Source organism: Chiloscyllium plagiosum, chromosome 22, assembly GCF_004010195.1.
Source record: "Chiloscyllium plagiosum isolate BGI_BamShark_2017 chromosome 22, ASM401019v2, whole genome shotgun sequence".
NCBI lineage: Eukaryota > Metazoa > Chordata > Chondrichthyes > Orectolobiformes > Hemiscylliidae > Chiloscyllium > Chiloscyllium plagiosum.
The window spans coordinates 23,270,368-23,342,456 of NC_057731.1; the positions used below are offsets into that span (position 1 = coordinate 23,270,368).

General features: G+C 40.3%; 1 long non-coding RNA gene across 1 annotated transcript; it reads left to right on the plus strand.

Moving 5' to 3' along the window:
• Window positions 1-11,110: 11,110 nt before the first annotated feature.
• LOC122561128 lies at window positions 11,111-37,541 on the plus strand. The gene is made up of 3 exons (XR_006314919.1): window positions 11,111-11,275; window positions 13,958-14,023; window positions 36,022-37,541. It is a non-coding gene; the product is annotated as an uncharacterized LOC122561128 (long non-coding RNA).
• The last annotated feature ends 34,548 nt before the right edge of the window (window positions 37,542-72,089 follow it).

Below are 72,089 nucleotides of genomic sequence, written 5' to 3' on the forward strand. Positions count from 1 at the left end.
TTAAGTCAATTGCAAATTATAGACTGAGTTTAAGAGAGCCAATTTAAAGATTACAAGACTATTTCAAGTACAAGTGTTTTCACAAACATCATAATTTCAGTGAAATGTATTCTAGTAAGTACAACAGAACAGTCAATTCACTTTGAGACACCAGCTCATGACTTATAGGTGACTAAAACTGTCTTTTGGTTTGTTCTGTTGACTGAAGTTCTGCTTTCATCTTCGGACTTCTTCTATCAGAATGAACAACTAGCAGTCATTGTTTATTAACCCTTGCTAGCCTTTACTTCCTATACATAATCCTGAACTGTAACCATGTTGCCAAAGCATGAACTACGCGATCAATCCCAGATTGGGCAATGTGTGTTGAATTCTTGAATGATTTCTTTAACAGTGATGTCATCTTACCGATATCCCTTTTTCATATCTCCTGACAGGTACCTAGCCATGTCAGTCACTGTAGGATCATCCTTTTTATGACAGCTTATTTCTCTTGGCTTCACAGATTTCTGTCGAGATAATGTTGCACCAACAAAATAAGTTGTCTGTGTCAGCATAGATACTGTCACACCCTTGTGATTAACAACATCCCAAATGACCCAACTGGTACATCAAAGTACTCTGGAAAATTCCAAAGCCTATTATATATTTTAGCTCAAAGAATTATAGGTAACTGCACAAAACTGAATTTGAAACAAGTTAACTAAAATCACTTTCAAAATGCCATTCTAGCTTTATTTGGTCTCCACAATTAATATGTCTAAGAATTACAAATTTGTTAGTATATTGAAGCAAAGATAAAGACACTGTAGTCCTCAGTGGATCATAGGACTGCTCTCTTATCAGAGAGAGATGACTCAGGGAGGGACAATAAAGAGAGTCCTTCAGTGTAACCTCAGCCAGTTTGGGAATTGAACCCACACTATTGGTGTCACTTGGAGCCAGTTGTCCAGCCAACATGGTTAATTGGCCCCACTATATTGAAGTACGTTAACAATGAGATTACCAAGCACTGTTGCAAGACATGGCAAAATCCTGGTTACCAAAGCATTCAAGATGACAGTTTAGAGCCATATGCACATGCACAAATAATTTCATGGTACTGTACATGCCTCAATCCAGCTGCTGGTGTGAATTTGTGATGGAGTTCTGTGCTCAAGATCAAACTGGAATGAATCTGTTGCTTTAGACTGGTTTAGATGCAACACTTGATAGGTGTGCAGGCTTGCAGTTGTGCTGTTTTTCCATTACAGCTGTCCCATCCCACTTAGATGTGCATCTGACACAGAAATATCCCTATTTGCCTCAGTGATTCTATTATCCTCTTTAATCTGAGGAATAGGGAGTGAACACCTGTTGTCTTCAACCACTTTCTGGTAGAGTCCTGCTTTAAATTGCTGTAATAGTGATCTTGTTGCACTGTAAAGCCCCTTCGTAAGGCAGAATGGTTAAAACCCGAAAGTGTGGCACTGAAAAAACACAGCAGGTCAGGCAACATCCAAGGGGCAGGATGACATCCGACTCTCCTGCTCCTTGGGTGCTACTTGTCCTGCTGTGCTTTTCCAGTGCCACACTTTTCGACTCGAATCTCCAGCATTTGCAGTCCTCGCTTTCTCTCTGAATGGTTAAAGCATTTTAGGCACACAATGATTATAGGAAGAAAATTTATAAGAGACGAGTTTGAGGACTGTGTCCGGGAGTCAATTTGAGCAATAGCTGGATTAATGTAGGCTGAGGAAACAATTCTTGATCTCACCTCTGTGATTTTGTACATCTGCACATGCTGTTCCACCTATTGGTGGTATTGGCCATAAACAAAGCCTTGTTCAAAAAAAACATAAAACTCAAAATAGTCATTCCAACTATTACAAATGAACCTGTTACATACTTTGGGTTACAAAACTAAGCCACTTTAAAATCATAAGACTGCCCTCCTTCAGTAAATATTTATTTAGCTCAAAACATTTTCTCATTTATTAGATTATATTTACATTAGCCTGGGTCATAAACACAAGTGCAAGGATTTGTATATTTTGACATTTAAGCAGTTGACACTTTCCGCTTGACATGTACAAATGTATATGTACAGAAATTGGAATAGTGTGATATCACAGTATTTTACTGACCACAAACGAGCAAAATTTAATTTACTTGGCTTACTTGCTGGATCAGATCAAAATTATTAATTGAAGAATAAAAATAACTCGATTCTCCAGGATTATTTTGTGAAGCAAATTTGAGCAGGTTAGGCCTATGCTTTTTGAGTTGGGAAGAATGTCAGGTAATCTTGTTGAAACATTCTGAGTGAGCTTGATGCTGAAAGGATACTTGTGTTGCAGTTATTGGAAATATAAATCTATATTGGAAATATAGAGCTTAGCAAGAGTGGAGAATTCTTCAAAGACTTTGGAAATGCAACAAATGAATTATTTCTAGACAAAGCACAACTCTTACAATAATATCTCAATTTCTTGCATTATAAAGAACTTTTAAACCTATAAATGGTTTACAGCTCAAATATTTTAAAATTCATATGTTGTTATTTCTAGACATAATTGAACATTGAAGAAAAGCTGAAATAATCCATTTAAACATTTTTTACAGTTGTATTGAGCACCGTAGGACATATGATGCACATTGATTGCATATTAGATCAAAGTTAGGCCTTTCTCAACAGCTAATTGTTCTATAATATGTATAAATGTTATAATTAATATAAGCCTCTCTTGTATATAAGCAAACTTTTAAAAAGTTTGGAATATTCACACTGTTTAAAATGAACATTGCTTAATTAAGTACAAATGTCATCAGGGTAACTTGGAGGTATTTCTAAGCCTTCTTTCAGAGAGCTCACATTAGACATACTCGTTCATCCAGTTATTTCAGTAATCTTGCCAATTATTTATGCTCTCTGTTATAACAAATTGACTCTGCAAAATACTATATATTTTTAACAGGATTATAATAACTGCTGTGCACCAAATCACATTTTTCTTGGCCCTTTTGGATATCTCATAGCTTGAGTTAAGATAATGGGAAGGCAGAGGAATCTCAGATTCTCTGAAGCATTTGGGGGTTTCTTTGTCTTTGTTACCATTTCCATTTCCCTGTCCTCATTCCCAGAATTGGAGTTATTTCCTGAAAACTTTGTTTCCATTTGGTGATCCTATTCTCCAATCAAATATTCCATTTTGGGAAAAGTCAGTGTTCTACTCGTGAGGTGAAAGGGAAATCAATCTGTAATTTTCTGAAGAGGTTTCAAGCTATGTAAATGCTAAAAATTTAAGATGTTGACCTATTGAAGGTTAACAGCATTTTCGGTGTTGATTTTATGGGAAAAATGTTGGTAAAAGGGTCAGCACCTGGAAATGAACAGATTTAAGCTGAGTTCTATCATGAAGAGCTGAAAAATGTGTTCCTGTAAAAACGCAGCAGGTCAGGCAGCATCCAAGGAGCAGGAGAATCGATGTTTCGGGCATAAGCCCTTCTTCATGAAGAAACAGGGTAATGAGTTAATAGCTTCGAAAAAATTCTTAAAGCTGGAAAGAGTTGTAAAACTGCTCAGTGATATGCAAAATCATCTTAGGTTGGCAATAAAATGACATTGGCCCTCAGATTGGTGTTAAACTTGGATTTTATTTCTAGAAACCCCTTTGCCTGACTCTTGGAGAAACAGAATTAGTCACCTGCTTCCAGGCATGCATCAACAATGATTTGTCAGGTCACTAACTTAAATAGAAACTGTATGTTTGTTTTGATATTTGAAAGGTTGATTCATAAATGTTGAGACATAATTAATCAGAATGTGTAACAGCAATATGGAAAATCCAGCTGGGAATATTACAGCTATTCTTGTGATCAGAGGGGTGCCGTTTTGACTTTCATTCTGCAAAGGGTGATAATGATGCTAGCGTATGTTTTGTAAATCTGCAGCAGTAATATTTGCTAGACTGAGAATGTTATATCTATCTGTTTGAGGCAAACTTTCTCTGAAAATAGTTATTTATTAGTATAAAGACAGCGTCAATGCTGAGAATAATTCTGTTCAGAATTGAATAACAAAGAGAAAACCTGGTATGTGTACGTCATAGGTTAATAATTGAACAAACTACAAAGCCAGAACATAAATGTTAACACTTATGTGTATTGAGTGCCCTCTTGTGGTAACTTGCAGAGGTCTTTCTCTCCCAGTTCACAGAGAAGCTAACAATGATAGTTTACTGCATGTGGATTTTCATTAAGCCATGGCTTCTAGTTGTAGCTGCAACAGGTGAATAACTCATCAATGTCAGTCCATAAAAAACAAAAATAATCTGTCACATCCTTGGATCACTTTCTCGTTCTATGCCTATATGATCTTTCTTAAAAAAAAATTCACAATCGTTTTTTGAGGTGCCAAATTTTAGTCCTTTCTATCATTAGATTAGATTCCTTACAGTATGGAAACAGGCCCTTCGGCCCAACAAGTTCACACCCACCCTCCGAAGAGTAACCCACCCTACATTTACCCCTGACTAATGCACCGATCACTATGGGCAATTTAGCATGGCCAATCCACCTAACCTGCACATCTTTGGAGTGTGGGAGGAAACCGGAGCACCCGGGGGAAACCCACGCAAATGTGGGGAGAATTTGCAATCTCTGCACAGGCAGTCACCGGAGGCGGGACTCGAACCCGGGTCCCTGGTGCTAACCACTGAGTCACCGTTCTGCCATTAGTATGTCATTGTACTTGCAAACACTTTTTTGTACAGTGTAACCTTTGAGCCCATGCAAGTTGTCTTTACAGTGCTTCTTTTGGGGCTGGTACCATCATGAGCTCAATTATTCTGTTGGCTAGCTCTGCCATGGTGAAGTCATAAAGATACCCTGTTTGCTGCATCTATTTACGAATTGATCAGTCTTGCTCTCCATTAGTTGCTGCCTAAAGGATCTTATTCTGGACATTTTGGAGTTGAACCTCATTCATCATTGATCTTCAAATGATAACCATATTTTTTCTGGATAGTTAGAGTGGGTGGACAGACCAGATGTGTTCAGTCTCGAGAAGCAATTGTTGCAGAAGTAAATTTAATTTTAATGGCTTGTTCGTCTAATTTTTAAGTCCTGGCCCTGCTTAAACTTCACAGCAGATTGTACAAAGCTGGAAGAGCTGCATTACTAAAGATTTTAGTGGGTCGTGATGCTGTCTGGAACAGCGTATGATTTCAGAACAATGGTTTAGAATCCCTATAGAGCTGCAGAGTTCTTATGCGCAGTAAGGCTTCACAATTGTTTCACTTTCATGTGTAAGTACTCTACTAGAACATGAATAAACTGACACTTCTATTCTGCTTCTTCAAACCTTCAAAATCATTTGGTGCCATGTTTTGGATTATGTACTTAAATCAAAAATCTGCAAAAATCATGCAACCAGTTGCTACCATGTTTAAAAGAACACGGTAGTAGTGACATTTAGTAGCCTATGTTATGTTTGCCATTAATGCACTGGCTGCAGTTACTGTTTTAGATCTACTCTCTCTTTGGCATAAACAATGAGACTATATGTACGTAATGTTTTCTGTAAGTTAAGTACAGTACATTAGTCCTACCGTTGCTACTTTCAGTCTGTCAAACAGTTGATGGGATTAATCCAAAAATATCCTGGAGAGGTGGTTAATAATTGACAGTAGTTCAAAATATGCTCCCTTAAAGGTATGTGTACGTCATAGGTTAATGATGAAACAGCTGAAGACATTTGGGCCTAATCATTAGATTAGATTAGATTAGATTACATAGCGTGTGGAAACAGGCCCTTCGGCCCAACAAGTCCACACCGACCCGCCGACGCGCAACCCACCCATACCCCTACACTTACACCTTCACCTAACACTACGGGCAATTTAGCATGGCCAATTAACCTGACTTGCACATCTGAAGAACTCTTCTACTCTGTTCTGGGGCAATATGATGAGCCTCCATCAGCCAGAGGCATTTTGTCTTGTTCTATATGTGACACCAATTAGTGACAATTTTTCCCCAGATTCCCATTGGTTTCAATTTTGCAAGGGCTCCTTGATGCCGCCATCTGTAAAATGTGGCTTTGATATTAAGTGGTCATTCTCCTCTAACCTCTGGAATTTGGCTCTTTTGTCTATCTTGGTGCAAATTTCTACTCGTATGAAGCTAAAAATTTAAATATATGTTTATGCATTCTACATTATGAATCTACAAGCATGTGTTTTGTAATGCCAATTTTAGACTTGTACATGCTTTATCAAAGAGAAGTTAAAGTTGTACTCGTCACTGAACATGTGCCTAACTGACACACTTAAATATATTCCAAAGTCTCTCGAAACATTGATAATTGAAACATTTATCTTATGTCATAAGATTTCTAGTTGCCCCCAGAAGAGCCATTGATGTTGTGTAATCTTTAGTCAAGTCATCATTTCTGTTACTGCAGTGGGTAATATTTAAATGCAAATTATATAGTATTTGAGTTGATCAATTATCATGCCTAATTTTTAGTTTTGTACCTTAGAGCCATTTGCCAAATGCATTACTAAAATAGTAACTGGAGCCAGTGTATTAATGCTAAACATAATGTAGGCTATTAAGTGTCACTGGTACAGTATTCTATTAAATTGAAAAATTGACTTTTTTTTATTTAAAACAGCTTGAGGAACTTTTATTGCTCTCCAGACAACTGGAGGATGACACAATATTAGCACTTAATCTAGCTATTCCGAGACTTGTTGCAAGACATGAACAATGTAATTTTCAATGTGTGTATTTAACTGGGAGACCTGTGATCATTTGCCAAATTCCAATGACATGCTTAAGTGGTAAATAACCTATTTAAAGTAACAGTTTATATAACGTAAAATTAGGGATGTTTTGAGCATCAGGCATTTTAAAAAAACTCATTAGCGAGTTTTGAGAAGATTTGTAGCTCAGATTGAGAGTCTGGATGTAGGTTTGCTCACTGAGCTGGAAGGTTCGTTTTCAGACGTTTCATCACCATACTAGGTAACATCATTGAGCCTCCTGATGAAGTGCTGGTGACATGGTCTGCTTTCTATTTGTGTTTAGGTTTCCATGGGTTGATGATGTCATTTCCTGTTCTTTTTCTCCTGGAGGTGGTAAATGAACATCAACTCGCCCACAAAAAGACATGACCCGCTCTCACTAGTATCTTTACATAAAGATGAGGAAGGACACCACTTCAACTGGCACAACGCATCTATCCTTGGACAAGCCAAACAGAGACACGCACGAGAATTCCTAGAAGCATGGCATTCCAACTGGAACACTATCAACAAACATGTTGACTTGGATCCCATTTACCACACGCTGAGAAAAAGAACAGGAAATGACATCACTGCGGGAATGACATCACTAACCCAAAGAAACCTAAACACATAAATAGAAAGCGGGCCATGCCACCTGTGCTTCAGGTGACCAATGCTTCATCCGGAGGCTCACTGATGATGTTACCTAGTACAGTAACGAAACGTCTGAAAATGAACCTTACAGCTCAGCGAGCAAACCTACATCCAAAAAAGCTCATTCCTGGCATATGGAAATTGCTGCCTGTCTCTAATTGGTCTGAGAAGGTGACTGTGATCTGCTGTTTCGAATTCAACTGAGTTACTTCTCAAGGACACATACAGAGTAACCACGATTATCTACGGGGGACGGGGGGTGCTGTGGGGCGGGTGGCGGGCGAGGGCTTGCGCGCGGTGTGCTGCTGCCTCATCTCCTGAATGGGAGCAGACTTAATCTTGTATCTACTTTGCTTATGCTGATACTTGATTTTGGATAATCAGTATATTTGGCATTAGTGCTCTCAAATAGCAAGAGTTGTGAGGGTGTTGTTTGGGGAGATGGGTCAATACAGTTTGTACTTTTTCCAGCTCCAATGGGTCAGAGGAGCAGAAGAGTCGATGTTTTAGGTTGGATCCTTTCATCAGGACTGATAAAGGGGAAGGTTGCTGAGAAATAAATAGAAGGAGGGGTTGGGGCTGGGGTACGTTAGGTGGGATGGTGATAGGTGGGTGCAGGTAGGAGGTGATTGTGATTCGTCAGTGGCAAGAGTGGAGTGGATAAATGGAAAGGAAGCTGGATAGGTTAGGTCAGGTCAAGGGGTGGGGTGAAGAGGGAGAGCTGGATTGGGATGAGGTGGGGGTGGATGAAGTATAGGAGGGGAGAGAAGATTTCAAAGCTGGTGAATTCTATGTTAAGGCCATATACATGTAAGCTTCTGAGGTGGAAGATGAGGTCTTCTTCCTCCAGTTTACATGTGACCTTATTTTGATGGTGAAGGAGGCCTGTGATGGACACGTCGTCAGGGGAATGGGCAATTGAAATGGTTGGCAACTGGAAGGTGGGGTTGATTGGAGCATACAGACCAGAAATGTTCCCTGAGCCGGTCCCAGAGTTTGCGCTCGGTCTCTCTGACATAGAAAAGACCTCATCAGGAGCAACAGATGCAATAAATCTGGTTAGAGGAAATGTAGATGACTGCCAGACTCTGATTCTTTGGGGCCTTGGAAGGAGGTAAGAGGAGAGGTGTGAGGTCAGGTTTTGCACCTCCCTTAGGGAAAGGTGCAAGGTTTGGAGGAGAGATTGCTAGGGAGTGTGGACCTAATGAAGGAGTCGCAGAAGGAACGTTCCCTGCAAAAAATGGATAGGGGTGGGGAGGGAAATATGTTTTTGGTGGTGGGGTCAGACTGCAGGTGGCAGAAATGGCAGAGGATGATGCACTGGATTTGGAGATTGGTGGGGTGGAATGGGAGGACCAGGGGTTGCTATCTTTGTTGTGGTGGGGGGGTGAAGGGTAGGGGATTTAAGGGCAGAGATGTGGAAAGTGGAAGAGATGCATTTGAGGGCATTGTTGCTCAAGGGGGAGGGGAAATTGCTGTCCTTGAAGTCGGAGGATATCGGGCACGTCCTGGAGTGGAATCACTTATTCTGGGAGCAAATATGGTGGAGGCAGAGGAATTGGGAGTATGGGATTGCAGGGGGCAGGGGTGGGAGGAGGGATAGTCGAGGTAGCTGTGGGAATTAGTGAGTTTGAAATAGATGTTGGTGCTGAGTAGGTTGCCATAAATGGAGATTGAGAGATCCAGGAAGGGGAGGGATGTGTTGGATATGGTCCAGGTGAATTTGAGGTCAGGGTGGGAGGTGGATGAAGTTCATGAGCCATTCGAGCTCCTCATGGGTGCATGAGGCAGCGTCGATACAGTCAATGTAGTGGAGGAAAAGGTGGGAAATGGTGCAAGTGTAGCTGCTGAAGAGGAGGCAAGCATAGCTGAGATCCATGTGGGTACTCATAGCCACTCCTCTGGTTTGAAGGAAGTGAGAGCATTCGAAGGAAAACTTGTTAAGGGTGAGGACTACTTCCGCCAGGCTGATGAGAGTATCGGTAGAGGGGGACTGGTTGGGCCTGCTGGAGAGGAATAAGCAGATGACTTTGAGGTCCTCCTCGTGGGGGTTATAGGTGTAGAGAGACTGGATGTCCATAGTGAAGATGAGGTATTGCTAGCTGGGGAATTGAAAGTTGTGGAGAAGGTGGAGGACATGGGCTGTGTCCCGAATGTGGATGGGGAGTTTATGGACCAAAGGGAACAGGATGGAATCGAGATAAGAGGGGACGGATTCAGTGGGGTAAGAGCAGGCAGAGACATTGGGTCAACGAGGGCAGTCAGCTTTATGAATTTTGCATAGGAGGTGGAAATAGGCGGCGCGGGGTTGGGAGACCATGGTTGGATCATCTTCCACCTCGGGAGTTTACAATCTTAACATAGAATTCAACAACATTCAAATCTCTCCACTCACTTCATCCCAGATCCAGCCTTCCTTCTCAGCCTCGCCCCCTTGACATAACCTTACCTGTCCATCTTCCTTCCCACCTATCAGCTCCCCTTCCCCTCTGACCAATCACAATAACTTCCTACCTACATCCACCTATCGCCATCCCACCTACCTTTTCCATAGCCCCTCCCTCCATTTATTTCTCAGCCCCCTTCCCCCTCCCCAGTCCTGATGAAAAGTTCCGACTGGAAACGTCAACTCCCCTGCTCCTCTGATGCTGCTTTACCTGCTGTGCTTTTCTCAGCTCCACACTTTATCGATTTTGACTTTCCAGCATCTGAAGTCGTTCTCTATGACCTTGTTTAGGGAGATACCAATCTTTGTTACCTTTGTGAATTTGCACAAACCTTTTGGTGAGAATGGGTGCAGCTGAGGTTTTTTAAATCATTTGTTCATTCACACCTTAGGCCAACATATATTTCCTTTCCCTAATTACTTTTGACAAGGTTTTGGTGAGCTTCCTTCTTGATTTGCTGCAGTCCAAAATGATGTAGGTAGATCCACTGCGCTACTAGGGAGGGAATTCCAGGATTTTAACAGTGAAGGGGCAGTGATATACTTTCAAGTCAGGATATTGTGTGCTTTGGTAGGGACCTTTCAGATGGTGCTGAAAATGTGTTGCTGGAACAGCGCAGCAGGTCAGGCAGCATCCAGGGAACAGGAGAATCGTCGTTTCGGGCACAAGCCCTTCTTCAGGAATGCCACCTTTCAGATGGTGGCATTTTGATGTGCTGCTACAGCAGAAGTCATGGGTTTGAAAAGTGCTGTATAAGAAACTTTGTTGCAGTGCATCTTGTAGCCATGCTGCTGCCTGTCAGTGCTAATGGTGGAGGGTTGGAATGTTGAACATATTATTTAGTGCCAGTCATGCATGAGAAGAATAGTTATGGAATAGGGTTCTGGGGTTCACACAACAATGAGGTGTGTCTTCAGGAGGAAAGAGTCAGTGTAAGGGAGAAATAGTAATATTTCATCTCCAGGTCAAGAGTCTTAACAACGTGTAGCCTCAAATTTGTGTGTTCATTTTGAAACTCTTTTAATATCCAGTTTACAAACAGAGGACCTGAAAGGACATTGTGTTTTACCAATGTGTGAGGAACAAACATTTTCATCTGTTATTCCTCTCTCCACTGTTTCAGCTAAGTACATTATACCTTGAGACTTATTTGACAGAATATTGATATTAAGGAGAGTTCAGATTTGTATCCACTTGGGTAACTGATGTCATGCACTTTCTTTCTTTCAGAAGCGGTTTTGCCAAGGATTAGAAAGTAGCTTTCCTGTTGAGAATGATGTACAATACACTCAACTCAACGAGAACTCCATGTATCACCAGAATCTACAGAAGCATGTTCATCCTACAAGACTGATGAGTAGACGAGTTGCATTCCCCAATGTTGGTCAGCTGGCATTTTTGGTACAGCTAAGTTTTTTTTCTTTTTACAGTTGATATCTACTTAGCCATTGCATTTAGAAAAAATAGGCTCAGTACTTGCTTTCAAGTAAAGAGTTAAGTGTCGCTCTTATAAAGGTAAAATATTGCGAATACGGGAAATCCAAAACCAACACAATGCTGGAGAAACTCAGCATGTCTGGCAGCATTTGTGGAGAGAGAAACAGAGTAAACATTTCAAGTCATATTAGACTCTCAACATTAACTGTTTGTTTCTCCACAGACGCTGCCAGACTTGTTGAGTTTCTTCAACATTGTGTTTGCCTAACATTGCTCTTGTTGACCAGAAATACCTTGCAATTCTGTCATCTACTAATCTTACATTAATAGATGTTTTGATTTTTCCTAAGGAGCTGTGCATAAATATTAATAATTTTTAGAATTATTCACATTGGGAAACATTGGCATCAAGTATTCATGAGTTGCCACTTGAAGTTAGACAAAGTAAAAGGATGAATGCTAAAGGAAGCTTGTTATGTTGAGTTACCTTTATTGATAGAATTATATGTTTTGTTCTTCCAAACCTAGCTTGATCCTTGAGAACCTCAATTGAAGTTGTGGTTCCTCCCAGCGACCACGGGAGCAAATTGTGCACAATCCTTTATTCAGCACCTCAAAGTTAAAGTATATTGGCTTAAAGCATAAAGTATTGCTTTTGTTATAGGGTATTTTGTTTCTCTCCTGTTTAACTATATAATATTAATAGACAATACCATCTCAAACTTGTACTCTCTGAACATGGATCCTTTCTGGGAGTGTGAGTTCAGAGAATTGCTCATGGTCTGAGTAATTTAAAATTACTTATCAATTAGTCAAAAGTAAATTTTAACAACCTAATGTATGAAAATATTAAATAATTAAATTTGTTAACAACATAACCATAGTTGCAGTCCAATTATATTTTCGCACTTTTATCACATGGGACAAGTGTATTACACTGCATTCTCACTCATCACTTAATGGTATTTGTTATTTTCTTTTTTTAATCCTCAAATGTGAAAATGAAAACAGAAGTTGTCGCTAGGAATTTTATGAAGCAGCATCATAGTTGCAAAAACCTTCGTGTAATGTTGAGTTATCTTTATTGATCCAATTTATAGATTTTGTACTTTAAAACCTAGTGGCGGTACAAACCTGAAAAGTTGATCTGTTTTCAGTATTTTATAATTTTTATTCCTATTAATTATTATTCACTATTCATGTTGGGAGGTATTAATCCAAAAGAAAATGAATTATTTCCCCCCTCCATATGATTAAACAAAACAACATTAGGATACTTTCTGTCATATGTATGTCAGCTGTATAACAGTGAAGTGCCCAGTGGCTCATTGGTTAGCATTGATGTCTCACAGTACCAAGGACCTTGGTTCGATTCCACCCTTAGGTGGTTGACTGTGTGGAGTTTGCACATTCTCCCTCTGTTTCCTCCGGGTGCTCCTGTTTCCTCCCACTGTCCAAAGATATGCGGGTTAGGTCGATTCAACATGCTAAATTGCCCTGTTGTATCCAGCGTTATGCAGGTTAGGTGGAGTAATGGGGAGGGGATGGGATACTTTTCAGAGGGTCAGTGCAGCTTCTACGCGCTGAATGATCTCCATCTGTACTGTAGGGATTCTGTGGTCATTCCTTTATTGCAGAACTTTCCAATCACTTCTTTGGCTTACTGTTGGAGTGAGGCTATTTCCCAACCAGGAAGATGGTAGGCATCATGTTCCTAATGTTGATTTTCCTCACCTTTCCACTTAGCATTATGGACCAGACCAAACTTCCTCAAAACATGTCAAGAAGAAAGCCTAGACCCTAACTTGTATCTTATTTAGAGGGAAGTGTAAGGCATCATTCTAGATGTGATTCCATTGGTCAAACTAATAGGCTTATGGCAAAACAAATCTTCTTGCATCACAGTTAAAATATAATCATAAAAGGTGAATTTAAAAAGGAATAATTTCAACGCTATCCAAATACTTACCAAAAATAATACATAGTTTAGCTCCTACTTGTCAACTGTTCCAATATAGCAGTGTCCCATAAATGTGCCCTTGGCAAGGCAAATTCAGCACAACAGATTTCTCTCACTTGCTATTTCCTCCAGTCAAGGAGAAGGAACGTTTTCAGAATGAATCTAGTAACAGAGAGAACACCAGCTTTCACAGCAGCAGAGAGCAAGATCTGTATCTAGCAGCTTCAACTCCAAAGTAGAGTCTGGCTCCCTCTACTCATGCTTCTTTTGTCTAATTTAGGAAAAAGCTATTTACTCTACTTTCCATGGAACAGCCACCTCGTCATCAGAATGACAACACCCCTCTTTAAGAAAAACAGGACAGAACAAATCCCTCTTAAAGGTCACATAGGCCACATTAGCATCCTGTTTATTCAGTGGTAAATGTCGTAATTTAGTTCATTTCCATTATAGCATAGCCAAGATGTGATAACCATCAATGTGATTCTTCTCTACAGCAGTACAGTACAGTATGTTGGAGCATTAATGTACAAGGAACCAGTTGTATGATATTCCAAAATTTACATCTTTCCATTACAGTGTTCCAAGCAATTAGTGACCTTTACAAAATACCCAAAAAAACTACTCATTACTGTTGATTATTTGGTAGTTGATGTAAAATTTATGTTAGCATTTTGTTTTCAAAGATGCAACAAAGCCACGAGCAAATGGACACATCAAAGCCTTGTCCCCGATGTTTGGCAGGCGAATCTGTAAGTATTTTTATTATTTCCTAAGATCTACTGTACCCAGTAATATGGAGGCTTTCTAAATCAGGATAAAGTGCATGAATGCAAATTGAAACTGACATCACCCTTCTGAGATATCGATATTAGTACTGATTAAGTTATTGAAATCCTCATTTTCAAACTTGGAGAAAATCTTCAGAAATGACAGATCCAGGCTAGGGCACCATGGTAAATATTCAATTTAGTGAAGTCAATATATTTGATTAATTGATTTGGCTCTCAGCACATTTTAGCCTTCTGTTGGCAACTAACCTGAGGCAGTAGCTTAAATTAGACCAATAGGTGCATTTTCAAAGGAAAGTGGAAGCATATATTATTTAGCCTTTATAATTCTTCAGATAAATTTAAACATTGTACCAGCTTTTGCTTGCGGAGAAAAGACAGCTGCTTGGTAAATTGAACTGAATATGCTCAGTTTGGAGTCATGCAAAAGTCTGTAGATAAGTACCAGAGCAATGTAACTTATCTCCTTTTATGGCTGGAAAGTTTTATGCACTGCTGCATGAGGTAGGTGGAAGAGATTAACCTGTTTAGTGATGCTGCCTGAAGTGCCAGGAGATTGCTTGTTGAAAAATGAAGGCCAAGTTCATGAGCTGGACAATGTGTGTGTGGTATCTACTATGCTGTTTATTCCAGTAAAAGGTTACCAATAATAAATTCTTAGCTATGCCTCTTTTCTCAGGAATAGAGATGAGCCTTGTTTCTTGCAAACTGGTTTAATACATCTAAATATCTGACATATTAACTGATTTCATGAGCAGTGATTAAAAAGAATTATATGGGAAGAGCTGCTCCTGTCCTACACATTGTCTACAGGCTGACATGCCAGCAATCGTTTTGTGGTTCTCCTTTACGAAACAAAACATCAGCGTTTGGGTTTTTTGAGGTACTGAGATGGGCCAATACGTGCAGATTTCAGTGTCAAATGGATTTGCCTAATTTTGTTTTAGTTGTCCTGTCATGAACCCATCTCCCTCATCATCCTGTGTTTTGGAGACTTCTAATGGAGCTCCCACCATGAGCACTTTATTTGCTACAAGTTGAAACACAGGGGTTAGTGACATTTCTTTTAATTTTAAATAAAGAGACATACACTTTCAGAGGAAAGATAATGGAGGCACTGAGTAAAAGGGAAAGGAAGCCAACCTGGACGAGGTTGGCTAAAGTTTGATAACATTTTTCAGTGTTGTGCATTATTAAACCTACCAAGCTCTTGAGAAGCCCATTGGACCCCCCTTCACCCTCCGGTTCACTTTTAAGACTCATCTTACCTCAACCTAACTATGGAAAGAATATTAATATTACTCTTTCCTCAACTCTGAGCATTTAATGTTTAACTGTTTTAAGAGAACTCCGCTGTTGCAAGAATTCATGCATTTCACAAAAAAAGGATGTTTGATTTTGTTGGAGCCCATTCAACTCCATCCCAGAAAAGAAAGGGACAATCTGCATTTACAAAGTGCCTTTTTAAAGTCTTTGGCTTGCATTCGATGCAGTAAGTACTTTTGAAATGCAGTCACTGTTGTTATGTTGGGAACGTGATGACCAAATTGCACACAGAAAACCCTCTAAGAATAAAATAAATGATCAAATCACCCATTTTAGTGATGCTGTTTGAGAAATAAATGTTTGCTCAGATAAAGGGAAAATCAAACTACTCTTTAAGCAATGCCACAGACTTTTTATATGTACAAAACTTGAAACCATAGCTGTTGGAATCCAACGTTGAGTCAAAGCTGACATGTCATTATAGGAGTTCTTCAATGCAAAGTCCTAGGTCGAACTACCTTGAGCTGTTATACTAATGCTTCTGCCATTGTGTTAAAGTGAAAATTAAGCACCTCGTGCCTGACTTATTTGGACATCACCCAGATCTGGGAGGAAATATTAGAATAAAATTTGTGCCAAACAAGTACTGAGAAGTTGCCTTGTTTAAGAAGTCAGAACCTGTCTACCTCCCACTTAGAGTCATAGAGATGTACAGCACGGAAACAGATCCTTCGGTCCAACCCGTCCATGGCGACCAGATATCCCAACCTAATCTAGTCTCACTTGCCAGCACCCAGCCCATATCCCTCCAAACCCTTCGTATTCATATACCCATCCAGATGCCTTTTAAATGTTGCAATTGTACCAGCCTCCACCACTTCCTCTGGCAACTTATTCCATACATGCACCACCCTCTGCCTGAAAAAGTTGCCCATTGGGATTCTTTTATAATTTTCCCCTCTCATCCTAAACCTATGTGCTCTAATTCTGGACACCCCCACCCCAAGGAAAATACCTTGTTTATTTACCCTATCCATGCTCCTCATAATTTTATAAACCTCTATAAGGTCACCCCTCAGCCTCCAACAGTCCAGGGAAAACAGCCTGACAATATCCTTATAAATCTTTTCTGAAACCTTTCAAGTTATGCAACATCCTTCCGATAGCAATATTCCAAAAGTGGCCTAACCAGTATCCTGTACAGCCGCAACATGACCTCCCAACTCCTGTATGCAATATTCTGACCCATAAAGGGAAGCATACCAAATGCCGCCTTCATTATCCTATCTAACTTTGACTCTACTTTCAAGGAGCTATGAACCAGTACTCCAAGACGTCTTTGTTCAGCAAAGAAGACTGAGGACCTTACCATTAAGTGTATAAGTGCTGCTAAGGTTTGTTTTCCCAAAATGCAGCACCTTGCATTTATCTGAATTAAACTCCATCTGCCACTCCTTCGCCCTTTGGACCATCTGATCAAGATCCCGTTGTAATCTGAGGTAGCCTTCTTCATTGTCAGCTACACCTCCAATTTTGGTGTCATCTGCAAACGTACTAACTATACCTCCTTTGTTCACAACAAATCATTTATATAAATTACAAAAAGTAGTGGATCCAGTACCGATCCTTATAGCACTCCACTGGTCAAAGGCCTCCAGTCTAAAAAAACAACCCTCCACCACCACTCTCTGTCTTCTACCTTCGAATAGTTTTGTATCCAAATGGCTAGTAATATGGACATTTTTCGAGATGTCATCATCCATTTCCCTACATTCTATATCTTCCATGTCCTTCTGATGCAAAATACTTGTTTAGTATCTCTAACATCTCCTGCGGCTCTACAAAACGGCCTTTGCTGATCTTTGAGGAGCCCTGTTCTCTCCCTAGTTACTTTTTTGTCCTTAATGTATTTGTAAAAACCCTTTAGTTTCTCCTTAACCCTATTTGCCAAAGCTGTCTCATGTCCCCTTTTTGCCCTCCCGATTTCCTTCTTAAGTGTACTCTTACTGCCTTTATATTATTCTAAGGATTCACTTAATCTATCCTGTCTATACCTGACAAATGCTTCCTTCTTTTTCTTAACCAAACCCTCAATTTCTCTGTTCGTCCAGCTTTCCCAACACCTACCAGCCTTTCCTTTCACCCTAACAGGAATATATTGTCTCTGGACTCTCATTATCTCATTTCTGAAGGCTTTCCATTTTCCAGCTGTCCATTTTCCTGCAATCATCTGCCCCCAATCAGCTTTTGAAAGTTCTTGCCTAATACCATCAAAATTAGCCTTCCTCCAGTCTAGAACTTCATCTGTTAGATTTGGTCTATCCTTTTCCATCACTATTTTAAATTATGGTCGCTGGCCCCAAAGTGCCCCCCACTGACACCTCAGTCAACTTGCCCTGCCTTAATTCTCAAGAGTAGGCCAAGTTTTGCACCTTCTCTCGTAGGTATATCCACATACTGAATCAGAAAATTGTCTTCTACACACTTAGCAAATTCCTCTCCATCTAAACCCTTAACACAATGGCAGTTCCAGTCTATGTTTGAAAAGTTAAAATCCCCCTGGATGTATTTCCAGGAACATCCTCCCTAAGTACAGCTGTAATGCTATCCTTTGTCAAAACTCCACTCTCCCTCCTCTCTTGTCTCCCTTTCCATCCTTCCTGTCGCATTTGTATCCTGTCCATCCCTAAGCCATGTTTCTGTAATTGCTATGATATCCCAGTCCCATGTTCCTAATTATGCCCTGAGTTCATGTGCCTTCCCTGTTAGGCTTCTTGCATTGAAATAAATGCAGTTTAATTTATCAGTCCTACCTTTTCCTCTGCTTTGTCCCTACCTGCCCTGAGTGCTTGACTCGCTTATTTTCTCAGATTGATCTCTTTCCTCACGAAACCCCTGGGTCTCAGCCCCCCCCCACACACACACACTCCCTATTCTTACTAGCTTAAATCCTCCTGAGCAGCTGTAACAAATCTCCCTGCCAGTATCTTCATCCCCTTCCAATTCACATACAATCCATCCTTCTTGTACAGGTCACTTCTTCGCCAGAAGAGATCCGACTGATCCAAAATGTGAATCCTTTTCTCGTGCATCAGCTTCGACCCGCGTTCGATTCCTGCCCGAGTCTGTGTGGAGTTTGCACTTTCTCCCTGTGTCTGCGTGGGTTTTCTCCAGGTGCTCTGGCTTCCTCCCACAATCCAAAGATGTGCAGGTTGGGTGAATTGGCCATGCTAAATTGCCCATAGTGTTAGGTGTGTTAGACAGGGGTAAATATAAGGGAATGGGTCTGGGTGCGTTATTCTTCGGAGGGTCAGTATGGACTTGGACCATAGGGCCTGTTTCCATACTTTAGGGAATCTAATCCAATCTGATCTATCCTCAACCACGCATTCATTTGCTCCATCCTCTTATTCCAACCCTCACTAGCTCGTAGCACCGGGTGTAATCCAGATATTACTACATTTGAGGACCTCCTTTTTAAATTCATGCAGATGACACCACTTTCTATAGTCCCCCTTCAGAATCTCATTCTGTTCCCCTTCCTATGTTGTTCGTTCCAATGTGTACAATGACCTCCTGTTGGCCCCTCTTTCCCTTGAGAACATTCTGCACCCTCTCTGAGACATCCTTGATCCTGGCACTAAGGAGGCAACAAACCATTCTGATTTTTTACTGCTGGCCACAGAAACATCTGACTAGAGAGTCCCCTAACAACAATTGATCTCTTGGAACCCGACGTACCCTTAATTGCATTAGAGTCAGTCTCAGTACCAGAAACATGGCTGTTTGTGCTACAATCACCTAAGAATCCATCACCCCCTACATTCTCCAAAACAGAATACTTGTTTGAAATGGGGATCGCCACAGGAGACTTATACACTACCTGCCTACCTCTCACCTTTATTGGAGTTAACCCATGTATCCAACTGTATCTACAGCTTTTTTCCTTTCTATAACTGCCATCCATCACACTACCTTGCTCTTGTAAATTCCTCATTGCCTTTAACTGTCGCTCCAACTGATCCATTTGATCTGATAGGATTTGCAACCAAAGACATTTATTGCAGATGTAATCCTCAGTAACACGTGAACTCTCCATAAACTCCCCCCACATCCAACAAGAAAAGCATATCACTCTATTAAGGGCTATGTTTGCTGCTTCCAATCTACAGATACAGAAAATAGCACCGTCTTATTCCTCGACAAAACACTGCTCCAGGCTAATGCTGTGGCAACTGGGACAGATCAGAGGCTGGATATGCTCCAATAAGTGACTCATCTCCTGCCATCCCTAAACTTATTAAAAGATAAAGATCAGTTTTAGATATGTTAAGTTATGCCTGCAGATCAAACGGACTATTCTGCTCATCAGGTTTGTAATATTGGTAACGTTCCATGTGTTCCACATTCCTCCTCATCTATTAACCTTTCAAACATTTCTCCATTGTGCTAATTTAGCTTCCTTGTGAATGTATCTCTGCTGTTTGTCTCAACCTCTCCTTATGGTGCGGGTACAATACCCAAAATCCTGGTGTTCAAAAATTGGGTGTTATTATAGCAGAGAACTTTACTGCTGGAGTCATTGCACACTGGGTTTTGTCTGCTTGGAAAATGCTTGCCAAGACTTGAACCGGAATAGCCATGCTCAAAGGCTAGTAAATGACACAATGTTTTATGTTAGTTTATCATAATAGACTCTCAATCATGACAGTTAACAAATAAATGAATAAATCATTTTGATTAAAGCAATTTCAGTAAATAGAAATTTTTGAAATGGATGCTGGTCTAGTTCCATAATCTGTTTAGGTTCAGGCTTTGCGTCAGGTTCAGATTATATATAGATTGGAAATCTGAAATCTGGCAGTCTTTGTCCTGATGGAACTGAAATATACATTATACCTGTCGCATGTTCATATGAATTTCCTATTGAATTTCAGAGTCACTGTCTTCTAATTGTAGCCTCTCGCTGTGGTCTCACTTGCAATAAGACATGTTTAACCTCTTATGTATGTTCATAATCTGTCCAGTCAATCTTCAGCCTTCTCTTTTCTGGAGAAAAGTATTTGAATTGCTTCAGTCTTTCCTGATGAGAATGAACTCATTGTTCCTGTATCATTCAAGTACAGTTTTGCATCCTCCTCATGCATCTATAAAGACCAGAACAATTCACAGTACTCCCAGGTACTTTCTAATCAAGGTTCTGCACAAAGTTAACATATCTTGTGGTTATCAATTTAGTCCCTCTGAAAATGATCACGCATCTATTATTTTTCAAATCCTCTTAACTTGTGTCACTACATTTAGTGATTCCTTTGGAGAATGTGGTCTTCCAAAATGTATTGCCTTTCTCTTACCTAGAATGAAGTTCATTTGACAAGTACATGCACATTCTGAACATGTATTAATGATTTCCTGTCTTTTCTGGAGCCCTCCCTGTATTAATGAGAATTCCAGTTTGAATATTTTGTTAAGATACTTACATTTTCCTGTCAATATTTTACACAATTGGCAAATAACTGTTGTCCCAGTTCTGATCCTATGGAACATCACCTCAATCATCTGCTGTTCTGATTAATCCTGTTGTTTTGTGGGATGGGGTGTCGAATTTTCAAAGCCTGAGTATTTGAAATTTTCATTGCTGAGAAAGAAAATAAAAATATGATTTTTCCATAAAATATTGATGTGCAATCTGATAACGATCATAAAATGATTGATTAATGTTACACACGATAGCATTGAAATAGCCTATTACTGCCACCAACAGGAGTAATAGGTACTGCAGGGACTTATGACCTGTCAGTAAAACTGTCCCTTGTGCTACATATAACATGGTTAGAAGACTTGTTAATCTAAAAAGAAAACTGGTTAGGTGACTTGTGAAGCATAACAATATTATTGAAGGAAAAATAGGTGGACAAAAGAATGCCTGATATAATTTAAAGTGAGTAAAGCGCATTATTACATAATGCACTTTGATTGGCAGCAAGGATGAAGAAGTGAAGTAATTTTGCATATTTTAACTCCTTCGTGCGCAATATTAACATCAAAACAACTTTCATTTATTTAATACCTTTAAAATAGTCAAATTTTCCAAGCCACCTAACAACGAAAACACAACAATCAAAGCAGAAAAAAAAAGAAAGATTTTGGAAGAAGAGTCCAAAGTCTTAACTTAAAAGGTGGGACTTGGAAGGTGGAGGTAGAGGATGAGGGAGGTTTTGCAAGGCTTGAGACTAGACAGGTAATTAGCAGCGGTCCTATGTCCATATAAATTGGAAGATGGCTCAGGGGACTGCAGCGGCACAGGTTCCGTTCTAAGGGATTCCATTCCCTGTCGGCACTGGATTCATCAACTCAGTTGCAGTAGAGAAGAGGCAGTTCTTCAAAACATTATTACAACACACACATATCCAGGAGGTCAAAGATGGTCCGGGTCCGAAGGGACTCGCTGTATAAAGATCTGGGCAATGGGGGAAAAATATAATCAATGCCACCTTCACCCTGATGGCCACCTTTGTGTGTGGCTGCATCAAGCTGTGCGTGGATCCCCAATACGCAAACACCAAGTGTCACTACGTACTGAGGTTCTACCTGTCCCCAGTGTTATGAAGGATGGGCCTGGCCTCACTGCCACGGAACGCTCTGAGTAGTTGGACCGTTCCGTATCACCTGTCCTTCGTGGAGAAGTTTATGAAGAAAAACACCTTTGACCACAAGTCCATCAGGAAGTGGTCAGCACGTAGTGGCCTTGAGACCCTTTGGGAAAAGGAGAGGGCGGATCCTATCCAGCGGTTCCCTGAGTAGACTGTCAAAGCCATTTGGCAGAATGCCTCATCGCCAGAACTTTCCAACAAGCACCAAGACATGGCTTGGCTGGTGGTGAGAAGGGCTCTGCCTGTGAGATCCTTTATGCATGCCTGGACTGTCTCCTGCACCGCACGCTGCCCTCGAAATGGCTGCGGAGGGGACGAGACTGTCACACACCTCCTTCTGGAATGTGCTTATGCAGAAGAAGTCTGGCGAGAAATGCAGTGGTGTTTTTCGAGGTTCGTCCCGAGCAGCGCCGTGACACGGGACTCCGTGCTGTATGGTTTGTTCCCCGGGACGCACACCAAGACGAACATCAACTGTGCCTGGAGGATCATCAACTCGGTAAAGGATGCTCTCTGGGCAGTCCGAAACCTGTTCATCTTCCAGCTGAGGGAGTTGACCCCAACTGAGTGTTGCAGACTGGCACATTCCAAGGTCCAGGACTTCGTGTTGAGGGATGTGCTGAAGCTTGGGGCAGCTGCCGCCAAGGCATGGTGAGGAAAGACCACCGTGTAACATCTGCCTGCCTAAAGAAGAACAGGGGGCCCACACAGTCATTTGGGATCTGCTGACGCCTCAGCTAAATATGTAATCGTACAGACCTGTACATATGAATGATAACTCTGTCTCTGTATGCCAAGAAATGGAATGTTTACGGATGTATGGCATGACGAATTGTACAGATCATCAAAATATTTTATGAATAAAGTATATTTTTGAAATTTAAAAAAATTTCAATTTCATGCTTCTGGCAGGTACCATGAGTGAATCCATGAGGAAAGGCATTATCACCCTCAACTACAAGCGGAAAGGGGAGAGGGCGGAACTCAGAAATTGGAGACCAATCTCACTATTAAATGCAGATTACAAAATCTTGGCAAAGGTCATTGCCAACCAGGTCAGGTCTGCTCTGGGATTGGTGATCCACCCTGACCAAACCTGTGCTGTGCTGGGCAGGAAGATCGCTGAGAGTCTCGCACTCCTCAGGGATACGATCGCCTACATGCAGGACAGGTGGTTGGACACTTGCCTCATCAGCCTGGACCAGGAGAAAACCTTTGACAGGATATCACACAGGTATATGAGAGATGTTCTCTCCAAAATGGGCTTTGGGGAGGGGATCTGCAATTGGATCAGACTGCTCTACACCAACATTCAGTGCAGTTTCAATCAATGGGTGGGAATCAGACAGCTTCCCAGTCAGATCTGAAGTCAGGCAGGGCTGCCCTCTCTCTCCTGCCTTGTTTGTGTGCTGCATAGAGCCATTTGCCGAGTCCATCAGAAGGATGCGAGCCTGAGAGGGGTGACTATTCCTGACAACGGGGCCCTGCAGGTTAAGGCCTCCCAGTACATGGGTGATGTTGCCATTTTCTGCTCGGATCCACTGTCTGTGCAAGACTCTTGTGCATATATGACCAGTTCGAATGGGCCTCGGTGGGCCAAGGTCATGCTATTTGGGAACTGGGCCAACCAATCCTTCATCCCCTTCACCGTCAGGACTGACCACCTGAAGGTGCTGGGTATTTGGTTTGGAGGGGCTGGGGCATGTGCCAAGTCTTTGGGGGGGGTGTATCAAGAAAGTGAGGCAAACACTGGGCAGATGGAAGCAACGGTCACTCGCCATCGCGGGTAAAAACCTGATCATCAGGTGTGAGGCACTGTCAGTGTTGTTATATGTGGCACAGGTCTGGCCTATTCCCAGAACCTGTGCCATCACAGTCACCCAGGCCATCTTCCATTTTGTATGGAGATCAAAGATGGACCGGGTCCGAAGGGACTCGATGTACAAAGCTCTGGGCAAGGGGAAACAAAACACACCAAATGCCACCCTCACCCTGATAACTACCTTTGTGTGTGGCTGCATCAAGCTGTGCGTGGATCCCCAGTACGCCAACACAAAGTGTCACTAATGTTAAGACGGACCCGCGGGGTCCCGTCTTTGCGTGTTCTTTCGGAAGGAGAGACTCACACTGGCAACTATGGTTAGACGCAGACAGCAGTTTATTCACAGAATCTTAACTGGTACAACGAATCTACAAGCATGCATTCGTTGGAGAAGGCGTTCTGTCTTCCCGTTCAGACTTGACACAATTATACTTCGCGCTGCCTGGAGTCCCCGGTCAGTTCGCCTTCCCCATTGGTCCATTCATCTGCGCGCGCTGGGGAACCGTCCTCCTATTGGCCGCATCGAAGTGCCTGTCCAGCTCCTGCTGTGCTTGACAATGGCTCAGCCATCCCTGGGAGCGGTTCCGATCACGTATTCAATAGTTCATTGTTTCAAGGAATTACTATGCGTCTGACAGGCTAGCCATTTTCAATAGTTTCAGTTTAACTAAATTGTCAATTGCACTTATCAACTTTAGACTTAAATAGAGCCATTCACACTCAATAGTTACAGGTTCCGAATGAGCAATTCACACTTGTCTAACAGTTACAGATTCCGATCGGTTTCTTTATTAATCCCGAGTTTCGATGGGGCAATTGATACTGGCTGGTATTTACAGGCTCCAAGATTTAATTAACATTATGCATATCCCTTACAAGCCCCAGCCAGGTAGTCATGCAGTCGCCAGCAGCAGCTCGCTTGGCTGTTGTTAACCATTTCAGGGCTGGAACTAGAAGTGTCTGTTGCAGAACTAGTGTCAACCTCCCTAGCCCTACATTAAACACCCCAATGAAATCTCCCCAACACCTGGCAGGGCCATTGTGCACAGCAGCCCCTCAGGATGGTGTTTCCAAGGGGAGCGTGCAGGTGGGATTTCTATCCATGTGCCTTTAGGTTGAGGTTATGGTTTTACTAAGAGCCTTGCTCAGTATCTGCAGTGTATCCTGCAGCTGGTGTGGGGACACTGGCAGATGGAATCAGTGGGTGTGGTGCCAGTCACGTGGGGGGCTGCTTTGTCCTGGATGGTGTCAACCTGCTGGAGGGTTGTTGGAGCAGCAGCATCCAGACAAGGGGGAGTATTCCATCACCCTCCTGCCTTGTGGACAGGCTGTGGGGAGGAAAACGCTCCAAGTAGTTGGACCGTTCCGTATCACCTGTCCTTCGTGGAGAAGTTTATGAAGAAAAACACCTTTGACCACAAGTCCATCAGGAAGTGGTCAGCACGTAGTGTCCTTGAGACCCTTCTGGAAAAGGAGAGGGTGGATCCTGTCGAGCGGTTCCCTGGGCAGACTGTCAAAGTCATTTGGCAGAATGCCTCATTGCCAGAACTTTCCAACAAGACATGGCTTGGCTGGTGGTGAGAAGGGCTCTGCCTATGAGATCCTTTATGCATGCCCGGACTCTGCATGCCGGACACTGCATGCTGCCCTCGAAGCGGCTGCAGAGGGGACGAGACTGTCACACGCCACCTTCTGGAATGTGCCTACGCAAAGGAAGTCTGGAGACGAATGCAGTGGTGCTTGTCGAGGTTCATCAGCTCCGTGACGCGGGACTCCGTGCTCTATGGTTTGTTCCCCGGGACGCACACCGAGACGCACATCAACTGTGCCTGGAGGATCTTTGGTCTGTCCAAAACCTGTTGATCTTCCAGCTGAAGGAGCTGACCCTGACTGAGTGTTGCGGACTGACACATTCGAAGGTCCAGGACTACATGTTGTGGGATGCGCTGAAGCTTGGGGCAGCTGCCGCCAAGGTGTGGTGGGGAAAGACCACTGTGTGTCGGCTGCCTGTCAAAGAACAGGGGGCCCACGCAGTAAGTGGGCTCCGCTGATGCCTCAGCTAAATATATAGATAGTAAACGTACAGACCTGTATATAGGAATGATTACTCGATCTCTATATGCAAAGAAATGGAATGTTTACATATGTATGCCATGACCAATTGTACAAATCATCAAAAATGTTTTTATGAATAAAGTATATTTTTGAAATTTAAAAGCAATTTCCAGTTAGCAGTATCCCTAAGCATAGATATTGATAGTGGAGAGTTCAGCAATGGTAATTACATTGACTGCCAAAGGGAGAACATTACATTTTCTTTTGTTTGAGATGTGGCACAGGTCTAGCACTTTAATGTGTGAATGTTATCTGTCATCATCAGTCCACGTTTGAATGTTGCCCAGATAATGCTAGGTTTATATAGTGAATGCTTCAGTATCCGAGGAGCCACTAATGGTACTGAACATTGTGCAATCATCAGCAAAATGTTGTTTTCAAAGCAATTCAATATCCAATGCAATTGCATGTAGAAAGCTGGACAAATATAACTATTGAATGGCCAGCACTCTTCCTTCGTGGTTGAGAACAAAATCCTGAGCCATTATCTCCTGGAATTTTCAGAATAATGTGAGTGAAGTGGAAGACATTATATTTCATTTGTTCATCTTTTTACCATTTGCCAATTAAAGTGACTTTAAAGTCAATTTTTCTTCTTCTGAAGGTATGGGACGATTTGTCTAGATGTAGTTTTGTGCACAGAAATTACTATTTCCAATAAAAGCAAAAAGTTACAGATGCTGGAAATTTGAAATAAAAATAAAAAGTGCTAGAGAAACTGAGCAGATCTGGCTACACCTGGAGAGAGTTAATGTTTCAAATCCACTAACTGCTTCAGAAAAACTGTGGATGCTGTCAATCAGAAACAAAAACAGAAATTCTAGAAAAGCTCAGCAGGTCTGGCAGCATCTGTAAAGAGAAAACAGTTCATGTTTCGGGTCGAGTCAACCCTTCCTCAGATCACAGACTCTTCTTTAGAACTGATTTGAGTCATTGGATTTGAAAAGTGACCATTTCTGATGTTACTCAATGAGAAGAAACCTTTCAGCTGAGCTAGATATCATTCTAACTGATATCTATACACATACACACTTTTAGTATGTGTTTACGTATGATTAGGAAGTGTGGGGTTCTTGTGCCCATCCTGCTCAGTACCGACTGGGAGCAACAAGCTCAGCTGCTCACCTGATGGATTCCCTGTGGTCATTGGAGAAAAGTCTTTTTCATTACAAAGGTAAATCAGAAATACCAAGTTAATTTATCATGTTGTGAAAAGATGAAAATTTCAACTGCATTATTATGCAGCACAATAAATTGAAATGCCATTAGTATGCTTTCCATAGTTTTCCCTGTGAAATAATGTTAAAAAGAAATTGGGTAAATTTGAATTTGTAATGGTTTATTTTTAAGCTTTGGAATACCCGACATACACATCTCTACCTCTCTACTGCACTTTATCCCCTTTAAGGCTCTCTTTAAAATCTACTTCTTGGACCACACTTGGTGGTTTCCTTCCAATTGTCCCAATATTGTTAAAAATGCTTCTGAAGGCCCATGGCTAAAGAAGGACTGTAATGCGAACTTTTAAATTTATTTCTTTGGTTTTCTATTTTGTGCCGAGGTACCTTTGTACCTAAGGTTAAAAAAAAAGGGCTGCAGATGCTGAAAACCAGAGTCTAGATTAGAATGGTGCTGGAAAAGCACAGCAGGTCAGGCAGGAAGTGGATAGGTGGAAAGGAAGATAGGCAGGTAGGACAATTCATGAGGGCGGTGCTGAGCTGGAAGGTTGGAGCTGGGATGAGGTGGGGAAGGGGAAATGAGGAAACTGATTCAATCCACATTGATACCATGGGGTTGAAGTGTTCTGAGGCAGAAGATGAGGCGTTCTTCCTCCAGGCATCTTTGTACCTAAGATGGTGCTGGGAATGGTGACTTTGTACACCTTTCACTTTACTCCTGTATCCCTGTACTTGAGTACACATGAGACTAAAATCTAATTCTAGATACAAGTTGTTGTTGAAACGTAACTATTTTGCTTGATTTTGTTTAAAACGACTGTGTATTTTGTACTGCAGTTGCTTTATGTTGCAAGTCATAACTCCTTTTGAGGAAGGGCCAAAAGACACAGATGGTGCTTTATTATGTCCTCAGATTTCTCAAAGTCCTTTATCGGTACTGTTATAAAATCGCATTTTCACTGTTAAGTAGATAAATGTGGTGCAGTAAATTGCCAATATATGATTGACTGGTCAGCTAATCTGTTCTTTGGTGCTGGTAACTGGTGGGTAAGACCTTTGGCCAGGATGCTAGCAGAATTACCTATTGTTCTTCTATGAGCACCAAAGAATCTTTTAATTATTTGAGTTAGTAGGTGGTTCTTAGTTTAAAGTTTAAATTATGTGGATGATAAGATGTCATTATTCTGCACCATAATGATGATGTGTGCAATCTTGGAGTAGAACTCATTCACAAATCACTGAGGGCCAAGTTGACAGCTAAATGGACTAGTAAAAGAGGAAATGAAAAAAAAAGCTTTTGTATACAGCACCTTTTCAGAACTTTAAATTATCTGAAATGCTCTTCAATCAATTAATTAATTAATTACTTTTCAATCATAGCCACTGTTGTAAGGTAGGAAAAGAAACAAACAATATGTATTGTCCCACAAGACAATGCAATAAATGATGGATTATGGTTGGAATTTCCAGAATTTACACCATTTTTTTAGATTAGATTCCCTATAGTGTGGAAACCCATCCTTCAGTCCAACAAGTTCACACCAACCCTCCGAAATGTAACCCATTCCCCTACCCTATATTTACTCCTGAATAATGCATCTACCGCTATGGGCAATTTAGCATGGCCAATTCACCTGACCTGCACATCTTTGGATTGTGGGATGAAACCGGAGCACCCGGAGGAAACGCACACAGATACAGGGAGAATGTGCAAACTCCACACAATCGCCCAAGGCAAGAATTGAACCAGTGTCCCTGGCGCTGTGAGGCAGCAGTGCTAACCACTAAGCCACTGATATTTGTACACAGTTTGGCGCTATCAATGTTAAGTTCCTGTGCTTGTCACTAGCATATGGAACAATGTAAAATTTGGTGGAAGTAAGTATTACCACTGGGGCCCAAGTATAAAATTCACACTATGGTCTGAATTTTCTCAAAGTTTAGCTCTGTCAATTTTGGGGAACTTCATGCAGGGTTTTGCCTCTGAGCGCAAGCAATTTTTTTTTGCATAAATTTACGATGCTCACCTCATTGAGTATGCCTCACGCCTCCACGGTACTACTTTCTGTTATCTTCAGGTATGGTGGAAATACTTGCTGCTGCCGGCACCATAATTAGAGCTCACCTGTACACTAGGTGGAATGCTGCGTGCCAGGAATGGTCCTTCATGTTAGTGTGTGCAGAATTGCCCCAGAGATGGCTGAAAGAGTCTGGTAGTTGGTGTGCTGGAGACAGGAGCCTTCCTCTGGATTTCCAGAGGAAACCATATTATCAGAGCCTGCCAGACTGGTCTGACATTGCCACCCAAGTAGTCTAGGGTCAGGAAAAGTACACGGCGGCAATACAATATGGTTCAATAGCTACCTTTACTCTGCAAGGGTACGGCACCATCATCTTCTGTCTGGTACCTTACATGCTCACTCTAGCTTTGCCACTGCACATGACTCCCACTAAAACATATGAACTACCACTCTGACTATGGCATGGCAAAGACCATCCCCCCAACCCCTGCCCCAGACCAGTAATCCTTCCTGTTGCCTGGCTTCCTACTTGCTTGCTTGAGACAGTTCACAGCTATTCTTCTAGCTGCACGAGCACTAGCAGCTGTACTAACCATCGTCCTCTCCCTCAATCCCTGCCCAATCTCATTCCAGGAGGAAATAGAGGCGCACCCTCTGCCAGCTCATATACTGACACCATTGTGGATACTTTAGCAAGGTTAGTCTCAGGAGCATGTTCTGGTCAGTATATTGCCACAACTGAACAAAGATGAAACCCTCCAGACCACTGGCACTCAGAGGACTGCTGGAGACTAGGCACCTACTCCAGTCCTATGCAGTAGAGAACCCGATGGTGTATTTTAATGAAGTTTTCAATAACCAACACTCCGAGACACAGCAGGAGCAATCAAATTTGTTGAGAAACTTGACAAACTGGATTGAAGGTTAGAGGACTCAGTCTGCTAATGACCCCTGTATGTTGCAGAATCCAACATGTGCACATCTGTCTGCCTCCGTGCCTGCCATGGAGAGCCTGATCCAGCGAAATGCTCATTACAGATGTATACTGACCTGAATGGCAGTGCTTTAGTCATTTGAGCAGGCAACACGGGTGAACAACGTTCCTTCTACTTTTCTTTCCAGTTGCTTTGGCCTCCAAGGTCCATGTGCAGCAGTGACTTCTGGAACTGGATGTTAGTGCTTCAGTCAGTGTGCAGAGCCTTGGATCGGTGGTATGCACACAGCTTAGAGGAAACATTGGGACTCAGGGACCTTGATCTCAATCCAGGCACCCCCTCTTCCCCAAGACATAGGATGGTGTCATTCGACTGCTGGAGGAGATATATAGGGCCCTCAAGAGACACAGCCACTTCACTTCTGTCTGTGATGCTCAACCCTGTGAATGTTCAAGTTCAGGAAGGTGAGCATACATCTGGCCAGCACACCGAGCACATCTGGGCCATCTAGCCCCAAATACACCAGAGTTCTCTGTCCAAAATGAATTATACTTTAACATGAGGCTGAATGATTGTAATGAGCAGGAGATTGTTCGGGTATAAGGATCAATAGATAGACATAAAAGATAAAGGAAATTCACGTCTGGAATGATTATATACATAATTCGTTTGTGCACAACTTCATCTTTAATGCCAGCCATTTGCTCTACAATTCTCTGATTGTGATGAATTTTTTTGCATTATTGCTGTCTGTTTTAAGTGTTGGTTAAAGTATAAATATTGACAATGGCACCAAGAGAACTCACCTGTTTTTCTGCAAGCAGCATTGTGGTATTCTTATGCTAGTGCATAGATGGCATCTCAGAATGACATCTCATTCAACAGCGTAGCACTCTCACACGTGTACAGCCAGATTATGTGCTCAAGAGTAGAGCATAATATCTTGACTTCCTGGAGGACCAAAGACTAATCCGAATTACATTGTTTCTCTTGTTTCTTCTCTGGCTCAAGAAGCCTATCCAGTAAGTTACTGAGACATACTAAGGTCCTATTTTCAGCCTTTAGTCTATGGTGAATTAGTTGACCACAATTGGGTGATAAGGAGAGGAAAATTGCCTCAAGTTTTGTGCCCTGTTCACCATTTATTGAATTTTTCCAGAAGCATATTTGGATGACACAGTATGAAGGCATGTTGGTTTAAGTGGAATTGCTCATGTTTCTTATCATGTCTTACATGCATAATGGCTGCTTAAAGGTTCAAGAGGATGAGCCAATGACTGTAAGGCAATAAGATACAGGAGCAGAAATTAGACCATTTAGCCCATCAAGTCTGCTCCACCATTAAATCATGGCTGATCAGTTTCTGAACTCCATTCTCCTGCTTTCTCCTCCTAACCTTTTGATGCCCTTGCCAATCAAGAACCTATCTATCTCCATCTTAAATACACTCAATGACCTGACCTCCACAGTCTTCAGTGGCAATGAATTCCATAGATTCACCTCTCTCTGGCTAAAGAAGTTTGTTATTATCTCTGTTCTAAAAGGACGTCCCTTTAATCTGAGGCTGTGTCCTCTGGTCCTAGTCTCTCCTACCAATGGAAACATCTTCCCAGCATCCTATTCAGTATTCTGTAAGTTTCAATTAGATCCCCCCTCGTCCTTCTAAACTCCATCAAGAGTAGACCCAGAGTCCTCAAACGTCCTTCCTATGTTGAGCATTTCATTCCCAGGACCATTCTCGTGAACCTCCTCTGAACACACTCAAGGCCAGTACATCCATCCTGAGATCTTGGGCCCAAAACTGCGCGCATTACTCTAAATGCGGCCTGATCAGAGCCTCAGAAGTACATCCCTGCTTTTATATTCAAGTCCTCTCAAAATAAATACCAATATTGTTTTTGCTTTCCTAACTACTGACTCAAACTACAAATTAACCTTCAGAGAATTCTGGACTAGAACTCCCAAATCTCATTGTACTTCATGCTTCTGAATTTCCTCGCCATTTAGAAAATGGTCCGTGCTTCTATTCTTCTTACCAAACTGCATGACCTCACACTTTCCCACATTGTACTCCCATCTGTCACTTCTTTGCTCACTCTCCTAACCTGTCCAAATCCTCCTTCAGCCTCCCGGCCTCCTCAATACTACCTGTCCTTCTGCCTATGTTTGTATCATCTGCGGACTTAGCCAGAATTACCTCAGTTGCTTCATTTAGATCATTAATATACAAAGTGAAATGTGGTCCCCTGGTGGAACACTATTTGTCACCGACTGCCACCCTGAGAAAGACCCGTTCATCCCCAGTCTGCTTCTGCTAGACAGCCAAGCTTCTATCCGTGCTAGCAACTTGCCTTGGACACCATTGGCCCATATCCTACTCAGCAGCCTCATGTGCGGCACCTTGTCAAAGGCCTTCTTGAAGTCCAGGTAGATAACATCCATTGGCTATCCTTGGTCTAACCTGTTCATTACTTCATCAATGAATTCTAGTAGATTTGTCAGGAATGATCTCTCCTTAAGGAAACCATGCTGACTTTGCTTTATGTTACCGTACATTTACAAGTATTCAGAAATCTCATCCTTTACAATGGACTCCAAACTCTTACCCATGACCAAGGTTGGGCTAATCAGCCTGTAGTTTTCCGTCTTGTGCCTTACTCCCTTTTTAAACAGGGGTGTCATGTTAGCAATTTTCCAGCCCTCTGGGACGGTCCCTGAATCTAGCGATTCCTGAAAGATCACCAGTAATGCCTCCACGATTTCTTCAGCTATCTCCCTTAGAACTCTGTAGTCCATCTGATCCAGGTTATTTATCCACGTTTAGGCCATTCACTTTTTCTAGCACCTTCTCCTTGGTGATGGCCACCATACCCAGCTCTGCCCCCTGACTTCTTAATTTTGTGGCAAATTACTTCTACTATGAAGACTGACGAAAAGTAATTATTCAGTTCTCAGCCATTTCCTTGTTCCCCCCTATTATCTCGCTAGCGTCATTTTCCACTTTTGTCTCTCTTTTGCCCTTTATATATCTAAAGAAACTCCTATAGTCTTCCTTTTATATTGCTGGCTAGCTTACCCTCATATTTAATCTTTTCCCTCCTTTTTTTTGTTGCCTTCTGTTGGTCTTTGTAAGCTTCCCAATCCTCTGGTTTCCCATTGCCCTTCGCCACAATATATGCTTTCTTTTTTACTTTTATGCTTTCCCTGACATCTCTAGTCAGTCACGGTTGCCTCATCCTCTCTGTCCTCTGCTGCTTTTCCTCGGGATGAATTTTTGTTTTGTCTCCTGGATCACGACCAGAAACACCTGCCATTTGCGGTCCATTGTCGTTCCTGTGAGGCTCCTTTCCCAGTCAGTTGTGCCCAGCTCCTCCCTCATGCCTCTGCAATTGCCTTTATTCAGCTGTAATACTGTTATCGCTGATGCTATTTTCTCTCAAAATGCAGATAGATTCAATCATATTATGATCACTGTCTCCTAAGGGTTCCTTTACCTTAAGCTCCCTTGTCGAGTCTGCCTCTTTGCACAGCACTAAATCCTAGTGGGCTCCACCACAAGCTGCTCCAAAACGCCATCTCGTAGACATTCCACAAATTCCTTTTGCAATCCATGACCAACCTGATTTTCCCAGTCCACCTTATTGAAATCCCCGTGATCACTGTAACTTTGCCTTTCTTATACATCTTTTCTATCTCCTGGTGTATCTTGTGCCCAGCTCCTGACTTACTGTTTTGGCGGCCTGTAAGTAACTCCAACTACGATTTATTTACATTTGTGGTTCCTCAATTTTACCCACACAGATGATACAGCATCTGACCCTACTTCGTCACTTACCATTAATTTAGTTTTATTTCTGACTAATAAGGTTTCTCCACCTCCTCATCCCACCTGCCTATCTTTTCGATGGGATATATATCCTTTGATATTCAGCTCCCAATCCTGATCCCCTTGCAGCTACGTCTCCGTCATGCCCACCAAGTCATACCTGCCAATTTTGGTCTGTGCCACAAGCTCATTTACTTTATTCCTTATACCGAGTGCATTCAGTCCTGTATTAACTGTCCCTCTTCTCATTATCATTTGTTTGTCCAGTGTGCTTGAAGTTTGATGCTAACCCTTTCTAAACACACTGTCTTATTTGTGTCTGTGCTGGAGACTCTAATAACTTCTCCTTCCATGTCATTTCTTTTTTTATTTTTCCACGCAGTTGAATCCACCCCTACAGATGTTAACTTACTGTTTGGTTTCACAATGGGGGAAATTTTATACCGCCTCTCCCTACTTTCTGGTTTAAAGTCCTGTTAACTAGCCTATTTACCCTTTTCACTGAATTTTGGTCCCAGTTCGGTTCAGGTGGAGACCATCCCAGTGATACAAATCTCTGCTGTCCCAATATTGGTGCCAGTGCCCCATGAAAAGGAACCCCTCTTTCCCACACCACTTTTTTAACCAGGTGTTTACATCCCTTATTCTTGTGTGCCTAGGCCAGTTTGCACATGGCTCAGGCAATATTCTGGAGATTATAACCCTTGAGGCCCTGCACTTTATTTGATTCCTAGCCCCTGATAATCCCTGAACAGCTGCTCTTTCCTAATCTTGCCAACATTGTTTGTTCCGGCATGTACCAAAACAACTGAATCCTCTCACTCCCTCCCCAATATCCTTTCAAGCCAGTCAGAGATATCTCTTACTCTTGCAATGGGCAGGTAACATACCATGTAGGACTCTCACTCCTGCTTATAAAGGATGCTATCTATTCTCCTAATTATAGAATCCCCTCTGACTGCCACTTGTCTTTTTGCTCTCCCCTTTTGAATGGCTGAACATACCATGGTGCAGTGGTCAGTTGGCTCATCCTCCCTGCAGCCTGTTGGACAAGGTCAAGAGCTGAGGCTCCTTTGTTCCTGACTGCAGGATCCCTCCAGCTGCCTCACTTTCAGTCACAGCCTGCTGTTCCTGGCCACTAACCAAATTTAAATTACAGGTAGAAGAACCTTTATCCGAACATCCAAAAACTGAAAAGCTCCAAAATCTGAAGGTTTCTTGTGAAGTTTTTTCTCATTAACAAGGTTGTTTGGTCAGCAAACAGTTAACTCAAGTCGACACCCACTTAATGCGTGTCACTCAGATGCGATATGGGATGGGGGGAGGGGGGGTGGCGTGGCTAAGCAAATTTTTTCTTAGAAGTCTGCTCCTTAAGTAAGATTTTTAAAACTTTCACCATTAAACTGTCACTGTTCTGAAAACCGAAAAATTCAGGACTGCCTCCTGAAACAAAGTGTCCAGATGCTGTGACATCAATTTCCCACACAAAGTCAACACCTTCAGAGGAGGATGATAGAGAAATTAGGTGCAAAGTGGTGAAGGATTTGGGGTCAGAGATTGAAAGGCTGGGTAAGCAAAGGTATTGATAATCAGCCCCAGAAAGCATGGCTGTTTTTTTTTATCATATCTGTCTGATATTTCTTCTGACTTCGATTTAAAAAAAATGCACCAGGTTTCAAAGTAATGTATCATTATCAACTTTTGCTTGACATGTTATATACTTTTTTTTTACATTGGATGTAGTTTGTTTCAAAGGATAAGCATACTTGTTTTCTCTTATGGGAGAATTTAGAACTAGGAACTGTGTTTTAAAGAAAAACAGGAGTTTCCCTTTTAAATCAGATGAAGTGAATGTTTTCTCTGAATGTTGAGAGTCTTTGCAACTTTCTTCCTGCAGAGATTGTAGGAGTCGAGTCGATTGTGGAAGTGGAGGTGGATAGATTTTTGTTAAGTAAGGGGATGAAAGCTTAACAGGGGTTAGACAGCAATGCAGGTTTGAGGTTACAATCAGATCAATCATGGTTATTAAATGTTGGAACAGGCTTGAGAGACTGAATGGTCTGCTCCCACTCTTAATTCAGAAGTTTGTATGTTTGTTCTGTGATGCTGCTAATTTTATAAATTACTTTTTTTTCTGTTTTAGGGTCATATTAGTCATATGGTTCGCTAAACGGCAAAAAGATCATGTAAAACTGAAGAGACTTTTTAATAGCGTTATGAAGATTCTACAAGAGATATCTAAATTTCTTAGTATTTTATTACAAGGTACTGTTTTCAAACTTAGCCAATATTTTACCTTTTGTACTTGAACTGTCTAATTTACAATACTTATTCTTATAGTAAAGGCAGAACAACATTAATTTTCTTACCAAAAGAAGTTAAAAGAATGTCAGCAAGGTGTTTTCCAACAATGTATATTGTAAAAGTTATAACTTTGAATTTTAAATGAATGAAGATAATACATGACATGAATGCCACAGTATAGGATTAATAATGTGCTGTTTTCTAAAAGTATTTAAATCACTTATTTTCTTTAAAAGCATTTTTTAAAAAATGCTTCATTGCCTGATTGAAAAGAGAAGAATCAATGACATGTTGATTTTAAAGCTGTGTAAATTGTTTCGATTTTTGTCTGCATTTTTCACATTTATGTGCCAGAGTGTAAATAACTTTAATATGTGGTATTTCATTTATAAATTGGGTATACAGAGTGTTTGTTATTCATCTCCCACCTCTTTCATCTTTTTAAGAAACAGGTGACTCTTCTGGCCTACAATTCCATGTGTGTCAGCAAACTGAACAGCCATTATATAGAAGTCTGACTGTGTTTACACACACACATTTCCCAATAGCTGACTAGATAGCTGCTTTGTTATCCTATTACCTAGATATTCAACAATGTGACAAAATGACGTTAATCTATAGCCTGAACTGCTGTTCTATCTAACCATAACCTCATCTCTAACTCATCAAAAAGATCACAGATTTTGAGTAAATCATTTTGATTTCTGCCATACCTATTGGTGGTCTTGAATTTGAGAGGTTAGATAGTCAAACTATTGGAGGCCTTTGCCAGTGTCAAATCCAATATGTCAAAGCATTGCACATGTTGATGTGCTCTGCATGGAGGTTGGACTGAGAGGATGATACTGCTTTCCTCTTCCCAGAAAATAAATTTGCCTCTATTTTTGTGCTATCTTCAATGGACTGACTGGTACCTGGTTTATCATTTTGTGATGGTTTATATGAAGTATGTTCAACAATAAAATCTTTAAAAATAAAAATTTGATACCACTTCTGATTAACTTGTATTTTGAAAAATATTAGAATCTTGATACTTACATTAGAAAATATTTACAAGTGTTTGTATTACTTTTGCTGCAAACTATTGTAATTGAAACTCTTTCTTGTGCCAATTCTTTTTGAAAAACGTTATTCTGAAACAAATATGCTGGACATGGGATTTTTTGGTATCTCAACCATCAAATAAATTGTGAAAGCAAAGTTTTGCACAGATCACTGAGGGAATTGTGTTGGTACTGTTCAGAATATTTTTGTCTATTTTGTGTATATCTGTATTTAATGGGCATTACGTTGCTTTCTGTGCTCTATTAGGTTTAACTAAACTCTTGAGCTAAAATAAACTTGGTGCTATGATTCTTATTTGTTGTTGTGAGCATTTGTTCAGTATGGATTGTCAATTTTCTTTATTGTCAGAGATCTCTTTCTCATCTGCTTCTTTTAAACATCAGGTAACCTCAGCAACTTGTTGAGCTGTTCATTGGGTCCTTTATCAGTCAGGTATCCAGTTTGGGGATGGAAAAGGACATATGCTCTGATCATTATTTCTCCCTGACAGTATAAAATGAGACGCCATAAAATGTTACTATTTTGCATTCTATGAAACACCGCAAGAGCAAAATTTATTCCAAGTTCATTCCTCCGAATAGAGTCTGCCAAACATTATGCATCAGAGTATTGATTTCCACTTTGCTGATATTACTCGTGGAGCGATTGAAATCATGACTAAATTATTAGGGTTTGAAGTGGTGTTTTTGCTACTTGATGTTAATTCTAAGCAGCAATTCAATCCCAAGTTCAGCAGTTCTACTGACAGTGAGTCTGAGAATTAACTTTGCCACATGCAAGATTACAGGTATCCTTATGGTCATGGTACTGGACTGAACATAAATATTTTGCCTAAGTGCAATATTTCTACTAAAACTAATATAATAGGAAGTGTAATACTAAACTTTTTATTTCTTTATTTTTCTCATTTATTCCTAAGATCCTGCACATAGGTACCTTTGTACCTAAGATGGCGACTTTGTAAACTTTTCACTGCATTCTTGTGATAATAAACCAAATACTAATTCTAAATATTCAGTTTTTATAGTATATCCCTCTCACTATGCAATGTTAAAGATGTATTTCATTTCTTTGTTATTGTGGAAAATAGTGTTTAAAACAACCAAGTGACACTGGTACTAAAATATTCAGTAAAAGTAGTTTTATGCTGCGATCATTGAAATTAGAGTGTGTTGCTCACCAAAATACTATTGCTATACTAAAATGAAATCAAGAGCTATTGTTTTATCACTCTAGTTCCATATCCCTTTATGGTGAAATAGTTGAGTTGAATTCTATTGGAAAAAATGCCCAGTGCAAGACTACAATAAATAAGTGCTGTTAGTATTTCCATATGAATGATTGGAGTGATTATTTGATGAGGCAAACAGAGATTTACCTGAAGGTGTTGTAATACTCTGGTTCTATTTGTGAATTGCCTTGTGACCAATTGGTTATGATCTGTGACAAAGAAGAAATCAACTTTGAAAAATTGTTAATTAATGGTTCAATATCATTTCAGATTAGTATTTGAGGAACAAAAGAATACAACAAATTTTGAATATATGTTCAAAAGGATTGGAGTCCTTATTATCCAAACAATAAGGTTAAAATTAGCATGTTACAGTGGGGATAAATGTGGATGTTTAATGAGAGCTTTTGTATACTTAATTGAGTTTTCACATGAAAGGATTGGAATTCTGGACATGGAGATACATTTCTCGATTTGAAACATTTGCCTGAAAATTGGAGTTGCAAATTACACTTTTCTAGAGACATGATTTGGGGTCAGTTAGCTCAGTTGGTTGGATGGCTAGTTTGCAATGCAAAGTGATGCTAAATAATGCAGTTGCAATTCCTGCACCAGTTTGAGGTTACCATGAAGGACTCTCCTTTTTCAACTCTTCCTGAGATGCGGTGACTCTATGGTTAAACCATCTCCAGTCATTCCTCTGTAATGAGAGGTCAGCCTGATGGTCAGGTAAGACTGAATGCTTTACCCTTTTTACCTATAAGGTGTCTCTTCTATTCTCCACAACTTTCATGTGGGGGGAAAAATCCACCCTTCTCCCAGTTGCTTGGATTAGAGTTCTCAATGCTGCACCAGAGAATGTGGATGCCCTCTTTACATCTCTGAGCCCTTATCCATTTGTAAAGTTTTCTTTTTATGTGCAGCCAGAGTGAGCCTCCCTTTAAAGAGAGGCTGGTTTCCTTTCTCTGGTGAAGAGTCATTGGACTTGAAATGTTAGCTTTGTTGTCTTCCAACACATGCTGTCACACCTGCTGAGTTTCTCCAACAATTTCTGTTTTTGTTTTTGGTTTCCTTTAAGTGGGCATCAGTGAAACCCTTATTTCCCACTACATATAGAATAAACCCCTTACTTGGATTGTCATATATTTTCTCGACCCCCATAAATTTAGAGATGAAATATTACATGTGCTCAGCTTTTGTAAAAACAATTGTTACTGCATTGACAAGGTTCTGTCATAAAATACATTAGCCTGGATAGTAAAGCTAATTTCAGAAATACATGGCTTTGTTTAAATAAAAATGGTATGCATATTTTTGAAAAATATTTGTAACAATTACGTTTAAGCATGATTTTTAAATTGTTTGAAATATTTTACAGCTGTCAAGTAGCATATTTAACTGTATATTTCATACTGCAAATACTGCATTAATTTTCAAAATGAAAATTTTCACTTAGTCAAACATAATGAAACAAATGATTTTCATTATCATTATATAAATGTATTTTCTGTTTACATAATCTATTGACTATCATGAAAGCTTTTTTAATAGACTTGATAGTATGATTTCATTAAGATATTCTGGAACCTGTTTTTGACCAAATGCATCTTTCAATTGCACATCACTCTTCATCTGTTTTTGGCTATCAGCTTGCTCTATATATTCAAAAACTCAAGTTACTTAGAGCTGCAAAGTAGATGGCCGCAACACTAACAATGTTTTTGTAAACAATCAGCTTCAAAAGATTTCTGGCACCAAGTTGTTTAACTTGCATAAAGTCCTATGTGTTTTGCTGACGATGCCATGTTCGAAGTCCATACTAAAGTTCATTTGGACCAGCCCAGTTTTCCCAGACCAGCAAAGAGTTTGGACTGACTATCAGCATCAGGAAGTTAGAAAGTTATGAACCAGAACACTGAGATCTTCCATCAACACTGGCAACCTCACTCTGGGGGTTATAGAAATATCAACTATCACAAGCAACCTCAGCTTGATGCTGAAATTAGCACTTGGGTTGCCAAGGTTGCAGCTGGTATGTCAAAGATTAAAAGTTTAATCTGGCCCAACAGTAATCTCACCAAAGCATAACATTTGCTTGCACCAGACCTGTGTTCTCAAAACCTTCCTTTACAGCAGTGCAGTACAAACAGCTTATGTAAACCAAGAAAATGGTTGAGCAATTTCCACACCTGCTGCCAGTGTCAAATGTTAGGCATCTTCTGGTAGGTCAGAAAGCCAAATGTGAAAATACACTAGCATCACATGATCCTGAGCATATTTGTCCCCTCAAGTCAGTGCAACTCAGGTTAGGTGAATTGACCATGCTAAATTGTCCGTAGTGTTAGTTGAAGGGGTAAATGTAGGGGAATGGGTATGGGTAGGTTGTTCTTCGGAGGGTCGGTGTGGACTTGTTGGGCCGAAGGGCCTGTTTCCACACTGTAAGTAATCTAATCTATAAAAAATCTGCCTGTTTCATATGGGCCAAACGGCTGATGGTCACATTCCCAAAGATATGCAAAATGATAGGCTTGCTTTCAGCACAAGATTAATGGTTGTCCGTGTCTGCAGTACAACGATATCTGCGTGTGGGGCTTCCACATATGTGGGATTGGAGTCAATGAACTCAGTGCCTGAAAATGAACAGAGTCGAGAGTGTGGTACTGAAAATGCACAGCAGGTCAGGCAGCATCCGAGGAGCAGGAGAATTGATGTTTCGGGCATAAGCCCTTCATCAGGAAGGGCTTATGCCCGAAATGTCGATTCTCCTGCTCCTCTTGCTGCCTGACCTGATGTGCTTTTCCAGCACCACACTCTCGACTCTGATCTCCAGCATCTGCAGTCCTCACTTTCTCCTGGAAATGAACAGTTTCCACGGCTGAAGGGCTTGAGAAAACAGGTCAGATCAGGTGATAGAAAATAAAGTCTGTTGGTAGAATAGAACCTCAAGCCAATGTTGTTCACATGTGCCAGCTGCCAAAGGGAATGCCACTCAAGTTAACTTTTGTGGCTAGTACAGGTGCTGTTTCCTCCAGAAGTGATATAAACTTGGGTGCAGTCAATGGTGTCCAGATGCATGCCTACTTCACAGGACAAATGGAGAGCAATAAAGCCCCTTTAAATGGCTTCTGGCAACTGGATACTGAATTTCTAAACATGAAGTAATCCTTTCAGACTGCATTATGCCAGCTCACTTTTCTAACCTGCAGTCAACAACTTGCGTTTGTATATAACCTTTAATGTAGTAAAATACTGTCACTTTTTTCTTTACGTATTAGGATCAAATTCAAAGAGTTACTTGTATCAGAATGTTTTAATTGAAACAAACTTAAACTTCTTTGAAAATTGCAAATTCATGTTGCATTTATAGATCTTGCTAAATTTGGTGTGAAGCCAATCTTTCTTTTACAAATAATTTAAGTAAGTTCACTCTATGACTGAGTATGGCAAAAATTCCTAAAGAGATCTATTTGAACTACAATTTTCAGAAAATCCAGATCAGCTTTGGATTGAGTGCATGCATTTGATGGGTAAGAAACTGTCATAATCTTCAATTTTTGGAAAATAAATTTCCATTGTAATTTGTAGTTTGATTAAAGAGAAATCAGTTTCATAGCTACAGGAAGCCATTCAAGTGGGGGGAGAAAATGGGAATGTAATTGTCATAGAAGACAGTAGCATTTGGTTATTAAATACAGTTCTCAGCAAACCATGGTGGCTCTGTGGTTAGTACTGCTGGCTCACAGCGCCAGGAACCAGGGTTCATCCACCCTTGGGTGACCGTCTGTGTAGAGTTTGCACGTTCTCCCATGTATGCATGGGTTTCCTCCAGGTACTCCGATTTCCTCCCACAGTCCCAAGGTGTGCAGGTTAGGTGGATTGGCCATGTTAAATTGCCCATAGTGTCCAGGGATGTGCAGGCTAGATGGATTAGCCATGGGAAATGTGGGGTTATGGAGATAGGGATTGAGGGTTGAGTTTGGGTGGGATGATGTTTGGAGGTTCGGTGTGGACTTGATGGGGCGAGTGGCCTGCTTCCACATTGTAGGAATTCTATACTCTATTCACACAGGGTAATGTTCAGGCTGGCAGGGAGCGGTCACAGTTTGAACTGTTAGTTTTATGAACTGTGTTTAAGTCGGAAGGATTGTACCTGCAGGACAGAGGTTTGGTTGTCCTCTTTTTATCAACTTATTGAAAGTTGAGACAATGGAATCTCCTTTATAAGAATTATATGACTATTCCTTGGAGCCTACTGCAAGCTATGTGCATGCATCAGAGTAATCGGAAACCAAGCAAGATACATTCCATATGCCAATAATGTTACAGATTGTGGATAAAAATTGAAAGAATTACGGAAATCAGAAACAAAAGCAGAAATTGCTGAAAAAGCTTGGCATGTGTGGGGAGAAATCAGAGTTAATGTTTTTGGTCCGGTCAACCTTCCTCAGAACACTCAGAAGATTTCTCTTCACAGATACTGCCAGACCTGCTGAGCTTTTCCAGCAACTTAAGATTTTGTTACAGAAGGTGGAGTTTGCTTTTATGAATTGGCCAACTACATTTCATGTACTTTTCCCTTTTTGATTTCCTCAATTGTTTCTGTTTGTCTGCGTGAGAGTGGTGGAAAGGTTAAAGACTATTTGGTTTAAATGTTAGACATTAGCAGAGCAAAGTTAAACAAGATATCCTAATTGTTACTGCAATGTTAATATTAAAGTCTTCTGTTTGAACTATAAACCCGATGTCTGGAATTCATTATTCACAGAGTCTGGTACTGGTTATTCAAGAAGTACAGTTTGGAACTATTGGGGTCAATTTGGAGGGTCATTCGGTATTTTAATTTTACTACATTGCACCTACAGGGATGGGGGCTGATTTGATTTAGCTGCCTGTCTCCATGACATAATATAATTCAGAGGTATGCGACTTTTCAAAATGACAGGTAGAAAAGGAAGGATGTCAGCATAGCTTTCTTCGATAAAATACATACGATAGCAAAACTTGGTTTAAAACTTGTAGAATCCACATAGGTGGAGGTAAGAACAAGAGGAAGAAAACACTGGTGGGAGTTACCTATAGGTCCCTGATCTGTAACTGTTCTGTAGGACAGAGAATAAATTCGTAGGTAACTAGAGCATGTATAAATGGCAGACTATCAATCATGGATGACTTAATCTTGTAGCCACGAGGAAGAATTAATAGAATAGTGTTAATAGTATTTGCAATAGAACAATACAATGTGGGATAATCCAGGGATCAGGTTATTTTATGGATATATTAACGTGTATTGAAGTAGTTTGATAAATAATGAGCAAAATTGGGTCATGAACAATTGTGCTAAACTTAAATAAGGATAATTACATGGGAATGTGGGCACAGTGGCTTAGAATGGCCTGGGAAAAGAGTTTAACAGAAAAGGCAGGAGAGAATTAATGGCATACATTTCAGAAAATAGTTCATAACTCCGAGCAGAGGCACATCTCAGTGAGGAAGGACGATTCTAGGAAGGGGATAAACTGTCCTCAGTTAGCTAGAGAGGTCACTGAGACTTTTGTTTTCCTTTTGATCATATTCTATGCCAAAGATTAGTGGTAAATGAGAGGATTTGGAAAGTTTCAAAAACCAACAAAAGATGACCACACAAAAATGGAGAAAGTAAATAATGATGTAAAACTAACAATTTACATAAAAAGAATGGACAGCAAGAGCTTCTTTAAATGTATAAATGGGAAAATAGAGGCAACACTCAACATTGACGCCTTAGAGTGTGGCTGGGGAAATAGTAATTGGTAGTCAAGAAATGGCTGAAGACTTGAACAAAATCTTCAATCAATGTTGGAAGACACAAATAGCATTCCAAAAATACTAGTTAATCGACTGGAGCAAATAACACAATAACTGTCGCTAGACAGAACCTAATATGAAACTAATGCAACCAAGAGCTGATAAGTCCTTGGACTGGAAGGTTTACATCCTAGGATTTAAAAAGAAATATTAGCAGAGATGGTGGACACAGTGGTGATAATCTTTCATGGATCCTTAGATACTGAAAAAGTCTCAGACAATTGGAAATTACCAATGAAATACTCTTATTCAAAAAGGTGTTAACTATAGACCATTAGCTTAACTAATTGTTTGAAAGATGTTCATGCCTATTATAAAGGATATAATAGCAGAGCATTTAGAAATATGTAATATAAACAATCAGAGTGAACATTAAGTGGAAATCATGCCTGACAACCTTATTACGGTTCTTTTGAGAAGGTAACAAGCAGGTTTGATAATTAGCAACCAGTAGATGTAATACATTTGAACTTCTAACAGACATTTGATAAGATACAATGCATAGGGCTACTTAAAAGAAAAATAAGAGCATGTGATGTTGGAGAGGATTGGAGGAAGATTGGCTAACAATAAAAGACAGAGTTGGGATAAAGACGGCACATTCAAGATAGCAACTGTAACAAGTGGAATACCACAGTGGTCAGTGTGGGCAACAATTATTTATGCTGTATATTAATGACTTGGATGACAGAAGTGAATGCTCTATTGCCAAGTTTGCAACGACCCAAAAATAGATGGAAAGCAAGTGGTTGGAGGACATGAGATTGCAGATGGATATTAGGTAGGTTAAATGAGTGGGCAAAACTTGGCAGATGGAATATACTGTGGGAAATAGTCAGGTTACATACTTTGGCAGGAAAAACAGAAGAACTATATTATTTAAATGGAGATAGGCTGCAGGAAGCTGTAGCATAGATTGATTGGGGGTCATAGTGCATGAATCACAAAAATCGAACATCCAAGTTCAATGGGTAATGGGATAGGCAAATGGAATGTAAACCTTTATTTCAAAGGAAATGGAGTATAGACATTGGGAGATCTTCCTTAAAGTATACAAGGCATTAGATAGACCACAGTTAGAATACTGTGAATAGTTTTGTTTCCCTTATCTAAGGTAATATATATTGGCATTGGAAGCAGTCCACAAAAGGTTCATGAGGTCAGTCCAGGATATGAAACAATTTTCTGATGAGAACAAGTTGAGTAGTTTGGGGTTGTACTCGCTGAAGTTTAGAAGAACGAAAGGCAATCTTACTGCAAGGTGTGTGAATCTTTAGGGGCATGACTGATAGATATGAAGAGACTATTTCTGGTTTCTGGGAAAATCTAGAACCAGAGTGCAGTATCACAGTTTGAAGTCACTCATTTAAGACAGTGATGAGGAGGATCCTTTTTTGCAGTGAACGTGCAGACTTTTTTTGCCACAAAGGACTGCCAAAGCTGGGTCATTCACTATATTCAAATCTGATATAGGCAGATTTCTAATCATTAACGGAATTGGGCTTTATTGGAGTAAGACAGGTAAGTGGAGTTGAGGATTATCAGATCAGTTACAATCTTGTTGAATAGCAGAGCAGACTGAGTCAAATGGCCTACTTCTGTTCCTGTCTTTTGGTCTGATGGTCTTATTATCAGCAGTTAAAATTTTAAAAAGCTGAAATATTTCTATAATTTTAACATCAATGTTCATTTCTTAATACTTTGGAGTGTACTATGATATAATTTTTTAATTCTATACTTTTATGTGGTAGTGCCCCAGATAAAATAGGTAATATTTTATATGTAAGAAAATACTTCTTTTAGAAGTTTAGCCAGAAGAATTGTATGTAATTCTGATTTCACACTATTAGCTGAGGACTATTACAATTGTGCAAATGCTTCTATCATGTAAGAGTAGGAATTCTATCTAGTCTTGCCTTTATTTATAACATTAGCCCATTACGTATCATGGATTTGCAAATAATAACTATTTTTTTCTGTTTCCAAAATCCCTTGTGAAGCATTCATTTAACTGAATTTATATGTTAATACAATCAAACAGCAACTGAATATCCACCATAATTTTCTCAAGATTCATTTTAATATTAAGAATTACTGAATTCTAAATGCATTGAAATTGCTACCTGTCAGAGAGGAATAGTTTTAATTGTTTCTTTGGGTGCTGTTCATGTTGGAATTCTCTTTCTCTCTCATTTCACGATTTAACTAAATTATCAATTTTGTGCACTGTATTTTAACCTGCCTTGGAATGGGATAAGTACTGAAATATGATGTATTTTTTCAGTTAACATTCAACAATATAAAATAATTTATTTGGCAATGAGCTAATAAATTTGCAAATGAATCTTTCAATTAATCCTGTAATTTATGCATTAATTCATTTATTTGAAAATCAATTCAGAAACCTATTAATTTTGAAATTAAGAGAAAATCTTATTAAGTTGTATTACAGAGGCATGCTTCTGCTTAGTGCTGCTTCTGTCACTCAAAAGAAATCCAAGAAAAATGCACAGCACTTTCATTATTGTTAGAAAATAAAAGATGTGGCAAGGGACAATTTATTGCCACTGTTCAGGTTCAGTTAAGCAGAGTTTTAGGACACTTTGCTGTCTCTGGAATCAACTGTTTTGGCCAATGTAATGTCTCTGGTATTGTAAAATTCAGCTGATTGGCCTGTTCTCTTCATTCCTGTTGGAGTGATCCAAGGTGATAAGTGACCAATGTCTTTCAACTGTACTATAATAATACTAAAATTCAATGAAATACATTCAAAGGACAGCCAGTTAAAATAAGAGGAAGTTAGTTTTTTAAAAACATAAAAAATATACTTATTTATTGTAATAGTCATGGAATTTCACATGATGTAACCATACAAATACAAGGATCCTGATCTTGATTCCTGGTGTGAATGAACTGTATTATCAACTTAGTTTGAGTGTTAGGGATACTATCAGCATGATGTTTCTGTTTGTGTAGTTGAAGCAATGGTATATTGTAATCTAAAGACTAGGGCCCAAAATTTTAATTAAAACAGCTAAAGTATTGAAATTGAATTATTTGAATTCCTTTTATTTTAATTTGTAGCTAACCAGGTAGTACCAAAGACATTGGCCCTAGATTATTTTACAGCAAAACAACCTGTAAATACAATAGCAAAGGTTTAAAAAGTGTTTTTAATGATTTTGAGAATATTGTGAATTATAAAGTTTACAATGCAATAGTTCTGCACACAAAGCTGCATTTAGACTACTCTAGATGCACGGGTGGCAAGGATAAATGTCAGAAGAGATGAGATATTGCATGATTTTAATGGTAGGTGCGGAGGGACACCCTTACAATGCTGTCAGATGTGCTTCAACTTAAAAAAACTAACAAGTTCAGGGTGTAGGTTTGCTCGCTGAGCTGTAGGTTTGATATCCAGACGTTTCATTACCTGGCTAGGTAACATCATCAGTGGCGACCTCCAAGTGAAGCGAAGCTGCTGTCTCCTGTTTTCTATTTATATGTTTGTCCTGGATGGGGTTCCTGGGGTTTGTGGTAATGTCATTTCCTGTTCGTTTTCTGAGGAGTTGATAGATGGCATCTAGATCTATGTGTTTGTTTATGGCGTTGTGGTTGGAGTGCCAGGCCTCTAGGAATTCTCTGGCATGTCTTTGCTTAGCCTTTCCCAGTCGAAATGGTGGTTTTTTTCATCCGTGTGTAGGGCTACGAGGGAGAGAGGGTTGTGTCTTTTTGTGGCTAGCTGGTGTTCGTGTATCCTGGTGGCTAACTTTCTTCCTGTTTGTCCTACGTAGTGTTTGTGGCAGTCCTTGCATGGAATTTTGTAGATGACGTTGGTTTTGTCCATGGGTCTTTTAAGTTTGTTAGTTTTTGTTTGAGAGTGTTGGTGGGTTTGCGTGCTACTAGGATTCCAAGGGGTCTTAGTAGTCTGGCTGTCATTTCTGAAACTTCTTTGATGTATGGTAAGGTGGTTAGGGTTTCTGGCTGTGTTTGGTCGACTTGTCGTGGTTTGTTCTTGAGGAATCTGCGGACTGTATTTTTTGAGTATCCGTTCTTCTTGAATACATTGTATAGGTGGTTCTCCTCTGTTTTCCAAACTTCTTCTGTGCTGCAGTGTGTGGTGGCTCGTTGGAATAGTGTTCTGATACCAGGAAATTGCGCGCCAAAAACCGTTATTCAAACAAGCAACAAATTGAGAATGGACAGACGCGGTAGAACGAGCCATAAACACCAAACAACGACAAACACAGATAAAGAAAAATCGGGACCTGAAGAAAAACTTGACAAACTCACAAAAAAAGACAAAACCGATAACACAGGGGCATGGATAAAGAACTTATCAGACCGAACCCTATCAGACACAGAAAAAGCGGTACGAGTAAAAGGATTAAATTTCAATTACCGAGACACTGACGAGGATTTCCTAGCGGCATTAGAAACCACTTTGAAGGACAACAATCTCACAGAAGAAACACAACAAACGATCAGACAGACAGTTGCACCTACTCTGAGCTGAAAGAGGGAAGGAAACAAACTGAACACACAAGAAAAGGAAGCCCTAGAAAACCTCAAAAAAGACAAAAACATTGTTATATTACCTGCAGACAAGGGTCGGCTCACAGTCATCCTGAACAGAAGGGACTACATAGAGAAAGCCAATGCACTACTCGCAGACACCAACACTTACCAACAGGTGGCGCTAGACCCGACCCCACAACTTGGAAACAAAATTACATATCACCTAAGAAAATTACACAATTCCAGACAATTAAATAAGACAGAATTCCAGAAAATGAAACCAGATTCTACAGACCCCACGATTCTACAGACTACCAAAAATCCATAAACCAGGAGCCCCCCTCAGACCTATAGTCTCACTACCCGGAACACCAACTTACAGACTGGCCAAAACATTACACGCAAGACTGAAATACCTAGTAGAAGAGTCACAGCACTCCATCCACTCCACCCAGGAATTCCTAAAAATCATCAAAAACACGAAAATAGAGGAAGACGAAGCAATGATCTCATTCGACGTAACAGCACTGTACACCTCCATCAACATCGACCTGGCAGAGGAAACACTTACCACACTTTTAGAAGAGATCATCACACACATACCAACCACCATCAATCACATTACCAACGAAAACATCATGAAGCTAGTGGACCTGTGCCTCACCACGTACTTCACTTTCAACAGCATACTCTACAAACAAACCAACGGCACACCCATGGGATCTCCGCTATCAGGATTCATAGCAGAAGCAGTAATGCAAAGACTAGAACAAACAGCCCTACCAACCATCAAACCAAAAATCTGGGTCCGCTCCGTAGATGACACCTTTGTCATCACAAAACGAAACAAGATAGAAGAGACATTTAACATCATCAACAACACCCTCACAGGCATAAAGTTCACCAAGGAGGAAGAAACCGACAACAAACTCGCATTCCTGGACGTCACAGTCGAAAGAAAGGACAACGGAGAACTACAAACCTGCGTATACAGAAAACCGACAAACACTGACCAAATACTTAACTACACCAGCAACCATCCCAATACACACACAAACAAAGCTGTATCAGAACAGTATTCCAACGAGCTACCACACACTGCAGCACAGAAGAACTTCGGAAAACAGAGGAGAACCACCTATACAAGGTATTCAAGAAGAATGGATACTCAAAAAATACAGTCCGCAGATTCCTGAAGAACAAACCATGACAAGCAGACCAAAGACAGCCAGAAACCCTAACCACCTTACCATACATCAAAGAAGTTTCAGAAATGACAGCCAGACTACTAAGACCCCTCGGAATCCTAGTAGCACATAAACCCACCAACACTCTCAAACAAAAACTAACAAACTTAAAAGACCCAGTACAACCCATCCATAAACAAACACATAGATCTAGATGCTATCTATCAACCCCTCAGAAAACGAGCAGGAAATGACATCACCACAAACCCCAGGAACCCCATCCAAGAGAAAGATATAAATAGAAAGCAGGAGACAACAGCTTCGCTTCACTTGGAGGTTGCCACTGATGATGTTACCTAGCCAGGTAATGAAACGTCTGGATATCAAACATACAGTTCAGCGAGCAAACCTACACCCTGAACCTCAACCTGAACTACAAACCTTGCAAAACTAACAAGTGTAGATAATTCATTGCTATATCCATATGAATTTTGCAGTTTTGAATCATTTATGTGTTATTGCTTGTTAATATGATTATTAAAGTAAAATACAAAATCAGTGCATCTATCAAAACTACCATTCTGCAATGGTCAGTTATAAATTAAAATAACTACTTGATCTCTGTCATGTTGCACCCAATATATTAAATATATGGTTTATCCCTCGCCTGTTCTTGTCAGGTTTGAACTTTTTTTTTCCAAAAGAAAAGGACAACTCAGAAGCAACCTGTGAAAGAAATAATTACACTGAGCTGAGCTGATATTGTCTTTAGCTCGTATCTTCTACGTTTAGCCCACTCTATTTCTTGTCCTCTTGACCCCTATCTCTTGGCTGTCAGAATCTGATTGCAGACCAAAGACAAATGTAGAGAGACTCTGTATCTCTGCACTTAAAAGAGTCAGGGAACTCCATCAAAAAAAGAATGATTCTGGACCCAGAACTGCTGACCAGAGCAACAACCTGCAGAATGGACAAAGTTATGTTGAAGGGGTTAAAATTGAAGGTTACAGATTCACTCATGTCTCGAGCCTTGCTAAGTAATGAACTGAAGGTTAGTTTGACTAACTTTCAGCATTTGTAAAGCACAAATTGGCCATAGCTGAGAAAATGATGATGGGAATAACTTTATGGAGGAGAGTAAACAAGTCCTGTCATGCATTGTCATTACATCTGAAACTGGAGGAGAATGAAGATCCCATTGTAGGTAAATAAACAAGAAAGGGATAGAAAAAATAGTATAAGCATAACTCAATTATGGGGACATTGCTGCAAAACTCCACAAGTGTTACAGTCAGATGCGGAGGTGAATTGGATCCTCTCTTTTTTAATCTTTTCAGTTGACCAAAACAAGGATATATGCACTCTTTAGCACACAGCTCTATGTTTCCCCAACTAAAATATAGCTAGTTATTTTCACCACAAACTTTAAGAAGCTAATTTTAAAAATTTCTTGAGTGAAAGAAAGAGACAATTTAAATCCGCAGCCCTAAAATCATTAATAAAGTGTGACATAAAGCTGGTTTAATCACATAGGTGAACATGCACTCATATAAAATTAAAAAGGAATAGTGTTCAGTATCAAAAAAATTAAATAACATACAACTTACAGTGTTTTGTCAGTAAGGCATGTTGTTTTATCGTGATTGATTTCTTTGACTGTCAATGATCGAGAACATTGCAGTTATGTTTTGAGCTCTTGGTGTTCTGATCTTTTTTCCAATCAGTATTTTCACTGGCATTTTTTTCCCTCAAGCAACAGAGAAAGAGTTCTCGGCTTGAGTTCGATGCCAAGTCCTTAATTTCATCTCTCCCTCTGCACCAAAAGCAGCTACTTGAAATAATAGTTTCAGTAATCATAGTAGTAAATGTCTGTGGTAGGCATGGTTCCATTTCCAGCATGTAAACATTTTCATGAAGGTGTAAATCAAAATAGATGATGGGGATACTGGGGCAGCACAGTGTGTCCAGGGACAAGCTATGTGGAATTAGCCGTGGAAAATGCCATATTACAGGGATAGGTTGGGAGAGGTGGGTCTGGTTTGGATGGTGTTCAGGGTGTCAGTATGAACTCAATGGGCCTAATGGCCTGCTTCCACACTGTCAGAATTCTATGATTCTATCACTGCATCTTTAGATAAAATATTAATTTTAGTTTGGCTGTCTGATGTCTCAGCCATGTTGCGTTCCAGAAACGTAGCCACTTGAATGGTCAGGTGATTCCAGTGCCAATCTTAACTTTTTTTTCTGGTCCCTATTGTCCATGCAAGTTTAAGGCATGAAATTGGATAATAGAACGTAATAATCCGTAGTCAATATTTTAAATCATTTTCACTCAAGTCAAGGGTTTAATTGCCAGGAATGTGAAATTTATTCTGTGAAAATAACAATTTAGTGGACTTGAAACCAGGTAGAAGTATGTGGGGAAAAAGGGGAAATAATAAATCACATGATGCGAAAGAAAAATGATGGATTAATATATTTCACTTGGGCTATTCTACCATCACTAGACACACATTGTGATGGGCAATTCTTGATGTAGAAAAGTTGCTTTCGTGCCATTTTTACATTAAAACTGTTGGCAGAAAAACACTACCCTTGTGATTCATACAATGGTTGGCATGCATACACAATTATGTTTTTCATAAGTAGTTCATAGGAGATTGAGCTATTTGGAAAACAGCTAACCATAAGTGTAATTTTCATTGAATTGAGAACTTGTAGAATGAGATTTTAATTGATAATGTTAATGCTTCCTACTGAGTTTCTTTTGTCTTGGAGACTGAATGGGAAATGAATTTTGATAATTCGATGTGTGAAAATCCTGCTAACTACACGACCAGCTGTCAGAAGAAGTTAAGCCATATTTATATTTGAATCAGGACTTCTATCATCTCTGGATAAAAATAGCTAGTTGCCAGATCTTTGTAACACAGTGATAATAATTCAACATTTTAACTCATGTTGTAACAAATTAATCTAGAAGCAGAAACCTCCTCCTTAGGTTCAAATTATCCAACTAGCAATTGGATTATTGACGCTGACAGTACGAAAGTCTGAACATATCTAACCACTTGATACATTTTTGAAGATTTACCGCAAGTTTTATTTTTAAATGTGTGTTTATCTAAAGAAGGTTAAATTTACCATTCTTCTGTTCTTAGCTGTTTCAATTCTTTCCATCACTGTTTTGCTTGCTTTGCATTACTGATTTTTTTTCTCAGTCTTTCACTCACTCCTGCATAAGAGTAGGAGCCATTTAGCTTTTCAAGCCTGTTCTAGCATTCAGTAAGATCTTACTTGATTCTGTACCTCAACTACACCATTCCACACTAATCCCATTTTATTTCCTTTGTATCCAAACTCCAATCAACCTCTTCTTTTCATATACTGATAAACTAGGCACCCACAACCCTGTGACGTAGAGAATTCCTAAAATCAAATTTTGATTGAAGAAATATCTTGTTATGCTGTTTCTTAATGTCACATCCTTTATTCTGAGATTTTAGCCCCTAGTTCTAGATGCCTTGCATCTACACTGTCATCTCCTAAAGATTGTTATATGTTTCAATGGGATCAGTTCTCATTCTGTGAGTTATAGGAAATAGTAGCTTAGTTTGTATGGCATAAGGATTAGTCCTGAATATACTAATGAAGCAGAATGCATGATAGGAAGTGGTACAATGTCACACAGTTGTAGTGTCTTCCAACCTTGAGGCAAGATGAAACCATATTCAAGAGTTTCTTAACAAAGTTAATGTTTTCCTTACTTCAGCAGACTTCGTAAATATTCTGTGCTTGCACAGCAAGACCAAGGACATTATATATTAGCAGCAAGTCAAAGAAACTATAGAGGTGACTTGATAGAGGTGTGCAAGATAATGAGAGGCATACATCGAGTACATAGCCAGAGATTTTTCCCCAGGGCAGAAATGGCATCAGGAGGGGCCATAATTTTAAGATGATTGGAGGAAGGTATAGGGAAGATGTCAGAGATTGGTTCATTACGCAGAGAGTAATGGTAGTAGAGTCAGAGACATAAGGGACATTTAAGCGTCTGCTGGACAAGCACATGGACGGCAGTAACTTGAGTGTGTAGGTTAGGTTGATCTTAGATTAAAGTAAATGCTCGGCACAACATCGTGGGCCGAAGGGCCTGTGCTGTGCTGTACTGTTCTATGTTCTTAAAGTCTCTGCTATTGCTGAAAAGCTTCCAGCAATTTACAGTTCCCTATGAAGCAGAAGCGTTGCTGAATTGGTACCAAAGATTTACAACAGATCACATTTCCTCTGGTCTTGCTGCATTGTCCAGTACTGTTCAGGTCAGTACATTATGTTTTGTGGTGGGTTGCTATTGCAGATAATAACATAGTCAGGTAAGGAATGGATGAAGGAAAATCTACATTTGAGGAAGCAATAAAAGCACTCCAGACCCACATTAATCTGTTTAAAAATGCCAGGTCAAGTGGGCTGAATTTAATAAGTGTACTCTGAAATAAGAGCTAAGTATCTGGATGTTTATCAGTTATCTGTACAGAATTGCAGAGAATGGAGTGTAGGACCTTAAAATAACCAATAAGAGACAGAACTGTTCTCAGGATCTTTAAGGAAGCAATGACGGACACTTGCAGTTGGGAGCTGACAGCATTTATTAAAGCAACTCAAGTGCACAGGCGAGGGCTGAGGTCAAGCAGAAATCTGTTGGTGACTCAGCACGAGCACAGAACCATATCTCAAAAATGTCTCAATGGAATAAACTTGAAAGCAGAGAAATAGTCGTGTAACTACTGTTACCAGTGTGAAAGGAAGCCTTTGGCTTAAAAATTGTCCTGTCAATGAAGCTAAATGCTATTTTGGAAAGAAGAATCATTTGTAAGCTGTATGTTATAACAAAAGGCATGTACAGAATAAGCCAGCAGTGAACCCCTGAGAAGATTGCAAGATCCACAGTGTGACAATGCTACGGCTTTAGGAGTTTATTTTGTCCTTTTTTTTGAAGAGAGATTTTAAGACAGAGGTATTGAGCAGTCTACAAAAAACAGAGAATAAACAGCTTGTGAGGCTGGTTTTTTTTTTAAATGTTGGTACACCCTGACTGGGTGGAATCAGGCTCTCACAGAACTGGGATTTTTACTTTTTTTCAGCAGCCGTTATTGCAAAGGTCTTAACAAGGTTGGAAGGCAGTAAATGTCTCTCGGCTGCATTACTCTTGCTCTGAGTTTTTTCTGGATATTTTTCCTCCTGGATTGTTGGAGTTGCAAGTGACACACCTCCGTGTTCTGAATTTGCATTTTTCCAAAGATGTGTTTATGGATATTACCATATTTGAACAGTTACTGTTTATAGCTTCATAGAGCTGTACAGCACAGAAATAGACTCTTTGGTCCAACTCATCCATACCAACCAAACATCCCTAATAAATTTAGTCCCATTTGCCAGTATTTGACCCATATCCCCCTCAACCCCTCCTATTCATGTACTCATCCAGATGCCTTTTAAATGTGATAATTTTACCAGTCTCCACCACTTCCTCTGGCAGCTCATTCTATACACGCACCACCGTTTACATGAAAAGATTGCCCCTGAAGTCACTTTTATATCTTTTCCCTCTCACCTTAAACCTATTCCGTACCCCATGGAAAAGACATTGTCTATTTATCCTATCCACTCCCCTCATGATTTTATAAACTTCTATAAGGTCACCTCTCAGCTTCTGACGCTCCAGGGAAAATAGCCCAGCCTATTCAGCCTCTGCCTATAGCTCAAACACTCCAACCCTGGACATTCTTGAAAATCTTTTCTGAATCCTTTCAACTTTCACAAGGTCCTTTCTATAGCAGGATGATCAAAATTGCACGTAGTATTCCAAAAGTGATATAACCAATGTTCTGTACAGCCATAACATGACCTCCCAACTCTGATACTCAGTGCACTAATCAATAAGCATACCAAACACCTTCTGCACTACTGCAATTTCACTTTCAAGGAACTACACGTCCCAGGCCCTTACCATTACCATCACCATCAAGTCCTGCTCTGATTCCCCTTTCCAAAATGCAGCACCTCATGTTTCTCTAAATTAAACTCCATCTGCCACTTCTCAGCCCATTGACCCATCTGATCAAGATCCCTTTGTACTCTAAGGTAATCTTCTTCACTGATCGCTACACCTTCAATTTTGATGTCATCTGCAAACTTACTAACTGTACCTCCTATGTTCACATCCAAATCATTTATATAAATGATGAAGAGCAATAGACCTAGCCCAGATCCTTGTGGCACACTGCTGGTCACAGGCCTCCAGTCTAAAAAGCAACTGTCCACCACCATCCTCTGTCTTCTACTTTCGAGTCAGTTCTGTATCCAAATTGCTAGTTCTTCCTGTATTCCGTGTGATCTGACCTTGCTGACCAGCTTAGTAGTAAAATAATCGATTATTCTGTTAAGTTTTCCAATAGAGTTGAGTTATTCCAAAGTTATCTTACTTTTGTTGTATTTTAACTATAGAGTTTGAATAAATTGTGTTTTGTTTAACATAGAGTAGTTTGACCAATTGAATTGCATCTGGAACACAGCATTTCATATTTATCTCTTAAAATCAGAAAAGGTTAGGATCTAGGCTACCTTAATATATTTTGAGGGGGTCTGGTCTGGTCCATAGCACATGAAGTAGAACATTATCAATGTTATGGAACAAAAACGAAAATAATTGGAAAAACACAGCTTGTCCAGCAGCATCAACGAACCAAGTGGAAGCTGCTGGATTCATGATAATCCAGCAGAGGGAAACCAGTTGTGCTTCAAGTTAAATATAGCTGCAGTAGATTAAGTTCTTTCTAAGCCACAACTGGAGAAAAGTTATTTTCAACCATTATGCACTGGGTGATATAGAACTCAAGGACATAGGACAAAGGTTCATAGCTCCTTGAAAGTGCAGTCCCAGGTAGATAGGATAGTGAAGAAAGCATTGGGTATGCTTGCCTTTATTGGTCAGTGCACTGAGTAAAGGAGTTGGGAAGTCATGTTGTACAAGACATTGGTTAGGCCAGTTTTGGAATACTGCATGCAATTTTGGTCTACCTCTATAGGAAGGATGTAGTGAAACTTGAAAAAGTTCAGAAAAGATTTACAAGGATGTTGCCAGGGTTGGCATGTTCAAGATATAGGGAGAGGTTGGATAGGCTGGGCTACTTTCCCTGGAAAGTGGGAGGCTGAGGGGTGTGAGGGGTGACCATAAAGTTGCTTATAAAATTATGAGCATGAATAGGGTAAATAGACAAGATCTTTTCGTAGGTGTGGGGGCGTTGAAGCAAACAGGGCTGTTACATCAAAGGAGACCATTATTTCATCCTCTTCTATCTTAGTATCTTTGATGGTCTTCAGGAATTCGTGGATGGAGTGGCGTGAGCCTTCTATTAAGTGCTTCAGTCTTTCGTGTAGCTCCTTGGCCAATCTGTAAGTTGGTGTTCCAGGTAGGGAGACTATGGGTCTGAGGGGGTCTCCTGGTTTGTGAATTTTGGGTAATTCATAGATGTGTGGTGTGTTGGATTTGTCTGGTATCATTTTTTAGAAGTCGGTCTTATTTATTTCTCCAGATTTCTGAAGTTTTTTTGTGTAGGGCTGTGATTCAGTTCTCTAGTTGTGGGGTTGGGTCTGTCGCCACTTGTTGGTAAGTGTTGGTATCTGTAAGTAGTGCACTTGCTTTTTTAATGAACTTGAAAGACCCTATACAGACAATGAGCAAAACTAACATTATTTACAAAATACCGTTCAAGGACTGTAACAAATACTACATTGGACAAACAGGCAGAAAACTAGTCACCACAATACATGAACTCCAACTAGTCACAAAAAGACATGACCCTCTCTCACTAGTATCCTCACATATGGATGAGGAAGGACACCATTTCGACTGGAACAAAACATCCATCCTAGGACAAGCCAAACAAAGACACGCACAAGAATTCCAAGAAGCATGGCATTCCAACTGGAACTCTATCAAAAAACACATTGAGTTAGATCCTATTTACCATGCCCTGAGAAAAGGAACAGGAAGTAACTTCACCACAAGAAATAACATCACCACAAGAAATGACATCACCAACCCAAAGAAACCCAAACATATAAATAGAAAGCAGGAATGTTTCAGCATTGCTTCGCCTGAGGCTCACTGAAGATGTTACCCAGTAGGGTAACTAAATATCTGGAAATGAACCTTTCAGCTCAGCGAGCAAACCTACATCCAATACATCTCTAATTGAATACAGTTGTGAGAAAAATCACTGTGATCCTAAACCAGACATAAGCACAAAAGCTTACACTAACTTCCATCTCTTTTGCAGAGTAGAGGAACTGGACAGCCGTGGAGGTCAGTGTGAAAACTTCAGAGCTGAATTTCCATGACTGCTGACAGGACGAGGAAAGCTGAAAAAGGTACACCACATTATATCTTGAAAGCTTGTATCTGTTTACATCTAGAAAAGATCATCATCCAGTCTTCCAAAAAAAAAGAAAGGAGGCAATGTGTTACTTGACCTGTGACATTGGGTAGTTGGGACTGGGGTCTGGTTCCAAAAACCAACTGATCTTTCAGAATTTGCATGGATCTTATACAAAACAGTTGATGACAAAGTTTGTCGCTGCCGCCTGTGGACATGAGCTTAGCAAAATTGAGAAAAAGAGACCTTAGTTCCTACATGGGCCTGTGAAAAGTTTGCAAGTTACATTCTTGATCTTCACTTCCAGATTGATACAGACCACAAGCCCTATCAGCATTCTTAAATTCTAAGGAGTTAGAATACGCCTCTATGGATACAATGATTCAGACTGAGAATGAAGAAGTTTGATAAAAGACAGAGTATGGCTCAACAAAACAGCAGACCACACTAGGTGCATTGATCCATATCTCTGCCATGGCCTGACCAAGATGTCATTCCCTTTGAATAAGTGGAAACCTTTATATCAATGATAGCCACAACTCTACCAGCAACAACTCAAAGGCTGAATGAAATCAGATATGCATAGAAATCCAATATGGTATTCTCTGACCTGAGCACATTTTTTAAGAAAAGATGGCCAGCATATGTGCCACATAATCCCATTCTCAGACAGAAGCATGAACATAGAGGACACATTGGATCATTGGAATCTGGGGTGGAAGTGACTTGTACAAGAAGGATGGATTGCACCTGAATTGGAAAGGAACTAATATACTAGCTAGACCTGCTCAGGAGGATTAAAACTAGTAAGGTGGGTGTGGTGGGGGTGGGACCCAGGGAGATAGTGAGGTAAGAGATCAATCTGAGACTGGTAGAGTTGAGAAAAGAAGCAAGTCAAGCAATCAGGGCAGGCAGGGATAAAGCAGAGAACAAGGTAGGACTGATAAATTAAACTGTGTTTATTTCAATGCAAGAGGCCTAACAGGGAAGGCAGGTGAACCCAGGGCATGGTTAGGAACATGGGACTGGGATATCATAGCAATTACAAAAATGTGGCTCAGGGATGGACAGGACTGGCAGCTTAATTTTCCAGGATACAGATGCTACAGGAGGGATAGAAAGGGAGGCAAGAGAAGAGGGGGAGTGGGTTTTTGATAAGGGATAGCATTGCAGCTGTACTGAGGGAGGATATTCCCAGACATATGTTCAGGGAAGTTATTTGGGTGGGACTGAGAAATAAGAAAGGGACGATCACTTTATAGGGATTGCATTATCGACTCCCTAATAGTCAGCGGAAAATTGAGAAGCAAATTTGTAAGGAGATTTCAGTTATCTGTAAGAATAATAGGGTGATTATGGTAGCGGATTTTAACTTTCCGAATACAGGCTGGGACTGCCATAGTGTTAAGAATTTAGATGGAAAGGAGTTTAATTATGTACAAGAAAATTTTCTGATTTAATATGTGGATGTAGTGACTAGAGAAGGTGCAAAACTTGACCTACTCATAGGAAATAAGACAGGGCAGGTGACTGAGGTCTCAGTGGGGGTGCATTTTGGGGCCAGTGACCATAATGCTATTAGTTTTAAAATAGTGATGGAAAAGGATACACTAGATCTAAAAGTTGAAGTTCTAAATTGGAGGAAGGCTAATTTTGATGGTATTAGGCAAGAACTTTCAAAAGCTGATGTCCGCAGGTAAAGGGACAGTGTTATGACATGGGGTAAACCCTCCTGCTTAATTTAAACCAGCAACATAGAAAAGATTTATCCCATGCAGTAATCTGTGAAAATTCAAGAGGCCAAGAACTAGTTAAGGTAAAAGTAACAACTTTATTTCTTAAAGTATAACAGAGAGTAATTAATTAACAACTATTTACAACTCATTCCTCTAACCTATCTTTTACAATGCTACATTTTTACAATTTTACAATACCTTCTACAATGCTAGTCCAATAAAACCCTTCAATTAAGATTTACCAAACCAGTTTTCAAAACCAGTCAGCTGTCGAATCTTATATTTGGATCTTCCTGTGTCTTATTTTCTTCTTAGGGATTATGCTTCACAGGTCATGGATCAATAAAGATACCTTGTAAGACAGCTATTTTTCGGGCAATGTCAGGTGGCGTGGCAGTTCTCCTCCCAACTGTTCAATTTTCCTCTGTCTTATGCCCCAAAACATCTGATTGTATCATTGGCTTTTAAGATTGTCCATATACTAAATTCAAACTTGATTGCAATTTGGTATTAGTGGGGGGCATAATTTAAACTGGTTGGCCTAATTCAAATCTGTTTTTGTCTCCAGGCAAACAGTTACACTAACTGCTGGACCACATGCTACATTGTATCTTGTTGAGAACACTTGATGTTGTCAGGTAGTTCTGCAAGCTTTTAACTTTCTTAAAGGTACAGTACATCCACATCTTCATAACACCTCCCCCTTAAGAAAAAAAGAATCATCATAATGAAAAGATAGCTTCCTTTTTTCTTTTTTTTAAACATATTACCCTAACATGTAGATAACTTTAATATAAGTTCACCTTAACTTCTTCCCATATACCTGTGTGTGTGTGTAAAAATACTAAAAAAAATCTCATCTAAACTTCCAGTTAAATCTGTGATAATGCATCTGCACTTACATTCTTGCGACCTGGAACATGTATAATTTTTAAATTAAAAATGTGTAACATAAGACTCCAACAAAATAGTCTCATATTCTTGTCTGTAAAGGGAGCTAAGAATGTACGTGGATTGTGATTTGTGTACACAACCATCTGCGACACATTGTTCATAACATAACATTAAAATGATGTAAGGTCAGTACCAAACTCAGTAGTTCTTTTTCGATCATGGACTACTTCTGCTGGTGGATGTTGAGCTTCTTCAAAAAGTAACCAACTGGTGATTCAATCCCATCCTTATCTTCCTGTCAGAGTACAGCTCCAACTTCTATGTCACTAGCATTGATGGCAACTTTAAAAAGTTTGAAATGTTTGGTATAGCTAAAACTGGTTTGGTGATTAATATGGCTTTCAAATGGTCGAATGTCTCCTGGCATGGTTCTGTCCACCAAAACTTTATTCTTCTTCAGCAAATAGGTTAATGGTGCCAAGTTTGGAACAAACTTCTGATAGAATCCACTGAGTCCTAAGAATCGAAGCACTTCTTTCTTCGAGGCTGGTCATGGAAATTCCTCAATGACCTTCGTCTTTGCGTTCCGTGGGATCAACCTTCCATGACCAATGTTATGTCTCAGAAATGTCACCTCTGCTTTCACAAATTTAGTTTTATTTAATTTTATCACCACTTTTGCTTCTCATTCAAAGAGCTCTGCCAACTTACTAAAGATCACTATATCTTCCAAATAGACTGCACAGTTTGTTAACCCAGCCACAAATTTGTTTGAGTCTTTGGAATGTGGCAGATGCATTCTTCATTCCAAAAGGTATCACTTTAAACTTACATAGCCCATTTGGAGTGACAAACGCTGACATTTCTTTCACTGTCTCTGATAAAGGTACCTGCCAGTAACCACGCATTAAGTCCAAATTGGTGATATAACTGAGTTGGGCAACTTTCTTGACACAGTCCTCCAATCTAGGAATTGGGTATGAGTCTGATTGTGTAATGGCATTGACCTTCCAATAATCCATGCAGAATCATTGAGTCCCATCTGGTTTGTGAACTAAGACGATCGGCAAACTCCACTCACTGTGGCTTGGTTCGATGATGTCCTCATTGAGCATGGCCTCCACCTCCATCTAGACTTGTCTGGCTTTGAAAGGATTAAGCCAATACGGGTATTGTTTATCAAAGCAGTATTCCCTCTGCCTACTTCATGTACAATAGCATTAGTTCTCCCCATCTAATTCTTACATATGTCCTTATACTGCAGTAACAAACCTTTGAACTGTGTTCTATGCTCCTGAGCCAGATAGCTGACCAAACTATCCCAATCCTCAAGGATGTTTTCATTTGGATGTAGGTTTGCTTGCTGAGCTGGAAGGTTTAATTTCAGACATTTCGTCACCATATCAGGTAACATCTTAGGTGAGCGTCCAAATGAAGCACTGGTGGTGTAGCCTGCTTTCTATTTATATGTTTGAGTTTCTGAGGGTTGGAGATGTCATTTCCTATGGTGATGTCATTTCCTGTTCTTTTTCTCAGAGTGTGGTAATAGGGATCCAAGTCAATGTGTTTGTTGACAGAGTTCCGGTTGGAATGCCATGCTTCTAGGAATTCTCGTGCATATCTCTGTTTAGCTTTTCCTAGGATGGATGTGGTGTCCTTCCTCATCCGTATGTAAGGATATTAGTGAGAGTGGGTCATGTCATTTTATGGCTAGTTGATGTTGATGTATCCTGATGGCTAGTTTTCTGCCTGTTTGTCCAATGTAGTCTTTGTTACATATACAAAATACCTTGCAAGAACTGTAACAAAGACTACATTGGACAAACAGGCAGAAAACTAGCCATCAGGTTACATGAACATCAACTAGCCACAAAATGACATGACCCACTTTCACTAGTACCTTTACATACGGATGAGGAAGGACACCATTTCGACTGAGACAAGCCAAACAGAGACATTCATGAGAATTCCTAGAAGCATGGCATTCTGACCAGAACTCTATCAACAAACACATTGATTGGATCCCATTTACCACCCCGAGAAAAAGAACAGGAAATGACAACATAGGAAGTGACGTCACCACAGAAAATGACATAACCAACTCTAAGAAACTCAAACATATAAATAAAAAGCCTACTTCATTAGGCAAAAGTGAGGACTGCAGATACTGGAAACCGGAGTTTAGATTAGAGTGGTGCTGGAAAAGCACAGCAGGTCAAGCAGAATCCGAGGAGCAGGAAAATCGACATTTCGGGCAAAAGCCCTTCATCAGGAATGGAGGCAGGGAGCCTCCAGGGTGGAGAGATAAATGGTTGGGAAGGTGGGGGGGCCTGGGGAGAAGGTAGCAAAGAGTACAATAGGTGAATGGAGGTGGGGATGGAGTTGATAGGTCAGAGAGGAGGGTGGGGGAAGGTAGCAAAGAGTACAATGGGTGGATGGAGGTGGGGATGAAGGTGATAGGTCAGAGGGGAGGGTGGAGCGGATAGGTGGGAAGGGAGATTGACAGGTGGTTGGACAGGTCATGAGGACGGTGCTGAGCTGGAAATTTGGAACTAGGGTACGGTGGGGGGGAGGGGAAATGAGGAAACTGGTGAAGTCCACATTGATGACCTTCCGAGGACCCCTTCACCCTCCTCCAATTCACTCCATCCACCTGGACACTCTGCGCTGGCCTATTACCCGCCCTTGACCTCTTCATTTCCAACTGCCATTGATACATTAACCACCTCAACCTGTCTACCCCCACTCCAACCTCTCACGCTCACAACGCGCAGCCCTCCATTCCCTTTGGTCCAATCACAACCTCAACATCAAATCAGCAGATAAAGGGGGTGCAGTGGTAGTTTGGCGCACTGACCTCACACCGCAGAAGCCAGACGCCAACTCGAAGACACCTTCTCCTACTGCCCTCTCAACCATGACCCCAACGCCCATCACCAAACCATCATTTCCCAGACCATACAGAACCTCATCACCTCAGGAGATCTCCCACCCACAGCTTCCAACCTCGTAGTCCAGGAACCTGGCTTTGAAAGGGATCTCCTATCACCTGTAACAGTACTAACATGTTATCCCCTTGGGAAAACGTCCGAGAGCTTTTACCTGCCACCTGTTTCATTCTATGCCTTGCCCCCTTTAGGTGCTGTTTAGCTAACTCACCTACTCTATTTAATCTCTCCCTCACCTCCATTATATAGTCCAAGTGTGAGATCTCTGACTTTGATCCTGTCAGTTTTTCTTTAATTAATTTCAAAGGGCCTCTCACTTCATGACAGAATATTAACTCAAAGGAAGTGAACTGAGTAGATTCATTTGGGGCATCTCTAATGGCAAACGATACGAATGGAATACCTTTATCCCAATCATTTTGGTAATCCTGACAGTATGCTCTCAACATGGTCTTCAAGGTCTGATACCACCTTTCTAAAGCTCCCTTGGATTCAGGATGATACATACTGGATTAAAGTGCTGTATACCTAAGCTATCCATAACCTCATTAAACAGCCTAAAAGTTAAATTTGACCGTTGGTCCGACTGAATCTCTCTGGGTAGCCCATACCCGTATGAAGAAAGCTACTAACTCCTCGATTACCCATTTTGCCTTGATACTTCGTAATGGAATTGCCTCTGGAAATCTGGTAGACACATCCAATATCATTAACAAGTACTGGTTCCTACTTTTAGTTCTCGGGAGGGGACCTACCCAATCAATTATAACCCGTGTGAAAGATTCTTCAAATGCGGAAATTGGCAACAAAAGTGCTGGTTTTATTACCGCCTGTGGCTTACCTGCAATTTGGCATGTATGACATGTACAGCAAACGTTAACCACATCCTTGTGCATTCCAGGCCAATTAAAATGTTTTTGTACCTTAGTCTGAGTCTTTTGTAATCCTAGACAACCTCCTATAGGTAGTTCATGTGCTGCCTATAACACCTCCTGTCTGTATGCTCCCAGCAACACAATCTGGTGCACTTCTGCCCATTTCTCCTCTACACTAACTTATCGTGGTCTCCATTTCCATCTTAGGATTGTATCTTTCAGATAATAAACCTTCGAAATATTCTCTGCCTCTTTTACGGAGTATGCATCCACATTTATATTTTTTATCATTTTGTCTTACTGTTGCAAGGCCCTTAGCCTTTCAGGAGTAAACACTTCTGTCTGACCCTCTGCCTGTTCAGGTCTTTCCTGCACATTACATCAAACAAGGTATCTGCTAACTGAACCTCAACTGCTTCATCTTTCTCTTTACTTTTCACTTTGTGCTGTGAATTATGATAGTGGGATTTAGTTACCACACAGTCTGGGAAAATATTAGAATATTCCTGTTTTAATTCCTCAGTTTCTTGGTCTTCCTTGAGCTTCTCCACAACAAGGGGTGTCACTCCCACCTTAGATCCTGCCAAATCATTCCCAAGAATAAACTGAATTTCTGGAACTGACACTTTGTCAATCACTCCCACTGTAACTTCCCCAGTCTTGAGTTGGGACTCCAACCTGATCAGTGTGAAATATCTGTCCATCTATCCCACAAATTATCACACTCTCAGATAACAGATCAGAAAGAGCGTATATTCGCTCGTCCCTTTCTAACAGCGACTGATTAGATACTGTATCTCTCAAAAATTATAACTTCTTGTCCTTCTCCCCCAGTTCTTTCTGAGTACATTTTAGCCACAGAGGTGCATTATTTGTAGAGATCAGGTACTGGCTCCATATCCAGCCTCTGCCCAGGCTGTGCACTCTCCTGCAGCTCCTCAGTTCTTCTTGGGGTCTCCATTACTACCTACACTAATGCCGCTGGCTTAGCTTCTTTTACTACATCTTTTCCCACAGCATCTTTCTTTAATGACCAGCACTGTGACTTTACATGTTCCACCTTCTGACAGTAAAAATACCTTTTCCCAATGCCCTTCTAAAACCACCTGTGTCCCACTCCATTACAGTGAAAACACCTGAGACCTTTCACTTCCTGTCCATCCTCTTGGGGTTTCTTTTTTATCCTGTGGTAAATTCTTACCAGTGCTCTGTACACTTGATTTCATTGTGTAGGATCTCCCCTTCTCCCAACTTCTATCCCTCACAGGACGCGATTCTGGCTGGAAACTTGTCTTAGGCACCAACATGTACTTGTCTGCTAATTCTGCTGCCCTTCTCACTTCCTGAACTTTCTGTTCCTCCATGTGAATTCTTACCATGTCTAGAAGTGAGTTTTTAAACTCCTGTAGCAGAATAATCTCTTGTAGAGCCTCAAAAGTCCTATCTATTTTCAAAGCACACACCCATGACTTTAATTCTTTCGAACTCAACCCAAGTTTTACCTGGGTCCTTCACCTGCTTAATTGAAACCAGCAACACAGAAAAGATTTATCCCATGCAGTAGTATGTGAAAATTCGAGAGGCCAAGAACTAGTTAAGGTAAAAGTAACAACTTTATTTCTTAAAGTATAACAGTAATTAATTAACAACTATTTACAACTCCTTCCTCTAACCAACCTTTTACCTTCCTCTTCTGCAATACTAGTCCGCTAAAACCCCCAATTAAGATTTACCAAAATTCAAGTTTTCAAAACCAGTCAGCTGTCGAATCTTATATTTGGATCTTCCTGTGTCTTATTTTCTTCTTCTTAGGGATTATGCTTCACAGGTCACGGATCAATAAAGGTGCCTTTAAGCGAGCTACTTTTTTGGCAGTGTCTACATGCTGGTGGCATGGCAGTTCTCCTCCCAACTATTCCGTTTTCTCCGATCTTATGCCCCAAAGCATCTGATTGTGTCATTGGGTTTTAAGATTGTCCACAAACTAAATTCAAACTTGATTGTAATTTGATTTTTGGGGGGAGTATAATTTTAACTGATTGGCCTAATTCCAATCTGTTTTTGTCTCCAGGCCACCAGCTACACTAACTGCTGGACCATCTGCTACATTGTATCTTGTTGAGAACACTTGGTGCTGTCAGGTAGTTCTGCTAGCTTTTAACTTTCTTAAAAATACAGTACACACACATCTTCATAACACATAGCTGGAAAATAGGAAACCTTCAGAAATGAGATAACAAGAGTCCAGAGACAGTATATACCTGTTAGGGTGAAAGGAAAGGCTGGTAGGTGCAGGGAATGCTGGATTATTAGAGAAATTGAGGGTTTGGTTAAGAAAAAGAAGGAAGCATGTATCAGTTATAAACAGGATAGATTGAATAAATCCTTAGAGTATAAAGACAGCACGAGTATACTTAAGAGCAAAATCGAGAAAGCAAAAAGGGAACATGAGACAGCTTTGGAAAATAGAGTTAAGGAGAATCCAAAGGATTTTTACAAATACATTAAGGACAAAAGGGTAACTAGGGAGAGAATTGGGGCCCCCAAAGATCAGCAAGGTGGCTTTTGTGTGGAGCCGCAGGAGGTGGGGGAGATACTAAATGAATATTTCACAACAGTATTTACTGTGGAGAAGAACATGGAAGATATAGAATATAGGGAAATAGATGGTGACATCTTGAAAAGTGTCTATGTGACAGGAGGAAGTGCTGGATGTGTTGAACCTGATCACATGTATCCTAGAACTCTGTAGGAAGCTAAGGAAGTGATTGCTGGGCCCCTTGTTGAGATATTTGTCTCATCGATAGTCACAGGTGATGTGCCAGAAGACTGAAGGTTGGCTAACGTGGTGCCACTGTTTAAGAAGGGCGGTAAGGACAAGCCAGGGAACTATAGACCAGTGAGCCTGACATCAGTGGTGGGCAAGTTGTTGGAGGGAATCCTGAGGGACTGGATTTACACGTATTTGGAAAGGCAAGGACTGATTAGGGGTAGTCAACATGGCTTTGTGCATGGGAAATCATGTCTCACAACCTTAATTGAGATTTTTGAAGATGTAACAAAGAGGATTGATGAGGGCAAAGCGGAGGATGTGATCTATATGGACTTCAGTAAGGCGTTTGACAAGGTTTCCTATGGGAGACTAGTTAACAAGGTTAGATCTCATGGAATACAGGGAGAACTAGCCATTTGGATACAGAACTGGCTCAACAGTAGAAGACAGAGAGTAGTGATGGAGGGTTGTTTTGCAGACTGGAGGCCTGTGACCAGTGGAGTGCCACAAGGATCAGTACTGAGTCCTCTACTTTTTGTCATTTATATAAATGATTTGGATGTAATATAGGAGGTATAGTTATTAAGTTTGCAGATGGCACCAAAATTGGAGGCTTAGTGGACAACGAATAAGGTTATCTCAGATTACAACAGGATCTTGCTCAGATGGGCCAATGGGCGGAGGAGTGGCAGATGCAGTTTAGTTTACATAAATGTGAGATGTTGCATTTTGGGAAAGCATATCTTAGCAGGACTTATACACTTAATGGTAAGGTCCTAGGAAATGTTGCTGAACAAAGAGACCTTGGAGTGCAGGTTCATAGCCCCTTGAAAATAGAGTCGCAGGTAGATAGGATAGTGAAGAAGGCGTTTGGTATGCTTTCCTTTATTGTTCAGAGTATTGAGTACAAGAGTTGGGAGGTCATGGTGCAGCTGTCCAGGACATTGGTTAGGCCACTGTTGGAATATTGCGTACAATTCTGGACTTCTTCCAATCGGAAAGATGTTGTGAAACCTGAAAGGGTTCAGAAAAGATTTACAAGGATGTTGAGGATTTGAGCTATAGGGAGAGGTTGAATAGGTTAGGGCTGTTTTCCCTGCAGCGTCAGAGGCTGAGGGGTGACCTTATAGAGGTTTATAAATTCATGAGGGGCATGGATAGGATAAATAGACAAAGTTTTTTTTTCCCTGGGATGGGGGAGTCCAGAACTAGAGGGATAGGTTTAGAGTGAGAGGGGAAAGATATAAAAGAGACCTAAGGAGCAACTTTTTCACGCAGAGAGTGGTACTTGTATGGAATGAGCTGCCAGAGGAAGTGGTGGATGCTACTACAATTGCAACATTTAAAAGGCATCTGGATGGGTATATGAATAGGAGGGGTTTGGGGGGATATGGGCCAGGTGCTGGAAGGTGGGACGAGATTGGGTTGGGATATCTGGTCGGCATGGACGAGTTGGATTGAAGGGTCTGTTTCCGTGCTGTACATCTCCCTGACTCTATGAATCTATCATTGTTGTGGATGATTCTCTTTGACATGAGATCAGTCTTTCTGAGAGAATACTGAGTCATCATATTCTGTGTTGATTGCACCAAGGCTATTTTGTTGTCACAAGTTATCAAGTCAGAGTAAGATATTCTGTTTGATGTCTAGATTTCTCAAAATTATTAGAAGAGATTATATCAAGTTCTATTACTTGTGCTATTCATCTTCTGGATAGAAGATAACCATTGATAGTGTCTTTTTAAAATCAAGAGTATGGCAACATCTTCGGATGGATTTTGTTTTGATTGTGTAGATAAAATATTATTGATAATACTCCTCCAGATGGACAGATGTCAAGTAATAGCAGGGTCACATGTCTGAAACAGTAATCAATACATCATTAAAGAAGATCTTTGCAACCTATGGAATCACAGATTTTGTAAATTCCGACAATGAACCAATTTGCAAATCAGTTCTTTGAAGATTCGTGGCATAATTATAGATTTGTCCATTATATCCGCGCACTATGAGTCCCTGAAGCCAATAGTGAAACTGAAAGCATTGCTGAAGAATTATGACATTCAACTTGTAGTTCAGAACTGTTATTATACTGCACGCCAGAATGGTTTAGTACCATGTGTCCACTTCGTGGAAATAAACTGAGAACTCAACTTCCTACTTTCCAAAAATACTCATTCCACATGTTCAAGATGATGATTTGTAAATGTGAGGGAGAAAGAGGAGAGTTATTGCACCAGTCATGTGTATATGACAAATGGCACAAATTATGGAACCTACCAGACCACTGATCAGAAGTACCAGATTCAATTCTTTAGATTTGATATCAGCAATTGTGGAACAGAAACTATATTTATGGCTCTACTTCATCCAATCCAAAATTCTTGCATTTCTGGTCAATCACAGTGCATCATCTTTTACATAGAAGTAACCTTCTACACAGTTGAAGCAGTTATCAACATAGTCACACAGACTAAAAATGCTATGTTCATTGAAATAGGCAGACAATGGCATTGTTGCTGAACAGATGTCATCTGACAATTCTTATTCCCAGCAGAGACCTGAGAGATCACATGGGGAACTCAAATTCACAATCTCCTCCAAAGGAGCTAACAACATGATTGATAGTTGAGTGAAACTGTAACAGTGGTTGTCCTTGTTTTCAAAGAAATATGAACTTGAGGAGAGATGTAGTATAAAGAATTCATTCTGGTTGATATGCTAATCTGGCATAGCATACATCATCACAGGAAATGATGCATGTCACATGATCTTGTTATCGCTTGCAAACTTGTGGCAAAGTGAAGCAACAGTTGTTATTTTTAAAGTAACATGACTGTTTTATTCCCTCAGCAGGCTCTGTAAATATTCCTTAGTTGTGCATCGAGACCAAGAAAATTTACAGTCTATTTGATCATCCTCAGAGTTTCTGGTTGTCTCATTTGAATTCTCTACCTTGCTCCCATGTTGACCTTTCTATTCATGGCATGCTATGGTGTTCCTGTGAAGCTCAATATAAGTTCAAAGAACACAACCTTATCTTTTGAGTTGGTGTTCCTTCTGAACTCAACATTGAGTCCAACATAAATCATAATCTCTGTATTTGTGTTGTTCATTTTTCCCCTTTGTAATGTTTTTGACTTTTTTTCTTTCTTTCTCTCTTTCTATCTTTCTCTCTTTGTTTCTCTCTCTCTTTCTCTCTTTCTTTCTCTCTCTCTTTCTCTCGTTCTTTCTTTCTCTCTTTCTTTGTCTCTTTTCTTTCTTTCTCTCTTTCTCTTTTTCTCTCTATGTTTCTTTCTTTATTTCTTTTTCTTTTTCTTTCTCTCTAACTTTCTTTCTCTCTTCCTCTCTCTTTCTTTCTCTATGTTTCTTATTTTATTTCTTTTTCTTTTTCTTTCTTTCTCTCTAACTTTCTTTCTCTCTTTCTGTCTATCTTTCTTTCTTTCTCTCTCTCTTTGGATTTTGCATCAGCCTTTTTTTGTTATATAGCTAGTAAGTTTGCAGATGACATCAAAATTGATGGTACAGTGGACAGTGAGTAAGGTTATCTGAGATTACAAAGAGATTTTGATCAACTGGTTCAATGGGGTAACAAGTTCCAGATGGAGTTTAATTTGGATAAATGTGAGGTATTGCATTATGGTAATACAAACAGGGCAGGACTTGTACAATTAATGGTCGGGGCCAGCATAGTGTTGTAGAACAGAGAGACCTCAAGGTTCAGGTATATAGTTCTTTGAAATTTGCATCCTAGGTAGACAGGGTGATTAAGAAGGTGTTTAGCATGCTTGCCTTCATTGCTCAGACCTTTGAGTATAGGAGTTAAAATGTCATGTTGAGCTTGTACAGGATGTTGGAGAGGCCTCTTCTGGAGAACTATATACAGTTCTGGTCACCCTGTTATAGGAAGGATATTATTAAACTGGAGAGGATTCAGGAAAATTTTACCAGAATGTTCTGGGAATGAAGGCTTTCAGATATAAAAATAGATCAAAAAGGCTGAGACCTTTTTTACTGTAGTATAGGAGGTTAAGGGTGACTTCATTGAGGTTTGTAAAATTATGAAAGGCATAGATAAGGTGAATGACAAGGGTCTTTTCTCTAGGGTGGGGACATATTTTTATGGTGTGAGGAGAAGGATTTAAAATGTACATATGGGGCAATCTTTTTATTCAATAGTTTGTTATGTGGAATAAATTGGCCAGAGAACGTGGTGGATGCAGGTACAGTTACAACATTTAAAAGATATTTGAATAAAGTAATGAATAAGGAAAGGTTTGGAGAGATATGTGCCAAGTGCAGGCAGATGCGACTAGTTTAGTTTGGGAACATGGTCGGCATGGACTGGTTAGACCGAAGGGTCTGTTTCCATGCTGTATAACCCTATGACTCTATTTGATC